The sequence below is a fragment of the Pseudorasbora parva genome, chromosome 21, assembly GCF_024679245.1.
Source record: "Pseudorasbora parva isolate DD20220531a chromosome 21, ASM2467924v1, whole genome shotgun sequence".
Classification (NCBI taxonomy): Eukaryota; Metazoa; Chordata; class Actinopteri; order Cypriniformes; family Gobionidae; genus Pseudorasbora; species Pseudorasbora parva.
The window spans coordinates 5,864,479-5,936,567 of NC_090192.1; the positions used below are offsets into that span (position 1 = coordinate 5,864,479).

Here is a 72,089-nt window from a genome sequence, read left to right on the forward strand (position 1 = left end):
CTACTATATTGACTACAAGAGGGCCCACCATGCCCTGTCACCTCTCTGAAACAAACTAACCCCCAACGTAGCTACATTTATATCACTGAATCATGCTGGTGCTTGTAAACAGGCAGAAAGGGAAGCTATGTCCTAAAGGGTAAAGTTAAAACATTTCGATCACCCTCTGGTGGCTGGTTGCAGAGCAGGTCATATACCCCGTCCTCTACATGTAATCGAATAGGATGGTAGCCTGATTAGCCAGACCCACATCAAGATGTTTGGTCTGGAAACTCACCATTGACAGCTCAATCCGAGGGGCGGGATAAACTGTTGTTTTTCGAACTCCCTCTGGTATGGCAGACGAGAAGGTCCAAAAATAAGACTAATAACTTGTCTTGGGAAATCACTATACTATAGCCAGTAACTACTGACTTACCCACTGAGAGGCCGGCGGTGGCTCTGTATAAGTACTTTCCTCACATGGCTGACGACTGACTCTCCTCACGCAGCAGGCGACTCACTTTCCTCACACAGCGACTCACTTTCCTCACATAGCGACCCAGTTTCCTCACAGCGACTGACTTTCCTCACAGCGACTGACTCTCCTCACAGCGACTGACTCTCCTCACGCAGCAGGCGACTCACTTTCCTCACAGCGACTGACTCTCCTCACAGCGACTGACTCTCCTCACAGCGACTGACTCTCCTCACACAGCAGGCGACTCACTTTCCTCACAGCGACTGACTCTCCTCACAGCGACTGACTCTCCTCACAGCGACTGACTCTCCTCACACAGCGACTGACTCTCCTCACACAGCAGGCGACTCACTTTCCTCACAGCGACTGACTCTCCTCACGCAGCAGGCGACTCACTTTCCTCACAGCTACTGACTCTCCTCACACAGCGACTCACTTTTCTCACACAGCGACTGACTTTCCTCACAGGGCAACTCACTTTTTTTGACTCGTACAATATTATAATTAAATCTAAAATCGTGTTGTTACCTCCTAAACTTAATTCATCCTTATTTTTGTTAGTTGTGTGTTCAAAATGGATGAAATCTCTGCAGCTTGTCAATAAAATGGTGCGTCTTTCAGACGAATTAAAAGACTGTTGGAGTTTCTAATACTGACAAAAAGTAAAAAATACACAAAATATTACTTCTGTAGGCCTATCTGAATAGGCTTAATAAAATAAATGCCATAAAAATCACGATTGGGCAGGATCTGGCTATACCTGTCAAGTGAAAATCCCAAACATGACACTTGTTATTAATGCATTGTATTATGTAGGCCTACAATAATTTTCACTCAAACAAATTAAAAACTCAGTCGAATCCAAAAAGCTCTAAACGAATTTTAGAATTGTTAAGACGGCAAATAGACCATTTTAAAAAGTTAAACAGGCTACAAAAATAAAACGTTTAGGTTACAGCTGCATCTGTCTCTGATTTAAAAAAATATATATTGCAGCGATTTGATGCTTTTGATCGATTAGATGATATTGAGCTCTGAAACCAGAACAAATAACTTCTATTTTTTGTTTGAGTGATCTAAATTCATGAGCCTCATCAAACCGCAGCTGGCTTGAATGCATGTTTAAGGCTAACGTTAAAGATTGTTTCAATATGACTGAACATTTTATTGTAGGCTACTAATCTTTTTTATGAATAGGCTGCTAAAATGTTGCACACAGAAAAATTGAGCAGTCCTTTGTCCAAACCCATGGGTTTCGTCATAAAGGCAGTTAGAAGCAATCCTGTCAGACAAATCTTCTGATTAATATTTCAACACCCGCAGGTGAAGCTGTAGACAAGTTTCCTATCCACCTTTTCCACTCGAATATACATGGAAGCTCGTTTCCGCCACTAAATTAAAAAAAAAAAGTAATTGCAACTTTTTATCTCAGAATTCTGACTGTATAACTCATAATTGTGTGCAACATTTTAGTAGCCTATCCATGAAAAAGATTAGGCTAGTAGCCTACAGTAAAATGTTCAGTCATATTGCAACAATCTTCCCTGTCAAACAAAAAGGTACAGTGCTGTCCCTGGGGCGGTACCCTAAGGTAGGCCTACAAAACCGAAAAGGTACTAATATGTGCCTTTAAAGTACTACTCTGTACCTTTAAGGTACTAATTTGTACTATTTAGGGGTTAGTAAGGTACAAAGATATACCTTTTCACTTTTGTACCTTAGGGTACCGCCCCATGACAGCACTGTACCTTTTTTTCTGAGAGTGTTTAACGTAGCCTAGCTTAAACATGCATTCAAGCCAGCTGCGGTTTGATGAGGCTAAAAACACATGAATTTAGATCACTTAAAGGGGGGGGTGAAATGCTGTTTCATGCATACTGATCTTTTTACACTGTTAAAGACTTGGAATCCCATACTAAACATAGACAAAGTTTCAAAAGTTAAGGTGGACGTTTGATGGGAATATTTCTTTGTCAAAAATACTACTTCCGGTTAGTCATAAGTTTCGGCAAGTTTTTTTTGATCATGGGTCCACTTGACGTTAATAGGTCGGAATTTCCTTGTATGGGCCGTACGGACAATTCTACCGAAAGAGCGTGAGAGAGAGAGGAAGAGTGCGAAAGCAACAGGCTACGCCCATCAAAGCGCTGGCTCGTAGGCTGCGCTGCACAGGTGATGTGACTTCAAGAAATTAACAATGTCACCAAAAAAGTGCGTTTTTGGTTGCCAGACCAAGACAGTCCTGCACAGATTCCCCAAAAACCCCGCGGTAAGGCAACAGTGGATGGAATTTGCTTTTCCGGATCAGCAACTGAGTTGCGCGAATGTTTATATCTGTTCGCTGCATTTCGGTGCCGACTGTTTCATAAACAAGGCCCAGCTCGACGCCGGGTTTTCCGATCGCCTAATGCTGAATGATGGAGCAGTCCCAACGATAGAACCACAGGCTGTGAGTAAGACTGCTTCAAATGTCTGTGTTTTTGCCTATGCTCATCAAGTAGCCCAAACATGATCACGTATAGTTAATTGATCAATGGAGCATGCGATGTGTAGTGCGTGTACATTTGTTTAGCTGGCCACTATATGTGTAACTTTATGTTTGTGTATTGTAAAAGCACTCCAAACAACAATACACAAAGAGGGGGGAAATATGTTGAACTAAATAAGCACGCTTCTTCATTCAAATGCGCTACTATTCCATGTCTTTCTATGTAAACACTAACTTAGCCTGCCGTGCAAAACCAGTCCGCTCACTACAATTGTCTACACAAACCACGCGTAAACACACATACACACACACACACACACACACGTGCATAACTGCACTTCCCACATGTACACCTTCAAAGACAAAAAATACGACGATATAATTCAAGTATAAATATGTAAATAACATAAGTTGTACCACATAGAGACGTCCTGCTCTAGTCGTTTTTGCTGCTGCTCCTGTTCAACTGCAGCCTCTGGGTCTGATTCCGGATCATAGATGTATGGCTGTATCTGATTAAAAGCCATATTTTTTCCCGCTGTTAGGGATGACACAGCTTTACTACGCACTCGACTCAACACAATAACAGCGGCACGCATACGTCATTATTTAGCTCCGCCCACACGACACGCCCCCACCCGCTCGGCTTTTTTCGGAAAGACTCGGAACAGCGCATCTTTCTTATATAATTATAAAGACTTTTCGGAGATATGCAGGATGCAATGCTACTCTATAGGTACTCAAGATTGACATGACACTGACTGAAACTGCAGCATCAAATCGCTGCAACATTTTTTATCAGAGACAGATGCAGCTGTAACCTAAACGTTTTATTTTTGTAGCCTGTTTAACTTTTTAAAATGGTCTATTTGCCGTCTTAAGAATTCTAAAATTCGTTTAGAGCTTTTTGGATTCGACCGACTTTTTAATTTGTTTGAGTGAAAATTATTGTAGGCCTACATAATAAAATAATGTTATAAATACAATGCATTAATAACAAGCGTCATGTTTGGGATTTTCACTTGACAGGTATAGCCAGATCCTGCCCAATCGTGATTTTTATGGCATTTATTTTATTAAGCCTATTCAGATAGGCCTACAGAAGTAATATTTTGTGTATTTTTTACTTTTTGTCAGTATTAGAAAATCCAACAGTCTTTTAATTCGTTTGGAAAACGCACCATTTTATTGACAAGCTGCAGAGATTTCATCCATTTTGAAACAATTACATGATTAAATTGTAGGCCCTATATACATTAAATAATTTTTCTTACTACGTGTCATGTTTTGTGTGCAGCTATTATTTTTCTGATGAACTTATTACATTGTAAAAAATTAAATAAAAAACTAACAAAAATAAGGATGAATGAAGTTTAAGAGGTAACAACACAATTTTATATTTAATTATAATATTGTACATGAGTGAAGAAAGTGAGTCGCTGTGTGAGGAGAGTCAGTCGCTGTGTGAGGAGAGTCAGTCGCTGTGTGAGGAGAGTCAGTCGCTGTGTGAGGAAAGTGAGTCGCTGTGTGAGGAGAGTCAGTCGCTGTGTGAGGAGAGTCAGTCGCTGTGTGAGGAAAGTGAGTCGCTGTGTGAGGAGAGTCAGTCGCTGTGTGAGGAAAGTGAGTCGCTGTGTGAGGAGAGTCAGTCGCTGTGTGAGGAAAGTGAGTCGCTGTGTGAGGAAAGAGAGTCGCTGTGTGAGGAAAGTGAGTCGCTGTGTGAGGAGAGTCAGTCGCTGTGTGAGGAAAGTGAGTCGCTGTGTGAGGAAAGTGACTCGCTGTGCGAGGAGAGTCAGTCGCTGTGTGAGGAGAGTCAGTCGCTGTGTGAGGAAAGTGATTCGCTGTGTGAGGAAAGTGAGTAGCCTGCTGCGTGAGGAGAGTCAGTCGTCAGCCATGTGAGGAAAGTGAGTCGCTGTGTGAGGAAAGAGAGTCGCTGTGTGAGGAAAGTGAGTCGCTGTGTGAGGAGAGTCAGTCGCTGTGTGAGGAGAGTCAGTCGCTGTGTGAGGAGAGTCAGTCGCTGTGTGAGGAGAGTCAGTCACTGTGTGAGGAGAGTCAGTCGCTGTGTGAGGAGAGTCAGTCGCTGTGTGAGGAGAGTCAGTCGCTGTGTGAGGAGAGTCAGTCGCTGTGTGAGGAGAGTCAGTCGCTGTGTGAGGAGAGTCAGTCGCTGTGTGAGGAGAGTCAGTCGCTGTGTGAGGAGAGTCAGTTGCTGTGTGAGGAGAGTCAGTCGCTGTGTGAGGAGAGTCAGTCGCTGTGTGAGGAAAGTGAGTCGCTGTGTGAGGAAAGTGAGTCGCTGTGTGAGGAGAGTCAGTCGCTGTGTGAGGAGAGTCAGTCGCTGTGTGAGGAGAGTCAGTCACTGTGTGAGGAGAGTCAGTCGCTGTGTGAGGAGAGTCAGTCGCTGTGTGAAGAGAGTCAGTCACTGCGTGAGGAGAGTCAGTCACTGTGTGAGGAGAGTCAGTCGCTGTGTGAGGAGAGTCAGTCGCTGTGTGAGGAGAGTCAGTCGCTGTGTGAGGAGAGTCAGTCGCTGTGTGAGGAGAGTCAGTCGCTGTGTGAGGAAAGTGATTCGCTGTGTGAGGAAAGTGAGTCGCTGTGTGAGGAGAGTCAGTCGCTGTGTGAGGAGAGTCAGTCGCTGTGTGAGGAAAGTGATTCGCTGTGTGAGGAAAGTGAGTCGCTGTGTGAGGAGAGTCAGTCGCTGTGTGAGGAGAGTCAGTCGCTGTGTGAGGAAAGTGAGTCGCTGTGTGAGGAGAGTCAGTCGCTGTGTGAGGAAAGTGAGTCGCTGTGTGAGGAGAGTCAGTCGCTGTGTGAGGAAAGTGAGTCGCTGTGTGAGGAAAGTGACTCGCTGTGCGAGGAGAGTCAGTCGCTGTGTGAGGAGAGTCAGTCGCTGTGTGAGGAAAGTGATTCGCTGTGTGAGGAAAGTGAGTAGCCTGCTGCGTGAGGAGAGTCAGTCGGCAGCCATGTGAGGAAAGTGAGTCGCTGTGTGAGGAAAGAGAGTCGCTGTGTGAGGAAAGTGAGTCGCTGTGTGAGGAGAGTCAGTCGCTGTGTGAGGAGAGTCAGTCGCTGTGTGAGGAGAGTCAGTCGCTGTGTGAGGAGAGTCAGTCACTGTGTGAGGAGAGTCAGTCGCTGTGTGAGGAGAGTCAGTCGCTGTGTGAGGAGAGTCAGTCGCTGTGTGAGGAGAGTCAGTCGCTGTGTGAGGAGAGTCAGTCGCTGTGTGAGGAGAGTCAGTCGCTGTGTGAGGAGAGTCAGTTGCTGTGTGAGGAGAGTCAGTCGCTGTGTGAGGAGAGTCAGTCGCTGTGTGAGGAAAGTGAGTCGCTGTGTGAGGAAAGTGAGTCGCTGTGTGAGGAGAGTCAGTCGCTGTGTGAGGAGAGTCAGTCGCTGTGTGAGGAGAGTCAGTCACTGTGTGAGGAGAGTCAGTCGCTGTGTGAGGAGAGTCAGTCGCTGTGTGAAGAGAGTCAGTCACTGCGTGAGGAGAGTCAGTCACTGTGTGAGGAGAGTCAGTCGCTGTGTGAGGAGAGTCAGTCGCTGTGTGAGGAGAGTCAGTCGCTGTGTGAGGAGAGTCAGTCGCTGTGTGAGGAGAGTCAGTCGCTGTGTGAGGAAAGTGATTCGCTGTGTGAGGAAAGTGAGTCGCTGTGTGAGGAGAGTCAGTCGCTGTGTGAGGAGAGTCAGTCGCTGTGTGAGGAAAGTGATTCGCTGTGTGAGGAAAGTGAGTCGCTGTGTGAGGAGAGTCAGTCGCTGTGTGAGGAGAGTCAGTCGCTGTGTGAGGAGAGTCAGTCGCTGTGTGAGGAAAGTGACTCGCTGTGCGAGGAAAGTGATTCGCTGTGTGAGGAGAGTCAGTCGCTGTGTGAGGAGAGTCAGTCGCTGTGTGAGAAGAATCAGTCGTCAGCCTTGTGAGGAAAGTACTTATACAGTACTGCGTGCACGCAATTGGATAAAGTGCAACTCGGCTGTCATTATGTTAAGCCCCGCCCACCGACCACAATGTGATTGGCCCAGCAAGAGTTAGGCGAATACAGCTCAGAAGGGTATTGAGAGTTGCTAGACGACACGGGCAGATTAGATTTGCTGCCGCTAGGGTGCGTCTAGATTTCTAGGCTAATAGGATGGAGCCACAAAAAATAAAAAAAATAAAAAATTCCAGTCTGCAAAACTCCAATTCTAATTTTTTTCTCAGAATTTTGAGTTTATATCCTGCAATTCTCACTTTTTGTTCTGTTTTAGTCCCAGATACTGTTCTGATGAAATTCAGGCAAATGCACATCAAAGCATTTTAAAAAATTGACAGCGGGTGTTGCAATATGTGATTTTCAATCGGCAGTACTACAGTATAATTTCTAATAAGCACTGCAAAATTCCATTAATAAAAAAATGACTATATATAGATTTTATGGGGACTTTAAAGTGACAGACAAGAAGATATTTTATCCTTTCATTCAGCTCATTTGTATATATTTTTTAGAGATCGGGTTTACCATAAGAATATCAAACTACAATACAAGACATGACCTACCATTTATGGAAGTGTTTTATTAACATGTTTTTTAAATGAAGGAGAGAGAGAGCGAGAGAAGGGGGGGGGGTAGTTTAGTCACTGCTTTAATTATAACTTACATTTTGACACAAGCTATAATTACTTAACCACAATGGACTGACAAGAATTTGCTATATATATGAGTTTTAACATAAGCATGTTTCATCAGCATTATTATAGCTAACTAAAACTAAAACCATTTTAAAAATGTTAATGAATAAAAGCTAGTTACCAAAGCAACATTTTTCATTACTTCCAAATAAATTGTAAATTGAAATCGTAATACTGCCCTGCCCTCTAGTGGATATAGACTATACTGCAAATGCGTCTCACAATGGGAGGAAAATCACAACGAATAGCGACGAACTTTTGTTTGCATGCCATACTGTCATTAAGCTCACTTCTGTTGCTTACAATGAGCATCTGCGTAGGAATTAGGTTGTCTAGATGCACAGCAGCGCATTTTCACTTCTGTTCACAGCTAATTTCTTCTCACTTTCATCTCTTTCAGGCCTCATCTCTCAGCTCCACAGGTGATCTGTGTCCACTCAGAGAGTGTTTGGATCCGGTACGGACTGAATCCGAAATCGCCCTCTAAACTCTCATTCACTATTGCCTACTTTAGTCAACTTGAATTTATTTGTATTTATTTTATTTGATCAGGGACAATGCACAGAAAAAAAAACATTAGTCAAAAAAGAAGAGATGTGCCAGGTCATAGCAAAACATGCTAATTTCCACCCGCAGTCCCTGGACAGGTAGATGTTATAAGCCCTATGTACAAAAGTTCATAAAACATATACAGAATAATACATAAAATCATTACTTCACTCACATCATAAATCAATCACTCACTCACTCACTCACTCACTCAATACATCGTTCATATCACAGTCAGTTCAGTTTGTACAGGTTTGCTTTAATAATAACCACTGTTTGGTCAGGCGTGTAAATGTACTATAGTTTGTGCATGGGATAATCTCGTTTGGAAGAATATTCCAAAGGTTCGCTGCTTTATAAAAGAATGATTGTTGACCATATCATTCTACGTTTTGGAACGCTGCACTCTCCTCTGACTATCGACCGTGTGGCTTTAGAAATTCTCTCCGAATTTAATGTGACAAATTTTCTCAAAGGGGGAGCAGCGATGTTATGGATAATTTTAAATAAAGCAGAAATTTGATTATATTTAATAAGAACTATTACAGTTCCCTTGAAGTAGTGAATTAAAACAAATGAGCAAACAACATCGGCTCTACACCCATTATTGCGGTTCAATGTGGGATTGATTGCACTCGATCAGTCTACTATGTTTTCGTACACCACTACAAATGGCTGTCCCTTCAATTAATGCAATATTTGATATATAGGGGGCAATTTCAGATTCAGCCACGATTCTACATTTCCACCCCAGTGCAAATGCAGAACGGTTAGGATCATATGTAGGATATCCATGGAATAGAATATGGAAAATATTATGGAAGTCAACAATAGACTGCTACTGTCTGGTTACCAACATTCTTCAAAATATTGTATTTTGTGTTCAACAGAAGAAGGCTAAATGATGACAGAATTTTACAAACCCAATTCCAAAAAAGTTGGGACACTGTACAAATTGTGAATAAAAAAGGAGTGCATTCATTTACAAATCTCATAAACTTATATTTTAGTCACAATAGAATATAAATGACATATCAAATGTTGAAAGTGAGACATTTTGAAATGTCATGCCAAATATTGGCTCATTTTGGATTTCATGAGCTACACATTCCAAAAAGTTGGGACAGGTAGCAATAAGAGGCTGGAAAAGTTTAATGTACATAAGGAACAGCTGGAGGACTAATTTGAAACTTATTAGGTCAATTGGCAAAATGATTGGGTATAAAAAGAGCGTCTCAGAGTGGCAGTGTCTCTCAGAAGTCAAGATAGGCAGAGGATCACCAATTCCCCCAATGCTGCGGTGAATATAGTGGAGCAATATCAGAAAGGAGTTTCTCAGAGAAAAACTGCAAAGAGTTTGAAGTTATCATCATCTACAGTGCATAATATCATCCATTCAGTGAACGTGGAACAATCTGGAACAATGTATGTGCGCAAGGGTCAAGGCCGGAAAACCACACTGGATGCCCGATCTTCAGGCCCTTAGACGGCACTGCATCACATACAGGAATGATACGGTAATAGAAATTACAACATGGGCTCAGGAATACTTCCAGAAAAGATTGTCAGTTAACACAATCCACTGTGCCATTCATTGTTGCCAGCTAAAATTCTATAGGTCAAAAAAGAAACCATATCTTAACATGATCCAGAAGCAAAGGCATCTTCTCTGGGACAAAGTTAACTTAAAATGGACTGTGGCAAAGTGGAAAACTGTTCTCTGGTCAGACGAATCAAAATGTGAAGTTCTTTTTGGAAAACTGGGATGCCATGTCATCCGGACTAAAGAGGATAAGGAAGTTGTTATCAGCACTCAGTTCAGCGTCCTGCATCTCTGATGGTATGGGGTTACATGAGCGTGTGTGGCATGGGCAGCTTATACATCTGGAAAGGCACCATCAATGCTGAAAGGTGTATCCAAGTTCTAGAACAACATATGCTCCCATCCAGATGTCATCTTTTTCAGGGAAGAACTTGCCTTTTTCAACATGAGAATGCAAACCCACACACTGCATCAATTACAACATCATGGCTGTGTAGAAGAAGGATCCGGGTACTGAAATGGCCAGCCTGCAGTCCAGATCTTTCACCCATAGAAAACATTTGGCGCATCATAAAGAGGAAGGTGCGACAAAGAAGACCTAAGACAGTTGAGAAACTAAAAGCCTGTATTAGACAAGAATGGGACAACATTCCTATTCCTAAGCTTGAACAACTTGTCTCCTCAGTCCCCAGACGTTTGCAGACTGTTATAAAAAGAAGAGGGGATGACACACAGTGGTAAACATGGCCTTTTCCCAACTTTTTTTAAAGTGTGTTGATGCCATGAAATTTAAATCAACGTATTGTCCCCTTAAAATTATAAATTTTCTCAGTTTAAACATTTGATATGTCATCTCTGCTGTATTATGAATAAATATTGAAATTTGAAACTTCCACATCATTGCATTCTGTTTTTATTCACAATTTGCACAGTGTCCCAACATTTTTGGAATCAGGATTGTAATTTTTAGGGGAACCATCCCAAAGAGCGATAGCATGCTGACTCAATTGTAGAAGCTGAGGGGAAAATGGCGTAAAAACACGAATTCATCTGTGCTGCTGATGTTTCTGGACTGCAAATGGAGAGAAACTGTATTGTGTTTATCAATTTATTTAATAATGTAATGTGTTTATTTTGCTTATCTGTTTAGTCACACACTCATAAATTATACCTTAGCCTGCGTAATCTGAAACCAGAATGACACTTTATGATTTTGGGTATAATATATCAGACAGAATTTACACATATTCATCAAAACAGAAGTTGGCCTGAACTTTTTCACCATTGTTATTCTAAATATATAATATTTATATATTTATAAAGAAGAGTCTTATGTTCACCAAGGCTGCATTTATTTGATCAAAAATACAGTCAAAAAGTATTATTGTAAAAATTGTATTAAGAGAACCTTTGCAATTATACAGTGCCTTGCAAAAGTATTCATACCCACTGAACTTTTCCACATTTTGACACGTTACAACCACAAACAAAAAAATATTTTATTGGGATTTTATATGATTGACCAACACAAAGTGGCAGATAATTGTGAAGTAGAAGGGAAATGATAAATGGTGTCCAAACATTTTTCCAAATAAATTTCGGACAATTGAGGGTGCAATTATATTTAACCCCCATAAATCAATCCTTTGTAGAACCACCTTTTGCTACAATTACAGCTGCAAGTTTTTTGGGGTATGTTTAGTTTTGCACATCTAGAGAGTGAAATGTTTGCTTATTCTTCTTATAAAATAGCTCAAGCTCATTCAGATTGGATGGAGAGGGTCTGTGAACAGCAATTTTCAAGTCTTGCCACAGATTCTCAATTGGATTTAGGTCTGGACTTTCACTGGGCCATTCGTACACATGAATTATCTTGGATCTAAACCATTCCACTGTAGCTCTGGCTGTATGTTTAGGATCATTGTCCTGCTGGAAGGTGAACCTCCGTCCCAGTCTCAAGTCTTTCCATCCATCTTTCCATCAACTCTGATCAGCTTCCCTGTCCCTGCTGAAAAAAGCACCCCCACAACATGATGCCACCACCACCATGTTTCACGGTGGGGATGGTGTGTTCAGGGCGATGTGCAGTTAGGGTTGCCACCCGTCCCTTGAAATACGGAATCGTCCCGTATTTTCAGGAAAAATGACGCGTCCCGTATCAAAGCAATACGGGACGCGATTTGTCCCGTATTTTACATAGGTCCACCCGCAATGTGTGAAGACACGTCCTATTCTGCCCCTAATTGGGTCGCTGCCGTCGTTGGTTTGTTTGATTGGTTTGTTTCAGGTTCACGGGCCGTGAATCACGGCCAATCAGAGTCAGAAGAGGTATAGGTTCTTTTCTATATGGGCAGAATCCATTAGAAACGATGGCGGAGGCAGGTCCTCCGCGTCCAGCTGTAAAAGTTTCAGAGCAGAAACGCAAGCGGATGCAGAGGTACAGACGAGAGTGGGAAGAAATAAATATTTGGCTGGAAAGTGTCCGCGGCAATGAATACCAAGCCAATTGCACAATAATTATTTGTCGGCGAGTGTTTTCAGTGGCGCACGCTGGCCCGTCAGATGTGGGACAGCACGCAACGGGAGAGCAACATTCACTAAATGCAAGAGCTCACCGAAATCAAAGCATGGTCACACAGTTCTTAGCACCTCAAGCATCTCCTGAGGCAGATAGTGTAATGTTTTTTTTTTTTGTTTTTTTTATCACCTCAATTTTTTGATTGATAACGTTAGATTTCATAAATCCTGCCTATTAAGAAATAATGTTAATAATGTAGGCTACATTAATGATGTTATGGTATGATTTGTTTATTAAGGTTAAGTTGTATATATAGTCAGACACAAGCATTACTTTAATAAGAGATAAGATATATATATATATATATATATATATATATATATATATATATATATATATATATATATATATATATATATATATATATATATATATATATATATATATATATATATAAAATAATCAAAATAGGACCTTTTAGGAATAAAATAAACAACTATTTGTTATGCTTAACAAATAATAATTGCATCATCCAATACTATAGAATTAACAATAGACTATATAAAAACGGAATAATACATAAATATATTTACTTAACTTACCAAAAATAAACATGTTGTTTAGTGTTTTATTAAAATAAGAAATGATTGTAGATATTATATAATTTACCGTTATTTAGGTGTGGTTTCACTGTTTGGATGGAGTTACTGCAAACAATGACAAATATTTTAGTCAAAATCTTTGTTCACAACACTATTAAATTACTCGAGTTAATTTGCAATTTCTTATCCTACTCCCCTCTAGGTTACAGCGGCTGAGTTTGTTTTTCATTGTCATAGCTGTGTATTATACTGAGTGCATCTGTTCACACTGATTTCAATAGCAGATATCCTATTATAATGTCCATTGGTATCAATCTTATATATATATATATACAAATTAGGTTTTAAGTTATGATATACGACCACCATCGGGACTGTGGTCATCGTGGCCCCGAGGGGTGTGGCCACCGGCAGGCGTCCCTTATTTTTCTGTATTGAAGGTGGCAACCCTATGTGCAGTGTTAGATTTCCTCCACACATAGCTTTTTGCATTTAGGCCAAAAAGTTCAATTTTGGTCTCATCTGACAAGAGCACCTTCTTCCACGTTTGCTGTGTCCCCAACATGGCTTTTTGCAAACTGCAAATGGGACTTCTTATGGCTTTCTTTCAACAATAGCTCTTTTTCTTGCCACTCTTCCATAAAGGCCAGATTTGTGGAGTGCATGACTAATAGATGTCCTATGGATAGATTCTCCCACCTGAGCTGTGGATCTCTGCAGCTCCTTCAGAGTTACCTTGGGCCTCTTGACTGCTTCTCTGATTAATAATCTCCTTGCCCGGCCTGTCAGTTTAGTTGGACGGCCATGTCTTGGTAGGTTTGCAGTTGTGCCATACTCTTTCCATTTTCGACTGATGGATTGTACAGTGCTTCGTGAGATGTTTAAGGCTTGGGATATTGATTTCTAACCTAACCCTGCTTTAAACTTCTCCACAACTTTATCCCTGACCTGTCTGGTGTGTTCTTTGGTCTTCATGGTGCTGTTTTTTCACTAATGTTCTCTGACAAATCTTTACAGAACAGCTGTATTTATACTCAGATTAAATTAAACACAGGTAGACTTTATTTACTAATTAGGTGACATCTGAAGGCAATATGTTCTACTGGATTTTAGTTAGAGGTATCAGAGTAAAGGGGGCTGAATATAAATGCACCCCATTCTTTTCAGATATTTATTTGTAAAAAATGTTTGGACAACATTTATCATTTTCTTTCCACTTCACAATTATGTGCCACTTTGTGCTGGTCTATCACATAACATATTTTTTTTGTTTGTGGTTGTAACATGTCAAAATGTGGAAAAGTTCAGTGAGTATGAATACTTTTGCAAGGCACTGTATGTATTTGTTATTAATTTAACAGAGCATGTAGTCACCTTTAAAGCGACATTAAAAGGTAAACATTAGAGTTCTGGCAGTTCCTCAGTTATATTTAGGATACAGTAGGTTGTCCACTCCCATTATTGGTATCAGATTCTCAGATCTGGTCAGTCAAAGAGACAGATCTGACCGCTAGTCTGTAGTTCCTCTGTTCACCAAGAGATGTCGCTGTGTAGAACACCAAACGTATTCAAAGTAACGTGTTCACAGTCCTGTAGGTGAAGTGGAGGGCAAAAACAAAACACACGAACAAATTACAAATGATATGAATGATAACTGGTATGAATGAATATTGAATATAGGAAAGTGTTTTTTTTTCTGCAAATAAATTTTGGATAGATGTTGCATCCTTACTGGTAGAGAGAACCACTCAACACATCAAGGATTCCACCTAAAAAACAAACATTTCAAAAATATAATCCAAACAAACTAAAAGTAAAATACATAGTACTGAAAAAAGAATTTGGATCAGCGTAATCTAAGTATACAATGACATTTTTCAAAATGTTGATCAAGTGGTGTGTGCATCTATTCATAGGAGTATCCTACCTGGCTGGCAGACTGTCTCACAGATCACAGGACAAATGTAGCAGTAGGAACAACCCTGTGGAAGGAGAAATTAAAAGTAAGAGGGTGGTTGATGCTTATGTGTAACATGTTCATGGACTTTTTTTAGGTTACAATTAGGTGTATTTGTTTATTAATAAAGATTTTGATAATATTAAGAAGTAACACTTACTTCACAGTGATGGCAATGTGCGGACGTGTCTCCTTCCTCACAGGGACATTTGTCACAGGTATCGCAGTGCTGATAGGAAAGAGAGAGCCAGACACAGATAGAGTAGTAAGTTACACCTCTGCTCTTTACTGGGGATATTTAGGAAGGGATCACACCAGATCTATCCTTCAGCAAGTTCATGGGTCATGCAAGTGGGTTTTGGCTCGTGCTAAAAATATATTAACGCCACATGCACATGCATGATCATGGTGACATGTCTTGATGGGGTTTTTTTTATGATTGTTGAGTTTGTTTGAAAAGCCTTAACATATGCTGTGGTAGACTTCATGGGTCCACATGGATCCGAAAAACTGAAGACCGGTTCCAAAATTCGACGACTTGGGTCGGGTTCAGTGTTAGTGGCCTTGGGTATCGGGGAAATTTAAATAAATTAGCTTTTTCCGAATGGACTTCTAAATCGGCACGGAAAAAGAGCGGTTAGCCAGTGAGAACCATTCGGCCTGGCATTGGAAAAGCTTTTTCTTCTTGGTTCAGTTTGCTTTCACATGGCAACCTGTCAAAGCATACCAAAATTTGTTAACACAAGTCACATGCAAGTGCAACTGTCCTCTTATTGGTCAGAGTTTCCTCTGCGTCATCCAGAAAAAAATAATTGACAAGTTCGCTCAATGAGCTTATTGTGGCTTTATTTGTAACTGTCAGGGCACGCAAACACTATACGAATGTATCCGTCATTCCTGCTGTTAAATTATACACTTCATTTGTATCACTGAAGCAAATTCAAAACTTTTTGTACAGAACTTTTTTCTCTGTTCTTGCGGAGTATGTTGAATCCCTTAACTGTGTCAGGAGGACACACACAAACACTACAGATTTTATAATGCAGGTAGAGCAGACATCAAGTGTTCATCGGGACAGCATTCTTGCATAGAGAAGTGCAATTACACAACATGTGTTCTCCCACACAGAATCAGACACAGCTGCTATTTATATTGCACATTTCCCATTATAAATTAAAATACCAGTTAGTCCGCTTGTTCGGATTGCTTTCACACCTCAAGCGAACCATCCCAGAGTTTCAGGCGGTCTCGGAGCGATTGTTTTGGTGCAGATCCAAATGTGATTGCCGTATTCACATATGCCTAAACTAACCGACCTAACCAAAGGGAGAAAAAGCACCAGGTTCCGAAACTCAGGTGTGAAAGCACACAGACTAGATGTTCCCTGGATTGTGGTGAACAATATCAATCGAAGTGAAAAATGAGGTGGCTTTAAACCAGACGTTTCAAATTATCTCGACAACTCTGAGGGCAAGTATTCTCAAGCTAACAGTTACTGGCCGGACAGTAATTTTATCGGTTCTATCTCAGGTCAGATTTTTCTTTTTCTTTTAAATTACTTCCGCACATTGTGTTCTGGTAAGAAGTGATTTGGGTTGGGTTCAGATTTTAGGGCCCCTAAAAGACATTTAGGCTATGGTATGTGTAAGTCAGGAAAAGTGTGGTTTACCTCACAGACTGAGCAAAGGCTACAGAAAGAGCCTGATCTATACTGTTCATCCTCAATGGAGATCACTTCTTCTGATTCTACGTTTTCCTCCTCAGCAGTTTCTACACAGGGAGAGATGAGGTTTAACAAAAGTCTTCATTAGTAATGCGTAAGACACCAGAGGTATACTCAACAGTAAAGTCAAAAATATTCCTTAAGTCTTGTTGTGTCCTGTAGATCAACTATAACTAATGAATAAGTACTTGATTCTTTAGTGGTGGAAGTGGTAACTCTCTTCATCAACCTACAAATCAGACTACTGATGCGTCTCAGTTCAGAGGTTGCATCCTTCGAAGGCCGATTGAGTCACTGCGACGTGACAAAGTCTATCTCAATTAGAAAGCTTCTTTAAATGCGGCCTCCGTTTCCCAGTGATCTGATACATCAGATGAATACTTCATAGCCTTTCTTTTTACACTTTTAAATGTAAGCATTGGCCTTCAACATACTCAAATATCAATTAAAAACAACAACAACAACAACAAACCTTAAAGTGATTCAGATGTTGATATATCTTACTAAGATGCTTTTGGAGGCCTTTATAGTTTATACTCTTTATTATATACAGAAACTAACTGTAGTGAACATAATTTGTTAAGGAGTTTGTGAACCCTGTTTTTTTCAGTATAAACATTACTGTCGCTCATCTACGGTAGCTGTCACATTTGCTAGGCAACAAGAACAATCCTTCATAGGCTAGACGGTCCCATACCAACGCTCAGTCCAACCTTAGAGTCCTTCAAAAGATGCAGCCAGTGTGGGTATTGGAACAGGCAGGCAGGTGTGTTGCAGCTAAACGGTCCAGTGTGTAATACTGACAACTAGTGGTTCACATGGATTTGTGGATGCAACTAAAAAAGCTGTATTATGCATGCCAGACAAGTTATACTTACATACATATTGTCAGAAGATCATAATGGTATCATTTCAAAGCTATTTCAAAACCTATTGCAAAGTTCAAATTCTCAAGCCACCAAACACTGTTGAACACAATCAAAAACTTGCTTTAGCTGGTGAGTAACTTTTTTCTAGATCTGCTGTACAACCAAAACAATCTCTGTAAAGCTGCTTTGAAACTATCTGTATTTTAATAAGCGCTATATAAAATAATGTGACAAAGTCCAAATTCAAAATACTGGAGAGAGGTTTCCCCATCCTCCTCAGACTCAAAGCTCCACGGGTTGCCAGATTGAGGGACATGCAACACAAGCAAGCACAATTGACAATGGAAGGTGAGGAGACTTACACACTGTTAGTGGATGAGTTGCTTTATCCGTGTTTTAATTTGAGATTTTTAGAAGGATGCCAGGCTTTTTAAGTCGTGTAGAATCAGCGATTTATGACCCAATTCGTTGGCTTTCATGGTTGCATTACGCTTTGTTTTCCAGCTGGCAGCCAGTGGTATTGAAATATTTTGGGTAAATTGGCAGTGGGCGGGATCACACAGACCAAAACAAAAACAGATATTCCAACACAACACATATTTCAAAGTAGAATAAGTGGCTGCAGCATTATTATTTAAGAAACACAATTGAACTTAGCTTGTCTCCTAAATATCTGCAAATCTATGGTATTTGTATGCTTTAACGCTGCCTTCACGTGCTATGGGAATTACCCTAAATATAAGAGTTTCCGAGGTAAAACATGCACATGAACGCCCTTTTATGTCGTGTTTACCCCTGGGAAGTTTGGAAATAATTTTGATACCCAAGTTCCTCAGGTGGCCATGGTATAACGGTTAAAATGGCGGATGATGAATATTCTGCTGTGGCAGGTGTTTTATTTGTTTTTGATTTTCCGCAACAGTTTCATTGTCTTGACTTGAAGTTAAAGTACTTATTTACATAAATAATAATCATTTGAAGCTTACTGTGCATTTTAAACACATCGAAAATCGCATGTAGTTGACCATCATTCCAGAATAGTGAGCAAGCTGACTAAGATAGTGTGGTAAAAGTAGCTATAGCCTACAATAGGATGTATGGCTGAAAACTATGACCATTTTTGTCTTTAAGCAGCCTTAGTTTGTCTACATTATGCCTTTATTGTGAATGTGATTATAAACGATATGCTTTCGTGTTGTGCTAGTGTTTGCCAGTGATTCTATGATTTTCTGGGACCGGGAAATTGCTTTAATGGTAAATAACATTTTAACAAAATACACAAAAGTATGAACCTGGCATCTCCATTCTTTCTGACAACAAAGCACCTGAACACAACAAGCTCGTAATTACGACTTCTGAAGTGGGAAGTAGGAAACTTCCGATAGCGCGTGAAGGCAGCATAATACAATCAAAGAATGACATACAGCACCTTAAACTCTACAGATAAATGCCACTCTAAGCAGTGTTTGAATCTTTGGGATGTTTGCTAACAGAAAGAGGTATTTTGGCGTTTGAACAAGAATTAAGTGAAGAATGAAGCATAACCTTTTTATCTCCCATAACCAGACTGATCTCATGAAATGGCGAATGTATAATTATGCCAATTCGTATGCCATTTTATGAAGATGCATAATCGCTTTTTGGCGTGTTTATCAACGGCGTTAAAATGCGTACAGATATCGCCACTTGGCTTTAGAAAGTCATGATGTCATCATTGTCATGTTGCCGTTACTAATATAATCTTGACTCGTCCTTTCATTTCTCTGACCACTTGTTTCTTGAGTTGTCTATCACTCTCCCTTCATTACTGCTGATTAATGCAATTACTAGTTAATTCATTTAAGTATAAATCTCTCATCTCCTTCTACTCCGCCGGTTGTTTCTGCTGCCAAGGTCACTTTCTACTGAAACAGGATCATCAACACTCATGCATCAACACATGAATGACAGGATGTTTAACAACATCTCTCCAACTCCACTCTCTCACATCAATACATCTCTTACTACTGGCTACATTCCCACCGTGTTTCAGCAGTCTCCGGCACAACACTTAAACTTACAACTCCTGCCAACTTTTCTGCCACAAGCTCTTGAAAGACTTGAGTTCAGTCAACTCTCGGGTTTCCTGAAGAGAATTTGTGTCCCAAGTCATATCGGCTAATCACTGGTGCGCAAGGTTCAGCGTGTAGTGCACTCTTATTCTTTATATATACACAAACCAACTGAGTGAAATCCTAAAGACACATTGCTGATGGTGCCAGCTCTATCTGATTCTAACGTATCGACGCTATAATCTCACCTGCATGCCTTTAGGACATCTTGGCCTCTTTTTAGTTGAACCTTGCCAAGATAGATCTCAATCAGGCATCAGTTAACCATTACGTCATTATACAACTGGGTTCAACAACAACTCTAGCTTGTAGTCACCATTATTTCACAGTTTATTTATTTGATGAATTGCTTCCGATAATTCCTGCTCCTTTCATGGAAACTGCCAATTAATTATCTGCTAAAACTCCATGGACAGGGTCCGAAATGACATCGTCATGTATTTACTTTCCATTTTAAATGTCTGTGGAGACATTTCATCATTACAATGTCTATGATGTCATATGTGGTACCATTTGAAAGCTTAGAGTCTCTCCTTTCTGGAGATATGCATCACTTTGGCCTTTGTTTTGCACAAAGTAATGTATTTACACTAAATTATTCTAGTGCCATTTCCTCCTGGATTTGGCCTACCCAAATTGAAAAGCCTCCCATACACACATACAGTGGTCTAGGTTGTAATTGTTGGTGTCATTTCATCAGGAAACCCTTTAAAGTTACATAAAACACTGCTAAAAGTGATAAACATGTAAGTATATGTTGTCCAAGCTGTAATAACTCTACAAAAAAGTAGGGGCTTTTTGCTTTTTTTATATAAATTCATTTTTGAAAGTGTGTAACTCAGGCCCTGTGTGCTCTAGGACCCTGCAGACAGTTTGGGCTGTTTCCCGAATATATAATTAATTTAATGACACTGGGATATTGCATTTATATCACTGTATATGGTGGGTGGGAGGGGGTGATGGAGGGGGTAGGAGGGTCGGGGAGGGGGGGGGGCATTCCTTCAGACCCATTTAAATAAATATGTCATAAAACATGACACAGAAAAACTTATTTTTTCCACTATTTTCTGTAATTTAGTGGAAACAGCCCAAACTGTCTGCAGGGTCCTAGAGCACACAGGGCCTGAGTTACACACTCAGATGAACTAAAATGAATTTATTAAAAACATTTTTTTTTTTAAACACGGCTACTTTTTTTTTGGAGGGAGGGAGGGTATAACAGCTTAGACAACATACTTACATGTTTATCACTTTTAGCAGCGTTTTATGTAACTTTAAATGGTTTCCTGTAAAATGACACCAACATTTTGAACTTAGACCACTGTATGTGTGTATGGGAGGCTTTTCAGTTTTGGGTAGGCCAAATCCCAAAAAATGGTCTTGGAGTTTAAGTAGTTATTATGTTTGCTAATAAACATATACTCATTTGACTGTTGTTAGATTAATAAACAATATATCCAGTTGCTTTGTTCCATGTCAAATGGCAGCTAAAACTGAAATGTGTATTCTAACTTGACAACAGATCCTATGCTTCACCGGTGCTGTCATTCGATACCCTGTAACATATATGCCGCGTGTTAGGCTCATGTCAACAGCATTCAACCAGAAAGGACTTAAAGTGGTTGGAATATTTCAGCTGCTGTAGCTGTTCAGATTTAGTGAGCTATTTTAGGGCTGATGTGACTTCACAGACTAACTGAAGGGTATCCACAGGACTTTAGACAGCCAACAATGGCTCTGTTCCAAAACCCATGCCTACGTAGCAGCATAACCCTTATAAACATTTTTGATAAAAAAAAGAAAGAAAAAAAAATTCCAAGGCCTCTAAACTATCAACCTGATCAAACCTGCTGAAACGCCGGTTGTACATAATCAACAATGTGCCTTCTGTCATCTGACTGATAGTTCTTAAAGGGACAGTTCACCCAAAAATTAAAATTATCTCATCATTTTCTCCCTCAAGTTGTTCCAAACTTCTTCCAAAAATTTTACACAAATTCTGCTGAACACAAAAGAAGATATTTTGAAGAATATGTAACCAGATAGTTGATGGACCTCTGCATTAACTTCCATAGTATTTTTTCCCCCCTTTTGGAAATCAATGCACGGGTCCATCAACGGTTTAGTTCCCCACATTCTTCAAAATATCTTCTTTTGTATTGAGAAAAAGAAACACATTTAATCAAGTTTGGAACAACTCGAGGGTGAGTAAATGATGTATCAAACTATCAAATAGGCACATGTATTTTTGAGGAACATGTATTTGTTCATCTCTTCATCATGGTATTGCATTATACGTTTTGTATAATCTAATTAAGATTATTAAAACCCTCTAATTAAAACTACAGCGCTTTCAATTTAAATCATCTTACTAAGACACAGAATTGCCAGAGACAGACTGTTACAACTGATATTTATATGCCTTTTAAGTATTCTGATATACCATTATAAAGATTGAATTGATTTAGATTAAAAGCTATCAGAATGAAATCTTTTTTGCTTTTTACAGTCATACTAGGCCTATATAAGCCCAGTCAAATATAAGACTGATCAAATATTCTGATTTCTAGATTTATTTAAAAATATATATATATTATTAATTACTTCCCATTACTAATATATCATGTTTTACAGGGTATAGGCCAAGACTTTATAGGCTATATAGAAAGACGATGCATGTGTATTAATATGAATGGGGGTAAATGCAATCTGCAATATGTCAACAAGTCTTCTCAAGAAAAAAGCCAATCCCCGATTGGTAAAGTCAAACGGCCACTGCAGCTGCCGTTATGTAGCCCCGTCGCTTTTCAACGCTACGCTCATTGTCTTTTATAATAATAAGTATTTTGACTTCCCGTTTGGTTTTCCACAGCGATATTACATATTTATGAATTAACTGCTCATTTTTAAATCTTCCCAGTATACTGACAATTATCAAGACAGCTGTTTTAAATACAATGCTCAGGATAACTTTCGCTAACTCTACAATAAGTAAATCCATTTCACCAACTAGGTTTTTCTTCCACAGTGATTCCATAGAAATTGTAAGACTGGAAAAAAATAGCAAACGCCTAAATGTCTAATCAAGAAACAAGGACACTAAAAAAACATCGGAACTTCACGCACCATTCGAGACGCAAGTCTGACCTCAGTATCAGCTAATCTACATCTGTCTCTGTTGACCCCCCTCTCGCCCCAATTACTACGCCCTCTCATGCTGAGATCACTGAAAATACACCCAAAAACTCAATATTACTATGTCAGTCCTCACGATACTATACAGTATGTGTTTAAGATCATTGGAAAATGCGACTGGTACAAATATCTCAACTCCACAGAAGTAAACCAGAACATAATAAAGGTTAAGAGTTTAGAGATATCTTGCCTTAGTATGGTGGGTGTGGAAGTCTATAGGACTTGATTAATCAAATGTTTCCATTTGAAAGAGTTTTTTTATCTTGGTCTGGGTATTTAAAGGAATGTTGCAAAGAGATCGGGGCTTGATACTGTACTCAGGTCAGCCCGTAATGCTGGACGTCTCAAGATAACCCAGCATTATGTAATCTTTAGAAGTCAGGTATATATTTCATTCTTTACTTCAGAGTAGTTGATGTTAAATATGGATTACCTTTGAATTGATTATGTAATTGGCATTATAAATTGACCTGACTGTTAATAAATTGTTACACTTTGATTTATTCTGACTTGCTCTGGAATTATTCAGGTTATTATAATTTCAACAAAGGGTTAAATGGAATAATTAAATGTGTGGTTAAACTATTAAAAATAAATGACCAAATAAACAATTGGCACTCTTACCTAAATTTGAAATTATGATTCAATGAAGTCAGATACAAAGGAATTGGAATAAAATCCCTTTTCCCAACTGAAAAGACCAAACGCGCAGTGACCTTCACCCACCAATCATTAGCCTCCATTGGGACGATTTGGGCGGCCTTACAATTTATACAGTGCTTTTGCAAAAACGGAAGTTCAAAGACAGTTTTCTAAAGATGGTTGCGCACACATCTCCCGACACGGCTTGCAAACAGCTAGACTTTTATTATGAAAGGACAGTTCCCAGCGCCATTTTTTTCGGCTTTTTTGGTAATGCTAGTAATGCTGCTGTTTATCATGCCAGATACATCTGTGTGTGTTTAAAATAATGTTTTGATGTTACTCTTTGTGTTCGCTCAGCGGTTGCTGTGACACTTGCACACTGCTAGTAAAGCGTTTCTTCCAAATATAACCGGAAACCGAGAGTAACGCAGATATGAGGCAAATGACAGGCGACTTCCTCAGGCGTCCCGGCTCATTGGTTGAAATGGCAATTTTCTCACAATAGTTGGAAAGATTTTGGATATTTAAACAACTGAACAAAATATATAACACTGGCCTGGTGGTTTTTGGATATTTTACTGCAAAAATAATACATAGTGCATATTTAATGGTAAACTGTATTGAAGTTTACCATTTGATTCAACTCACTGATTAAACCTCAATTGAGAGTTGAATCTGAGAAGAGTGCTAATTGTATGAGTATGACACAAAGCTGCTGCCTATGCAAAGAGTTGAAAATCAGTCACTTGTGAGGTTCAGTTTTAGTTAAGATGTGGCCTTGGAAGGATCCTCAACAGGAACCAGTGATTAAAGTGATGTGCAGAAAAATTGCTTGTGTAAGAGCTCTGTAAAGGCAAATTCAGTAGTTACCTTCAGCATCATCCTCAACTAGAGTCTCTTCATCTCCAGCCTCCTCGTTATCGTCCTCATCTGCCTCTTCCTCTGCTGTCTGTTGTGCAGATTTCTCATCATCTACTAATCCTTCTACATCTACGTCAGTCTGCTCATCCTCCTCTTTTTCTGCTACTTCTGCATATTCCTCCTCTTCATCTGCTGCTTCCACCTCTTCATCTTCCTCTGCTGCTGCTTGCTCATCTTCTAGTCCCTCTCCATTATCTTCCTCTGCTTCTTCTTGTTCATCTTCTACTCCTCCTGTCTCATCATCTTCGTCATCTTCTCCCATCTCATCTTCTACTCCTTCTCTCTCATCTTCCTCTGCTTCTTGTTCATCTTCTACTCCTCCTGTCTCATCATCTTCGTCATCTTCTCCCATCTCATCTTCTACTCCTTCTCTCTCATCTTCCTCTGCTTCTTGTTCATCTTCTACTCCTCCTGTCTCATCATCTTCGTCATCTTCTCCTGTCTCATCTTCTACTCCTTCTTTCTCATCTTCCTCTGCTTCATCTTCAACTCCTCCTGTCCCATCATCGTCATCATCATCATCATCTACTCTCTCATCTTCCTCTGCTGCTTCTAGTTCATCTACTCCTCCGGTCTCATTGTCGTCCTCTGCAGCTTCTTGTTCATCATCTACTTCTTCCATCTCATTATCATCTTCCTCTTCGTCTGCTCCTTCCTCCACTTCAGCCTCGTCTGCATCTTCCTCCTCCATTATCTCTGCTTCTGGTGATGCCTCTTCCTCATCTCCTACTGTGTCTCCACCTTCCTCATTATCAGCCACCTCCTCGTTCTCACCTCCAGTAAGCTCCAGACCTCCGAGCTCCTTGGCTTCCTCGCTTTTCAGCCTTTCTTCGGCCTGCGCAGAATCCCTGAACGCTCCGGTGCATAGCAGAGCTACGATAAGCCCAAACAGCCAGCTGCGTGAAACTGCCATCTTGCCGTCACTCCCTCACACAAATGAAACAGAAAAAAAAACCAGACAGTCCAGTCTATAAGAATGTGTTTGTATCCACCCTAGATTCCAAGTCTTGACAGGTCCAGAATTCAAAATCACATAGAGGGACACCCTTCAAACCTACTTGAAGCTGCAGTCGCCGGATCCGCCAGAGTGAATTCGAGTGACAGAGAGGGGGCAGGTCTCTGTTGTGTGGTCACATGTACACTCACACCATTCTCTGAATGGTGTAGCACAGAGGAACATACCGAGATGATTGACAGGGCCACATGCACGAGACACACTTCTGATGCCCTTTATTACATCTTTTGTCTATGTGAATGTGCGAGAGAAAGCGAGATAAATAAAAGGATGATTACGTGGAGGCACAAATCAACTTTAGGACCAAATACACACAATTGAGTAAAGCCAGACCCATTGTGACCCTCCTAAGGCCTGACTGCATGAGACTGGTGGGTGGAGTGCTATATAAAGAGGCTCTCAATAGCAGCAGTACACTGCATGATCTGACCTTCAATAGATCACTCAGCTGCTGAAACTCCATCCCTCCCTCACTCGCTGTCTTTCCCTATACCAGGTCCTTTTCTAAAAGGTCACCTCTGTACTCTATACTTTTTCTTAACCACACCTTAGACTTTTATATCTGCTCTCTACATTTATATAGAAATTGTAGTTACTTAGAAGATTTCCACAACTAAAAGCCAACAAGTGGAGTTTCCCACAGGTTCCTAGCAGACCATTTCATTTTTTTAACTCACGTCTTTGGGCCAGATTTACTAAACAAGGCAAATTAGAGTGAGACTGCAAAGTGTAGAATTTCAGAAAAAATATTAATAGTGGTTTAGCAAACAATATGTTGAGGTTACATCATCTGGCATTCCAAATAAATGAACATGAATGGAGAAAAATCTCTTCCTTCTACCAAAATAGTTTTCTTCCTCTGCAACTGCCGCAGGCCCCATACCTGTCAAGTATGCCAATTTGGCCGGGAAAGTCCCGTATTTTACCATTCTTCTAAATATCCCGTAATTATTAAAAAATGATAATACAGGAGAAAAAAGAAAAAAAACATTTCCAATCTGAGGCCGTTGTCGCGAGGTTAGTGTGTGAGGTCAGATGATATGGAATGACCTTTCTCTCAATAAAACAGAACAAAACTTTTTCAGAAATTATCAAAAATATTCCACTACTAAAGAAGAAAAACACATTGAAAATGAAAAAAAAATGAACTCAGTCGGACAAATTAACAGGACATTCAGTATGCTTCATTCTTTGTTAATGTTTTTCAAAGATTTGTTTTTGCAAATCGTGGATTGTGAATGCATTGCCAAAGATTTCGCTTACGTTTCTGTTTTTTGTTTACTTTTTTGACACAAACCTCTCGTGGGGGCGGGCTTACCAGTTAACAGTGATCTACTCTGATTGGATAAAGAGCTTTTGATGGTCCTCTCTGACCTGCTCATATTGTAATGATCTCGTGGTGCTTTGTATTAGTTCGTTGTAAAGACGAGCTCTCAGGAGCGACATGGAGCGGTGGCAGCTTCATCTTCATCATCTTCTTCACCCACTTGTTCTTCAAGGCAGCAATACGTTTGTGTTATTGAAGTAACCAATAATATCGATAAAAGTTGTATCCAGGTACAGTGTGCATCAGTTCATTGCAGGTTATTGATATACATAGGCGTAATTTGAAGGTGGGACATGTCCCCACCACTTTTTAAAACATTGAAACATCTTGCACAGATGAACCTAACTAACAAAACATCTCTGGTTAAGAGAGGACCAGTCCATCAAAAGCTCTTTATCCAATCAGAGTAGATCACTGTTAAGCCCGCAAGAGGTTTGTGTCAAAAAACACGTGAGAAACGTAAGCGAAATCTTTGGCAATGCATTTCCAATCCATGATTTGCGAAAACGAATCTTTGAAAAACATTAACAAAGAATGAAGCATACTGAAACTACCCTGTTACATTTGAGCGACTGAGTTCATTTTTATTTCATTTTCAATGTGTTTTTCTTCTTTTGTAATGGCATATTTTGATAGTTTCTGAATTAGTTTCTTTTAGTTTTATTGAGACAAAGGTAATTCCGTAACATGACGAGTGACAACGCGAAAAAAACAACAACAAAAAACAGAGACGGATGATGGAGGCAAGACAGGAAGGCAGTCCTGCCAAAAAAACAAAACCCTCGTGACAATACCGTGATCAATGGGACAGCAAATCTAATTTTTAATTTAGTAATTTATTTAGTATTTATAATGACAATGTAAAGAACAAAAGTAATTGCTCACTACATGCTCTGCTCTTAACTAAATAACTTCAGTACCTTTAATAAGGATTGATCTATATATAATTCATAACTTATGCAGTGCAAACTGATAACAATTTATGTTATTTGCAACTTGTTGTTGTTGTTATACAGGTAGGAAGAGCACAGGTACAGAAGAAATGTATTATTATGGGTTTATGTGAGGATTTATTCATTGGATTTGGTGCTGGTAAACAACGCACGAGAGAATAAAAATATTGATGATTCTGAATATGAAAATACAGAATTATTTTAGATAAATATTACTGCACTCAGTTACTGACTAGATATATTTAAGATAATTTAGGCCATTTTTTACTGGTAAGATAAGTCATTTGGCATTATCAGGACCAACAGATATTCCACATAGCATTTTTACACATTACATTCAACATTAAATATAGTAGTTTAATGTAATACTGACACAAACGCTGTAAAATTGAATTTCTTTTCACATAGTTATTCCACATGAACCAAATGTGGGCCAGATCTGGGCTGTCTGGGGCATGTGCTAAATTGGTTAAGACGTTTAAATAAAGGTGCAAATACCATTAAATTGACTTACACAAACCTTAATGAGTAAGTTAATGATGTTGCAGAATGTATTTAAATACTTTCCTCCCGTTGTTGTTTTTTTATCTGAAAGGTAAACTCCAACAACTGCATAAGCTTCACCACAAAAATAACCATCCACACCTTTTTCACCGCTAATTTTCATCTATTTAATCATGGTTTTTTTTTTTTTTTTGGCCCATGGTCTGTTAGTTCTGGAGCCAGCTATTTTCTAATGTGCTCTTAAGAGTAGACCCCAAAAAACTTCAGCAGTAAATAATCAAAAGCATCATGAAATGGAAAAATCTAAATGTCTGTAATATATTTACACATGAGTTTATTCTAAAAAAATAAAAATAAAAAGTTTTCCACCCTTCTGAAACACCAGGATTTGAAATGACTTATTTGATGACACCTGTCCATTAAATCACAAATTTATTTCTATTTGTAAAATTTAATAGCAATTCCAGAGTTCTTAGATCAGTTTTATAAATTTAAACATTTTTAATTACACAACTGCATAAAAATAAGTTACAATAAATTGTCTCTTATTGGCCTGAACCCTCCATAAAACCCACAAAACGGGCACTACAAATTGATAAAAGAACAACTCATACTATATACAGACACTTTAATAGTCTTTAGATGATTTGTAGGTCACATTGAATAGATTACACTTTCATGAAAATGTAAAGGGGTGTAAATTTGTAAATTTAAGTCCAGAGAGTACACTGAGATTCTTTTGGCTGGTTTTAATTTGTTTTGGAGGGATGAGGAGAAGTGTAGAGAACACAGTGAAGGATCTCTGTTGCCCCTGAAATCCGAGAAGCTTGGACACATAATCTATTTCTCTCATCTCTTTCTGCTGAGGTTGCCAAAACATTACAATCCCTTAAATAGTTACGCTTACAATCCTTTAAATAGTTATTAGGTATTATAGGAATGTATTTTAAAATGTAGAGTAATAAAAATACAACAGGCAAATACAATATCATCAAAAAGAAGAACTATTAACTCTTTCCCTGCCATTAATAGAATGTTCCTGCTTTTTGTATTTTCACTGTTATAGAGGAGGGGAAAAGAGTTAATAAAAGGCCATCACAAAATGTAACTATATAAATATTAAAAATAAAAATAAAAACATACAAAATCCAACATTGTTACAGCATGCAATTACATTTAAGCTTACGGAAAAGTAAAAAAAAAAAATTGTCTAAAATGTAAACATTCACCGTTTCATGTTTGAGTGTGAAAATCGCTTCATTTTAGAAGTTTTATTTGTTTGGTTTGTCAAATAAAGTCAACATGAGTCTTATTTGATTTACTGTAACATTATTTGCCAAGATTACATAAATCAATAAATGTAAAGTGTTCAGGTTTTTTTTTTTTTTTTGCTGTTTTTCGCTACCAATTAGGCGTAAAGTTGTACATGCAGAAGTTATTTTATGCTTGTTTGATCGAACTGCAGATTTTCAGCTTTTCTGTTGCTTTCTTCTTAATAATGTTACAGCTCTATAAAATCTGATTCTATGAATACAATAAGCTTGACCTTTAAAAAATAACTACATTTACTGACAATATTTACTGAAAATTATTATTTGATTAATCTATGAATGTAACATGTCATTACTGATTTTTCAGTGTACGGTAAGTTCAAGGACATCCTGTGCCCTGTTCTCTTACTCCAGTCCTTCCCACAATCACACTGAAAATGAGGACAGGTCATTTGGGAGTACTAAAGTCGAAAGAGCAGGATGAACCGTGAAAAGGCCAGGATGACCAGGTTAAAAATGGAAACCAGAACAATGAAACAAGGGTAGTTTTCTGAAATGTCATCACCCTCCTTTGAGTGTCTCTCTGCGGCTTCTTGCTGCACGTGTCCGTGAGAGTGAGTGACCGAAGACGAATACAGAAGAGAAGGCTCTTTTTCATTTCTCAAGGGGGGCTGAAACAACAACTGGTGACAAAAAGATGAAACGTAATAATATCAGTACATGCTGGAAATGAAAATATCTTCTAATTGTCACGCAATGGCAAATACATCCACTAAAGCTGTGGTTCTCAACTGGTTTGAGTGGACCAAAAAAGAATAAGTCGGAGACACGACATCAGTAACATTGTTCATTAAAAGCTGACAATGTATTTATGCTGCTATCCTAACTATGCATGACTTCTTACAGTTGTGTTTAACACGTTGCATACATTTCCAGACAGAAGTGTATGGCATTTCATCAGCATTGCCACCAGCTGTATTATTTAATGTTAAAGGCATGAGAGTTTAAATGTTTGACAAATAGGACTTTAAGACTTATTAGTATTATAACTGTAAAATAAAATAAAAAATGGTGTTATTATTATTATTATTTTTTTTTTAAATATACAACAGTAATATCTTTTTTTATAATTAGAGTTAAAACTAATAACATTTCAAAATCACAATAATAAAATGTATAACAATATATAATGTATATATTAGTATACACACAGAAATGTATTATATTTTTTATTAGAGTTAAAACTACTACTAATAATAATAACAGTTGTAATCACAATCACAAACCAAAATCGCAGCATGCATGTTTTAATATATAATGAATATTAATGTAAATCTTTTTTTAAATAATTTAATAATTAAAAATAATCCAAATAAAACAATTTAGGTACTAAAAAAAATGTAACCATATTTTATCTTTATACTTTAAGTACCCTAAGAGACATTTTAAGTCTAAATTGTTTGACTAACCAAAAAGCTTGGGAGCCCCTGATTTAAATAATAATTTATAATTTTTTTACATGCTATCCTTGGCGTTATTATATTTGGATTGTGGCCTACCACTTGAGAAGCACTGTTAAATGCATGTACTGGGACACAAGCAAGAGTACCTTTGCGTGTAGGGTGTGCTTTAGTGCCCTTCGCTGTACTGCCTTGAGACAGAGCCTCCATAATCCACTGAAGAGAAGATGTACAGAACTCCATCTGCATATAGGAGAGTATTCCTCTTTAAACAACAGCTTGACAGTCTATATACAGTGCAATACAGAAATCACATCAGGTGTCTTTACCTCTGATTCTAGTGTTCGCAGTCTGCGGTGAACATCTCTGACCTCGCCAACCTGCTTGAGGACACCATCCACCCTGAAACATGCACAAAACATCAACACTCCACACTAATCTGAGGAAAAATAACACTTACAAACACATCTTCCTGCTAAAAAAGGTAGTAGCGACAGATGTTTTCTTCCATATTGAGTCAAAAAAATTATAATTTTAAAAAAGGAAAAGGATAAAAAAATGGAAGGCTGAGACTTGGTTTTATTTTCATCAGTTGTTGACTGGATATTAAGAGATGTTAAGTGTTGGCCTGACGTGGTCATACTCAATTCTAGTCAGAATATGAGTCTGATATTGCTTCATTGGGCTGTGATAATGGGGCCTGCTTCAACCGAACAAGAAAAGATTTTAATTGGAAAGACCTACAACCAATCAGAGCAACGAAGCAACGCATAACGTTAGTTGTCAAAAGTTAACAAGTGTTGCCAAGTCTGAGGTTTTACCCGAGGGTTGTTTTCCATGTCCACGGGTTAAAGTGAAGCGACCTCAATTATGTGATATATAGACCAAGGAATGCGAATTTTAGCAGGCACATTTTACCCTCCAAACTGCATTTTTTTCCCAGAGAACAACCCCAAAAAGCTATTGTTTTGGGCTAGTAGTCAGCAGGTTCTGTTGTAAGAACTTGGCAACCCTGTCTACAGGCACTCTGAAATAAACGCTCTTTGCCGGTGTTGTGAAAAAAATAATTTAAAGGGGGGGTGAAACACTCAGTTTCAGTCAGTGTCATGTCAATCTTGAGTACCTATAGAGTAGCATTGCATCCTGCATATCTCCGAAAAGTCTTTATTTTTTTTATAATTATATAAGAAAGATGCGCTGTTCCGAGTCTTTCCGAAAAAAGCCGAGCGGGTGGGGGCGTGTCGTGTGAGCGGAGCTAAATAATGACGTGTGCACGCCGCTGCTATTGTGTTGAGTGCGTCGAGTGCGTCGTAAAGCTGTCATCCCTAACAGCGGGGAAAAAACTTTATTCAAAATAAAAATATGGCTTTTAATCAGATACAGCCATACATCTATGATCCGGAATCAGACCCAGAGGCTGCAGTTGAACAGGAGCAGCAGCAAAAACGACTAGAGCAGGACGTCTCTATGTGGTACGATATACACTAACTATATAATATGCTTAGCGGCTTGTGTTATTTACATATTTATACTTGAATTATATCGTCGTATTTTTGTCTTTGAAGGTGTACATGTGGGAAGTGCAGTTGTGCACGTGTGTTTACGCGTGGTTTGTGTAGACAGGTTAAGTTAGTGTTTACATAGATAGACACGGAATAGTAGCGCATTTGAATGAAGAAGCGTGCTTATTTAGTTCAACATATTTCCCCCCTCTTTGTGTATTGTTGAGTGCTTTTACAATACACAAACATAAAGTTACACATATAGTGGCCAGCTAAACAAATGTACACGCACTACACATCGCATGCTCCATTGATCAATTTCTATATATAGTAATATATATAGTAACTATACGTGATCATGTTTGGGCTACTTGATGAGCATAGACACAGACATTTGAAGCAGTCTAACTCACCGCCCGCGGTTCTAACGTTGGGACTGCTCCATCCTTCAGCATTAGGCTATTGGAAAATCCGGCGTCATGCTGGGCCATGTTTATGAAACAGTCGGCACCGAAATGCAGCGAACAGATATAAACATTCGCGCAACTCAGTTGCTGATCCGGAAGAGCAAATTACATCCACTGTTGCCTTACCGCGGGGTTTTGGGGGAATCTGTGCAGGACTGTCTTGGTCTGGCAACCAAAAACGCACTTTTTGATGTCATTGTTAATTGTGCACATTACCTGTGCAGCGCAGCCTACGAGCCAGCGCTTTGATGGGCATAGCCTGTTGCTTTCGCTCTCTCTCTCTCTCTCTCTCTCTCTCACGCGCTTCCGGTAGAATTGTCCGTAAGGCCCATACAAGGAAATTCCGCCCCCACTAACGTCAATGGGGACGCATGATCCCAAAAAACTTGCCGAAACTTATGACTAACCGGAAGTAGTATTTTTGACAAAGAAATACTCCCATCAAACGTCCACCTTAACTTTTGAAACTTTGTCCATGTTTAGTATGGGATTCCATGTCTTTAACAGTGTAAAAAGATCAGTATGCATGAAACAGCATTTCACCCCCCCTTTAATGATAAACAGAGTACTTACCCACATGATCATTTCTGAGAGAAATAGTGAAGGCAAATACATATACGAATACGTTTTCCTTTTTAGATTAGAACAAATTCAGCCCAAGCGCCTTTGATGCCGTGCATGATTATGTTACTGTTGATCATCTGTCCATCATCGTCTAAAGCCCGCCCTGATGATTTCATTGGTTCAAACAGTTTCTGTTCAGGCATAATTACTCCTCTATGGATCAAGTCCAAACCGAACCACCCAAGCTCAAATGTTGTGGGCGGGGCTGAGTTCGGCTGGCATCCAGGCTAGTTGAGTGAGGGCGTGGCACTCAAAAGTGTATGCAGATGAGTGAGAACTTGCAGGGGCGGAGTTTAAGTGACAAGTCCTGCATACTAAAGAGAAATCTAACAGTATTACCGGAAGGTCCGGTTATGACATTTGATTAAACATTATGAGATCAAAACCTTCTTTTTGTATTTTTTTAAGAAATGTCCATTGCTTGATGTAATTTTGTGGGTGAATTCCAGTCGTTTTAATAGAAATATGTTTGATCAGAAAATTCACGCATTGGCATGGACCAACATAGTTATAAATATGGATATTTTTCCTTCAAAAATTCAACATTTTGTTTTAGAAGGCCTTTTTTTATCCTTTGGAGCCGAGTGGAATACTCTTATGATGGAGTACTACCATTATAAGGCTAGGAACAGCCAGGATATTAATATAACTGATTGCGTTTGGCTGAAAGAAGAAAGTCAACTAGGATGACTTGAACGCGAGTAAATAATGGGATAATTTTCATTTTTGCATAAACTAAGCCTTTAAGATCTATAACATGTTTGGAAAAAAAAATTTTATATCGTGCTAACTTTAAAAAGCTTTTTTCTTAATATTTCCTAGAGTAAAAGTAAATCATCTTTATTGATGTTTTCCACACCCTCTCTTTGTGAAAGACTTGTGAAAAGCTGTAAGTGTATGTCTGAATAACAGGAAAATGTTATTTTTCATGCAAAGTTTTACTCACTTAGCAGACATGCGTTTCAGCCTCTCAGAGTCGGTTCCTTTTTGTTTTTTGCTCTCGAAAGCCAGGAAGTTCTCCTTCTGCAAGGTCTCCCATTTCACCAGCTTGTTAGCCTCTCTACCCTTTAACTCAAGGGCTATTATAAAAGACAAATGCACACAAATATTATGTTACAATAATATTTCATCTTTAACAAATCTTCTATAATCATTGCGTGTTCACACTTGGCATGTTTAGTTTGATTATAATGCACTCTGGTGCAGTTGCTCTGTTAGTGCGGCTCATTTGAACACTGGTGAGCACCAAACAAGCAGACTGAGACCCCATGAAATCATCATGGCCTCAAATCATTTTTAATAACATTTCATGTGCAACAAATTCCGATCTGTGTTAGATGTGAGTAAAAAATCAGTTTGTTTTTTTTCCGGTGTAGATGCAGCCATTTTCAAATGGCCATATGCTCACGAAGGCGGCATTTATCTGATTAAAAAACATTATTTCACTGCACCTTCTTGCAGTAGATCTTAGTTGTAAAGGAATTCCTGCCATTATTTTGATGCAAAATATACAACATAACAGACATTTTTTGTATCTTTAGGTCTGAACTTAAAAATTACAGTACCAGGACTAAATGTATCATTCTCCTTTTTGGTCCAGACCAAAAGAACCAAGTGTGAACACACCTAATATACCAAATTTACCAACGTTTAATATAACTTACCAAAATGTTGGATTTTGGTGGATGGGACTTTGCGTAATTTTCGTTTGATAAAGAGGTTGATGTGGGATAGGATGATGAAGGGTGGAGCGAGATTTGGACGAGAATGATACTCCACTATCAGATTATACCGCTGGAACTTCCAGTACGTGTCACTGCGCTCCTGAACCTTAGAGAAGGTATAGCTGCACAAACAGACACAAGGAGAAGAGAAATACATGGATGGATGGATGATTTGATGGCTACATACACAGATGGATGGAGGAACAGAAAAAGAATACCTGAATGTGGCGATGAGCAGGTTTACAAGTAGGATGTTGGTGACCAGTAGGAAGATGACCAGCAGGATGACCACGAGCCAGTTGTGGCTGTTGTCTCTACACGGCTCTTTCCCTTCATTAATCAATGTCAGATTATCTGTGCACTCTCTATCCCAATTCTTGCCAGCTTAACACAAACAAAAACACACAAATCAGTGGATGCGAACAGAATGTTGTAAAATGTTATTGTCAAGTGAAGTGTAAATCAGAAATGAGCATACTGTCTATTTCTTCCACAGGAATCTGTCCAAATATGTGCAAATATGGTCTGTATAATACTCGACGAAACGCTCTATCAGGACTTGGATCGTATGCGTACAGTAGAGCCTGATTGGCCACTCCGTACGCGCTCAGCCACACCGCCAGAAAGAATAAGAAGAAGAATGCATCCTTTATCTGTGGTTCAAAAACATTCATAGAAAATAGAAAGAAGAGTAATTTAATGGATATAATCAAGGGCTTGACAATAACACCCAGCAAATGTGGGTGGATCTTAGCAGTGGCGAGTAACACAGTCACTCCTACTAGCCACTTTGGTGGGTTAAATTGTATACATTATATACATTTATGAATTGTAGTCTTTTAAAAAGGCATCTGAAATAATAAACTAAATGCATTGTAATGTTGTCCGAAATATGATTTTTTTGATACATATCAATACTGAAATGCTTGCAATACCCATGTTCTGCAGAACAGATACACAATACCAGCTGCTCTTTCTCTCCCTCTCATCTCTCCGACAGCGAGTTACACACAAACCTGTCTCTCCTCTCATTCGTATCATTTGCTCCGGATTAATTGTTGCTGTTACAGGGCTTGACTTTTGACGTTTTACTGATCATTTTACTCATTCCCACAGATTTTGTGCCCGCAACCAAAGTGCACGCACATTTCGCTGCTTAATGTGCTTAAACAGTAGCCTAGAAATCTGTGAGTGTCATTCAGCAACTCTCAATACACTTCCGAGCTGTAAACACCAAACTCTGGTCAGGCCAATCACATCGTGTATAGAGTCAGTGGGCGGGGCTTAACATAATGAAGGCCGAGGCTTGCGTGCTTCTAGTAAACACAGAGACTGGCGAACGGCGGTCTTTCGAATCAGCTTTGACTGCGACTCTGGAAGACTTGGAGTTAAGCTTTTCTCTGAGAAAAGAACGCAACTAAAGTCATTCTTAAAAAGGAAAGATGTGTTTGGAGTTTTGCCGACCGGATACGGCGAATGTTTAATCTTTCAACTAGCTCCGCTTCACCTTCGTTGCTCTGGTTGGTTGTAGCGCTGTCCTATCGCGTGCAGAGGGAGTTTGAAAGACAACCGTTTATCCCGCCCCTTGGATTGAGCTGTCAATGGTGAGTTTCCAGACCAAACATCTTGATGTGGGTCTGGCTTGGCAGTGAATGTGTTAAACTTGTTGAGAAAGAAAAGGCACGTGTAACAGAATAATGGATCCGTGCTTTAGGTCTTAAAAAGACAGCTGTCATATGCTAGTAATATTCATGCTAATAAGCAATGAGTTAATAGTGAATGTGTGTACCCTAATATAAATGTTACCAAAAAAAGTTAACCGAGCGGTAAAGTTTTAAAAGCCTTAATCATTCTTCTCTTTAGGCAGAACCAGTGTTGGACTTGAGAGAGGGTTCAAATTGAAAGCTTAGAACTTTGACATTTTTCTGTTTGTCTCACCATTTTTACAAGTATGATTATTTTGGGACCCAGCTGTCTGTGTACTGCGAAAATGTGAATGAGTCGGAGTGTGAAGACCATGTAGTCAATACACAGTATACCACGTCCCATGTTGTACGACCAACTGAACATCCTGAGACAGACACAAAGGTACACATATACAGATGATTACACAAAAATGTAGTAGAATGCACACAGTTATGATGAATATTTAGTAAATGATAAATGCTAAATTGTTTAACCTGCTACTAGAACCTGCAATACTTGAAATACTTATAAAAATAAACAAAATCGTTTGCTGCTTTATACTTTTTGTGCAAACTTGCGGGAATGTCAGAGGTCATTACCTGCAGCACAAACCAGCTATGAAGAGGGAGATGGCAAGAATATCGAACTTATTCCACACATCCTGAGCATACAGCATCAGACTCTGACCAAATGTCTTACTGCCTGCAATGAATGCCTGGGAATGAAAGAAAGCCGAAAGTGGAACAAATGGATGGATTAATCATTACAGTCAACAGAAAAACCCTCTTTCTTATTTTTTTTTTGTATCACTTGCAGTGTTGGGGAAAGTGCGTTACAATATACCCTAAAAAAGTAACTAAGTTACTTTTTATGGAAAGTAATGCATTGTTAATTTTGTGTAAGTTTTCCCCCCTGAGCTATGTTCGCTTGTTTATAAATAAAAATAATAATAATAATTCTGGCAAATGTAATGGTCCTTTCACACCAGAAGTGAAATGAATAAGGAAATGCAAATTCACGTCTGTACAGTAGAGGCCATTTCTGTGCTTCCATTCTGGATTGCAGGAGAAGAAAGTTCAACAATCTTGCTTCAGCAATAAAAGCTAAAAACAATGAAACACAAATGTAATGTTTAACTAAAGTCATTTTTGCTTATTCGTAAAGACATTGGTTAATAAAGTGAGATTAAATACATTAAAGTGGGTTTCATTTAAGTGGCTTTTATAAACATGCTGTAGAAAAAAAAACATTACTGATGTGCATCTTGAGACAAAACAATAGAACTGACATATTTTAAGATAAGGCAGTGAAACAAAGAGGCTCAAACATGCATTTTAGTCTGGGATAAGACTTAAAAGGTTAGTTCACCCAAAAATGAAAATGACCCCATGATTTACTCCCCCCTCATGCCATCCTAGATGTGTACATTCTTCTTACAGATGAACACAATCAGAGTTTTAATAAAAAAATTAAATAAAAAATGTCCTGGCTCTTCCAAGAATTATAATGGTAATGAATGGGGGGCGAGATTTTGAAGCCCAAAAAAGTGCATCCATCAGGGGTTACTCTTTTTTGCACAAGTCGACTTGCATAGGCTGTCTGTCGGTAGCTAGTTATTTTAGGTGATAAAGATTTAAATATGCATATTTTTCATACAAAAATGCATCGCTTTGCTTCAGAAGGCCTTTATTAACCCCCCGGAGCTGTGTGGAGTTCTCTTAGGATGTTTTGGGCTTCGAAATCTCATCCCTCATTCACTGCCATTATAAAGCTTGGAAGAGCCAGGACATTTTTTAATATAACTCTGACTATATTCGTCTGAAAGAAGAAAGTCATAGGATGACTTGAGGGTGAGTAAATCATTGGGTAATTTTCATTTTTGGGTGATTAATTAACCCTTTAAGTATAATGTAAGACTAAAATGCACGACTCACTGAAAGCAACATGCACTGGCATATCTTAAAGATCATATTTTTGGGTGAACTTTCCTTTTAAAGTCATTAATTACTCATTAATCATTAATTACTTATCCTCATGTCGTTCGACACCCCTAAGACCTCAGTTATTCTTCGTAACACAAATGAAGACGTTTTTGTTGAAATCCGATGGCTCAGAAAGGCCTTCATTGACACCAATGTCAATTCATCTCTCAAGTGGCTCTACAATCATTTTATGAAGTGACGAGAATAGTTTTTGTGCACAAAAAAAACCTAAATAACAACTTGTATAGTAAATCATGAATCAATAAGCTGATCAAAATGCTTTGAAGCTTCACGAAGTGGTGTTTTGAAATCGGCCATCACTATAGAAGACTTTATTTAGTTGTTGTTTTTTTTGGCAATTCTCGCCACTTCATGAAATGCTTGTGAATTTTCGGTTTTGCAATTAATTAATTATTTATATTTCTGTCCGTTTGAACTATGTGAGTCTACGCGCTGATATGAGCAAATATCCAATCATATGTACTATAGTTAGGGGGTGTTTAGCCACACTTGACATGCTGGTGTCAGAGTTTTAACTCTAGGAACACTATAGTTATTCACAATCACGAAAGTTAATTATTTGCATGCGTTTTAAAGCCTTGCCGGTTAAACATTACATTTAAAATTGCATTTCAAGTAAAATCACATGTCTGTATATGACATGTGATCATGTCTTAAATTGACAGCAGCGCAGCCTAGAGAACACTTGTCCTTAAAGGAACAGTTCACCTCTAAAATGATGTTAAAACAACAAAAGAAAAATCACTCACTGCTCTTGAATAATAATGTTTTTTTTTTTTAAACTTTAATACAGTAGCGTTCAATCAATGTATATTGGATATTGAAGACTTGTGTAGTTTTAATTTTAGCCTAGATTTATTCATTTAATTTCATACTTAAATGCTGCTGTACATCTCTGAGCTGCCACTGTAAATCTTTATATATATTTATTTTATGCAATACACTAGGAATGTGTAAAAGTTCTATGTTTAAGTAAGATTTTTCAAGTCTTTTAAGTAAAATAAAGAAAAAGGATTGCCATAAAAACATTTTCTACTTAAACTCTTTTTGTTCCTGTCGCCTAATAATAAAATAGCAAAAATGGTAAAATGGTAAATGGACTGCAATTTTATACCGCTTTCAACAAACCCTATGGCCATCCAAAGCGCTTTTCATATTGCCTCACATTCACCCATTCATACACCAACGGCGGTGTCAGCCATGTAAGGCACCATCCAGCTCGTCAGGAGGAGCTGGGGTTAGGCGTCTTGCTCATGGACACTTCGACACTTGGTCAGGTGGAACCGGGGATCTAACCACCAACCTTCTGGTTTGTAGACAACCTACATGAACCACTGAACCACTGAACCACTGCAGCCCCCAAAGAAAAAGAACCGAAAACTGTGGTTAAAAACCGAGGTGTGTATTGAACCGTGGACTAACTGTATTGTTGCATCCCTACTAGTTACATAACGTAACTGTGTTGTAATGCACTACCCCAAACACTGATTCCGTGTCAGCACCCACCTCTCGAATCTCCTCACACACGATAGTGAAAACCCAGAAATACAGCACACACTCGGAAACGGCAGGGCCATCAGGGGGAGGTGGCTTGAAGTCGACCAATAGTACGTAGGCGTACAGAAACAGGAACAGGAAGTACATCAGAACGTTTCCGATAAATGAAGAGACGGGAGCGTACCAGTACTGCCTCCAGCGGGAAAGCAAAAAGAGCTCCTTAGGGTTGAATCTGCCAAATGGTGTCCCTTTTACAGGAAGGAAGAACAGGGAAAGGTTATAAGGGCAACATATTTCGGTCAAACAGATCAAATAAAAAAACAGAACGGCCAGTCAAACCTTTTCTTGATCGTCTGATATTATTTGAATCGTCTTGGTCAGCTTCACTGCAAAATATCATAAGAAGATCACAGATAAAGGCATGTTTGTCAACAGAGTTCTTTTTTATGTATGATGCATCAAATAAAACCTAATTTACTGTTGTTTGATGTCAGTGAAGGAGAAGACAGTTTCTTGACAGTCTATTGCTGAATGTGGAGTTACCATCACTGAACTCTCCACTTCTGAGTGATCCTTGCTCCTGTCAAAAATAATGAACTTGCAATTAAAAACTCACTGCTTGTAAGAATGGAAGGAATTTAGAGTTGTCTGAGTGACATGCACAGCAATAAAGACTCATAACTCCAGGGCCCGTATTTATCAAGCATCTTAGGGTGCTTTCACACCTGCCTCATTTAGTTCGGTTGAATCGTACTAGAGTTGGTTTCCCTCTTTGGTGCGGTTCGTTTGGTCAGGTCTGAAAGCAGCAATCGCACTCGGGTGCGCACCAAAAGCGGACCAAACAAGCGTACCGAGACCTCCTTGAAGAGGTGGTCTCGGTACGATTTCAAACGAACTCTGGAGCGCTTTGTTTGTGGTGAGAACGTGATCCGACCTCTAACAGAACCAACTGCAAAAGTACTGATCATTTTTGGACTGAACCAGCTGCGCTGACATTGTGTGCATGATATTATTACCTGATAGATCGTTGGCAATATTTTTGGAAGATGGAAGCATGTCGAGTTAATAATTAATGCACGCCTCCTCTTGAAGTGACGAGTGATGTGCGCTCGCCGTCTGCAGTGCATTAGAACGTTGTTTTCATGCGCATCCGCGCTTCATTATAGAAATGTTTTGTTTGCATACTGTGGTAAATACACACCGTGTAGTAGATTATGGCCAGGGACAAAACTGGCCCGCGCAGTCGTCTCTCCAGTGTTATTATAGTTTGCTGGCTTTACCTCTCCTGTTGGAATTTTCCCACATGTAAATTCTGACCAATCGAAAAGCAGTTTAGGAAATACGCCATGGCCAATGAGTGATGTGGATGTTGTCACGTGCCTGCGTTTTGGTTCGTTTCAACTGGTTCGGACCAAAGCAATCAGTGTGGTGTGAAAAGGAACCAAAAAATCTGAAAAATGCAACAATGTATAATTGTTTGCCCTTGGTTCGGACCAAATGAACCAAACTAGAGATGTGAAAGCACCCTTAGAATTACTCACAAGAACACTGCTAAGGATTGACTTAAATGTACACTATGCAACTTTCCGTCCACTGGAGGGCGCCTATTCAAAACAAATTGCGTAGTTTGATGATGCCAAGTTTGAGTGCAGCATCTTGGGACATGTGGTCTTCACCTCACAGCCGGTGGAAAATAGGACTCTGGCAGAAATCATGTTCATGGATGCGGTTAATAACGTTACTGTAGTGTAAAGCAGAGCAGGAGCGAGCGTTGTGGAGCCGAGCACGGCCGCTGGAGCGATTGTTATACAAACACACGGTTTGCGAGTACCAGGACTTTTATTATGACGGGACGGGACACAGTCGCCGGGTGCGCACACTATTTCCGCTTTTCATGATTATAAGGTGAAGCAGCTCTGTTTATCATATTAGATACATTTAAGTGGGTTTAAAATGATGTTATGACGTTACTCTGTGCGTTCGCTCGGTGCTGCTGTGACACTTGTTCACACTGCTAAGAGAAAAGCGTTTCTGCAGAATAAAACCGAGGGTAGCGCAGATATGACGCGATTGACAGGCGACTCCCTCAGATGCTATGCTGAAACGTCTCTGGGTCATTGGTTAAAATAGCAATTTTCTCACAATTTACAAATAGTTGGAAACATTTGGGATATTGTAAGTACTCAATTGAACAAAATATATAATACATGCCTAGTGGTTTTTGGATATTTTACTGAAAAAATACTACATAGTGCACCTTTAAGAATAAAACAATTCTTGGCTCAAAACTGCGCTTAAAAGTTAGTTATCACGCATCCCAATCATACTTTAAGTGAAGTGTAGGACTAAATCTGAAGTGTCAGTCTTAGAGTTGATTCACAACACGTATAGAGTTGGCGGGCGGGGCCATAATGACGACGGCCGAGTTGCGTTTGCGTGCTTCTAGTAAACACAGAAACTGGCGAACGGCGGCGGTCTTTCGAATCAGCTTTGACCGCGACCCTGGAAGACTTGGAGTTAAGCTTTTCTCTGAGAAAGGAACAAAGAACAGCACTGAAGTCATTCTTAAAAAGGGAAGATGTGTTCGGAGTTTAGCCGGCTGGATACGGTGAATGTTTAATCTGTCAACGAGCTCTGTTTCACCTTCGTTGCTCTGGTTGGTGTAGCGCTATCCTATCGCGTGCAGAGGGAGTTTGAAAGACAACCGTTTATCCGCCCCTCGGATTGAGCCCTGTCCATGGTGAGTTTCCAGACCAAACATCTTGATGTGGGTCTGGCTTGTCAGGCTACGTGAAGGCGGCATTACTACATTAATTTCATGGTGAATGTTTATGATTTGCGGACTGAAACCCCTTAACTTCATTCATCTCCAGGTTTCTCCTGGTTTGTGTCAGTGCTATTTGATCTGATATCTATTATAACAGAGTTCTGCACCGAACACTTCCCACTAGACCTCACAGTTGTGATGTTATAAATTCTGTGTTGAATTCAAAAGCTTTCGCAGTGCCGCATGATCGAAATCGGCCCGGATGAGCTCACGCTCGTATGCAGTTCAAACAAGTAGTGCAGTCCCGTTCCACTTTCGTTTCGTTTGTCGTCAGCTCTTATCAGTCGCACCAATGTGACCTCTAACAAAATGTGGTCGCACCAGCAGGAAAAAAAGATCACAAAATCGAACCACTTGTTTGCAGTCTGGAACCCTGGTAAGTTAATGCGTTAACTAAAGTGTTATGGGAAATTTACATGGTTGACATACTGACCTGAATTTGATGAGGTTGGTGTAGCAGAGAGGAGGACAGATCATTGTCAGTACAAGTTTCCAGAGCTCAGTGCCTCTTTCCATCTCACCCCACCAGATCTGAGACAGCAGCGACTAAAAAAAAAGAAACCGTTCAAGGAAACGGAAAAAAAATACTAACCTTTGCTTAAAAAAAAAAAAACACTATTAATGACTGTTTGCATGTCAAAAGACCTGTACTCCATCGTGGCTGAAGAAAATACGTGCGTCAGCGGCCATGGCCATCTTCAGACAGGTGGCATCACCCCACAATATAGACTTGCGAATCAGTAGCTTATAGGAATCACTTGCTTTGGTTTGGTAGCACATGCTAAACACATCTGTCAAAAAAATGCCGGGGAAGAAAACAGAGGGATAAAACTTTCTTTTATCACTGGGTTTATTAGATGCCAAAAAACAAGTACTTTAATGCATCATACCGTGAGCCATATTCTCAAACTTCTGGGCCAACTCCTTCATGGACAGCTTGGCCTCTGACTCAATCTTCTGTTTGGACAGTTCCCTCAACAGTTTACATCCTCCTAGAGCCGTCAGAACCGACTCGCCGCACTGAGAAAGAAGAGCAGATGAGAGCGATGCGGCGCAAAACATTTCCTTTTATACACCTCACTTTTAATAAATGCCTGACAAATAAGGTTTCCTCACTATTTTGTATTAATAAGCAAGTAAAACTAAATGCTAAAAGTGAATATAATAGTATCTTCAACCAACTGATGTCACATATGGACTACTTTGATGATGTTTTTATTCCCTTTCTGGACATGGACAGTATAGTGTGCATACACATGAAGGAACAGAAAAGCTCTCTGACTAAATATAAAATATCTTAAACTGTGTTCCTAAGATGAACGGAGGTCTTACGGTGTGGAACGACATTAGGGTGAGTCAGTAATGACATCAATTTCTTTTTTGGGTGAACTAACCCTTTAAATAATTTCGCTTTACGCAAGTATACTGTTGATAAAGTTGGATAAAAAACTAAACACATCCAACTTTATATGCAGAACTGTGCAATACAATTAGCATTTTGTGACTATATAAATAATCACAATCAGCCGAGATGTACAGTATGAAAAATGGATATTCATTTTGAGGTTTGCTAAATATCTTACTATGACAGTTAATAAATCTAGTTGAATATTAACGTTAAGTGAGTGTAAAAGACAGCAAATGTAAGCCAAATATAAAATAATCCAATATGACCAATAATGACCAATGAACGATACATTGTGCAGCCCTAACAGCAATATGACAATGTTACCATTTCCCAGCAGAAGATGGCCATCTCGCTGCGGTTCTGCAGCACTGCCCAGATGAAGAGACATAACCACGGGTGCCTACATAAGTTCTTCCGATAGTAACACTCCCCCTGCAGGATCTGGCTTGCTTTCTGAAGGGTGGGATTTAAAGACATTGTATATTTGGGGACTGATCAGACATGAAAGAATGGGAAAAATACATTTTCAGACCAGAGGGAACTACATTTTAAGGTACTAGGTACTAAGGGTCTGGTACCTTTAAAGCTTTTCTTTTGGTAGAATTTGCATCCACACCAATTACGGACTTGTAGAAGGGCCGGCATACCTCTCCTAACAGATCCTCCACCAGTTGGGACACCTAGGATGAGAAATCAGTGAAATGTATGCATATTCATAGTTTTCAGTCACATGACTGGAGGGCAAAACAACTATAGGACTTCAGCACAGGTCCATTTTGCATCCATTTCAATCCACAAATATGTATCCCTCAAAAGAAGAAAAACAAGATAAATGAACAAACTGCAAGTTTTGGGCATGTGATATCCATATACAGCCCTCATTATGGCATTTCATTAAAATGCTATGATTTTAAAAGACAAAATTAAGTATACATCTTACTGATGATGCATACTATTTACAAGCAAGCAGATAAGCCCAGAAAAGTCTATCCATCCATTATAAAAGTACTCCACAGAGCTCCAGAGATTACGGACTGTAAACAATTTAGACATATTGTCCGTGACATCACCTGTAGGTTTCTGAATAGCATTTTTGAAGCATAAAGCCATCTTGGCAGCGTGTCACCGTCTTCCGGATAACTGAAAATGGGCAAAGAGGCGGGACGTGGGTGGAGCTGAGGTGCCTGGTTGCTAAAACATCTTAGGTGTATAAGAAAGTCATATACAACTAGGATGACTTGAAGATGAATAAATCATGGAATAATTTTCATTTTTGGGTGAACTAACCCTCTAACAAGAAACTGCATGTTGCATACATATTTGCTTGTAAAGACTCGAGTATTGTTATTAATAAGGTTTATACTGAATTTGGTCCTCCGGTATCCCTGCATAAGCATTTTCTTTATACAGTAATGGTTTTCAGTGGGATTTGCTTTAGCATCTTGTGTTCATATGCTTGCCTGTATAGTATGCATTATCAATACTGAATTAGATTTTATTATCACTGTTTTAGTAAACTGGTAAGAATAACTTGCAAGTAGCAACAGACATCCTCGTTGTGCCCTCCAGTGGGTGTTCCTACAGAGATGTGTAATAGACCAATTAATCTGCCCATATTTGTTTGATCATTTCCAGATCTCACCTCATAAAGGCTAATGCCACTTGCTTTCTGATCATTGCAGGACTCATGCATGCGCTCATTCAGCATATTATGCAGCAGTTTGCCAGCGTGGGAGTTTTCAGAGATGGAGTTGTAAAGATCTTCCAGTTTTCCGTAAGTCAGATAGCTCAAAATGTTCAGGCCATGGTCAATGAAGAGACGCACAAACTGGGGTTTATCGTTCATCAGCGCGTCAGTCATGGAGTCTTTCAGATCATTGTACTGCATGTACCAAGACAGAAATAACCAGGTTATCACAACATACCAGAAAAACTGATCAACAAAGCTGCATTTATTTAATAAAAATACAGTAATTTCGTGGAAACAGTATTAGATTGTATTATATTATAATTAGTATATTATTAAATGATTTTATATTATATAAAACAGTATATTATTACTATTTAAAATAATTATTTTCAATTTGAATTTTTTTTAATGTAATTTATTTCTGTGATGACAAAGCTGAATTTTCAGCATCATTACTCCAGTCTAGTTCAGTTTTGTGCTTAAGAAACACTTTCATATTATTATGACATTATAAAAATGTCTTTACTGTCACTTTTGATCAATGTAATGAATGTAATGCCTTGTTTTAATTATCTTCTTTACAAAAAAACTCACCCTCAAACTTTTTAATTTGAACAGTAGTGTATATAAAACTCCTTTAGACATTTAAATTGCGACTTAAGGTATACATTTAATCAGTTCAAGCATTCCCTGGGAATCAAACCCATGACTGTGGCTTTTCTAGTGCCCTTTTGTACTGTTTAAAGTACAGAAACACTCGACAACTTGCACTAGTTAATTCATATTTCCCGCAATCCTCTACCTTCCAGTCGATGTTTCCATTGAAGAGTTCACTCTTGGCAATGTCCACTCTGTTCCATGTTACAGCCAGCTTCAACTCATCAGTATAGGGATTACAATCGGCTGTAATGTGTCTCTTACTCGCTAACACACAGAAAAATAATTTATAAACCCCATAGGTCCGCTGTAGACTGAATATGTCTAAGTTGAAGAGATGTACTAACACTGTAATGAACAGTTAAATGTTTACCTTGAACAAGCGCTTTAAGCATCACGGTGTCAAAATCATCCGCTCCTTCCTGTTCCCCGTTATAAATGCAGATGAGGTCTTTGTTTTGGTAGATGCTTAAAACCTTTCAGGTACCAGCCAAGCAACAAGAGAGAAAAATCAGCACTAACATTTCTTTAGTACTTGTTATTTGAATGAGTAAGAGTGTTCCATTTACCTTGTCAACAAGTTTGTCTATCTCCTGCTCTAAAGGGAAGTATTGTTTTACTTTCTCCGCTAATCGTTCTCTAAGCTCCATGTTTGGAGACCCTTCCTCCTTCTCTGCTGCTCCAGTTGAGAGCATCGGTGCACATTGAATGTTCTCCATAACGTCGCACACAAGATTGGCTAGCCCCCCCGAACCAGCCAGGACCAACCAGGGCATTGAATTCTTCAGAGCGATATCTAATAGCTGAAATGAAGAAATATTGTAAAAGACAATTAAGAGAAAGCACAGAGGACGTTTTGCATGTAATTAAACCGGAATCTGCTCACCTCCAGCAAGGAAGCATCTCCAGATATCAGCATATTCAGAACAGGAATGTCAATGCTTGCACTGCCTGCACATGAGATTATTCTTAAATGCAAAGTCCTCATTGCTTTTATTAAACAGATCTTCATATAAAATATAACACACATACACATATAGAAGTCTCTTCTGCTCACCAAGGCTGCATTTACTTGAGCCAAAATATTTGTATAATTTAAAATAACGTTTTTATATTTGATATATATTCAAAAATGCTATTTATTTCTGTGATGCAAAGCTGAATGTTCAGCATCATTACTTCAGTCTTCAGTGTCACATGATCCTAGCCTGACAAGCCAGACCCACATCAAGATGTTTGGTCTGGAAACTCACCATTGACAGGGCTCAATCTGAGGGGCGAAGGAGGGAGGGAGGGAGGGAGAAAGAAAGAAAGAAAGAAAGAAAGAAAGAAAGAAAGAAAGAAAGAAAGAAAGAAAGAAAGAAAGAAAGAAAGAAAGAAAGAAAGAAAGAAAGAAAGAAAGAAAGAAAGAAAGAAAGAAAGAAAGAAAGAAAGAAAGAAAGAAAGAAAGAAAGAAAGAAAGAAAGAAAGAAAGAAAGAAAGAAAGAAAGAAAGAAAGAAAGAAAGAAAAAAAAGAAAGAAAGAAAGAAAGAAAGAAAGAAAGAAAGAAAGAAAGAAAGAAAGAAAGAAAGAAAGAAAGAAAGAAAGAAAGATAGACCAGTATAGAGGTTAGTCTTCTTATCTCAGCCAATAAGTTGTCAAACAAAATAAAATTACTTAGTATTATCAATATTATCAACTTATATTTATTTTATAAATATTATTAATATTGTCACTAAGCTATCACTTGCTAGTTTTCTACGTATTACTACATATTGCAAACATAACTTCACTGACAATAATCTACATGGATGTCATTTAAATATCAAAAGTCCAGTTCGTTATAAATATGGATAACATATGCATGTTAGTTATGAAAAGTACAAACGCTCTCTACATGGGCGTCGGAAGCAAAGAAAAAGTGGGAATAAAGCGTCTAACGTGTTTAATAATAAGTGCTTCTCGGTTAGGGGTAGGCCTAGGTAAACAGACATGTGCTGAATTAGAGACGATAAAAGTGAGTGGGTTGGGGGGGGGGGGCGCAAAACTCCATCTTGCCTAGGGCAACCAAAGAGCTAGAGCCGGACCTGGGCGGGATAAACGGATGTCTTTTAAACTCCCTCTGCACGCGATAGGATAGCGCTACAACCAACCAGAGCAATGAAGGTGAAGCAGAGCTCGCTGATAGATTAAACATTCACCGTATCCGGTCGGCTAAACTCCGAACACATCTTCCCTTTTTAAGAATGACTTCAGTGCCGTTCTTTGTTCTTTTCTCAGAGAAAAGCTAAACTCCAAGTCTTCTAGAGTCGCGGTCAAAGCTGATTCGACGCTTTGACTGATTTGAAGCAGTTTCTGTGTTTACTAGAAGCACGCAAACGCAACTCGGCCGTCGCCATTATGGCCCCGCCCGCCGACTCTATACACGATGTTATTGGCCCGGCAAGAGTTTGACGATTACAGCTCAGAAGGGTATTGAGAGTTGCTAGACGACACTCGCGGGCAGATTAGATTAGCTGCCGCTAGGGTGCTTCTAGATTTCTAGGCTAGCATGATCCTTCTCTGAAATAAATCAATTAGGATGATTTACTGCTCAAGTAACATTGCTGATTATTATTATCAATGTTGAAAACAGGATTATTTAATGAATAGAAAGTTCAAAAGAACAGTATTTACCTGAAATATCAAGCTTTTGCAACATTATAAATGTCAATATGCCACTTGATCAATTTAATGCATCCTTGCTGAATAAATGTATTCATTTCTTTAAGTTCTTTCCCAGCTTTAATCCCAGGAATAAATTACATTTTTATAATAGGTCACAATATTACAGCTTTTTTGTAATTTTAGTAACATAAATGCAGCAGAAGAGACTTCTTTCAAAACATTACCAAGTCTTACCGTTCTCAAACTTTTGACCAGTTGTGTGTGTGAAAGTTACCTGTGCGCTGACGTGAAATGTAATCCTCCAGACGGGCTCTGAAGCCGATCTCACCACCTTTACGCCCTACGGTCCCATCATCCACCAGAAGGAAAGCCTTGTAACTATTATCCAGATAGTTAGATTCCCACGCTGCGTTTTTGACTAAATACTTTGCGGGAAAACTTCCCTAAAAAAAAAAGAGAGACACAGTTGTTTTGAAATACTGAAGAATATGCATACACATATGCTCTATTTGTGCAGTGCATAGCTCGTAAGGCATATTGGTACCCCTTGAAATTGCTTGCTCGATATTTAAAGGGATACTTCAGCCAAAAATGAAAATTACCCTATGATAACACCATATTTCTTTATAAGTTGAATACGGAGGACAGTCTGGCAGAAGCTAGATATTTCACTTTACAACATGTTAAATATGGATATTTTTCTTACACAAACACATGGTTTCGCTTCAGAAGGACTTAATTAACCAGACGCTGTTAATGAATGGATGGATGCACTTTTCGGGGCTTCAAATTTTGTGTTCCCATTCACTGCCATTATAAAGCTTGGATTTGCCAGGACATTTTAATTAGGGTTGTTACAATACGCGTATTCGTATTGAACCGTTCGGTACGAGGCTTTCGGTTCGGTATGCGATACGCATTATGTACCAAACGGTTCTTGGACTAATTAATTATATTTGGAAAATAAAAAATTTGTGAAATATAATATTATGCGTTCAACAAGGAAGCCAATAACCAAAATGACGTAACAGGCAATGCCCCTGAAACCGCCGAAGAGGGAAAAAAAATAAATAAATCACCAAATATGTTTTAGGCTGCTCAGTCAGGTGCTCGCTTAATCAGTAGGCTACGTGCTGAATGCTCGTCGAAAAATGGCTATTGTGTTTAACAGACCAGAAATAGAAGATCCTCCAATAACCAACAGGTCTGGTGTTTGGGTGAACTTTGATTTCTCTGTAAGCTATGATGGTGTTGGCAAGAGTGATGGATAAAAAAAAAACAACAACGGTATGTCGCAGTTGATGGTACATCAGCGGGAATAATTCATGTCATGTCAATCAACTCATTTACGCCGACAACAAGACGATAAAAAGGAGAAACAGCCACAAACTATCCCCGCAGCATTTAGATAGACATTTCCAACTTATTCAAATGGAAAAAGATATCACCGCGGCAAGTGGTCCATTTATAGCCGCGGATATGTCTGCAGTGCGTAGTCTATGCGGTGCGTATTTTTTCTGTACCCATGTTAACGGTAGCGGACTGAAAACGCAACATATGTGAAAGAACAACCGGGCGTGCGGCTCCTGCACCGCATACGCAGCGCAAAACGCACCGCATACGCACTGCAGACGGAGTTTAAAAAACGTGCTTCCTGATAACCGTCACGAGGACGAGGACGCAATGAAGGTCTCTTTGTTTAAATTAGCTCAAAATTACTATCAGATGTAAGTAATTACCTTGACAAACTATACATCATTAAAAAGATCTAAGACTAAAGTTTAATTTTTTTACCTCTGTTTTATTCTCAAAGTCTTATAGTGACCGTAATGTGTTAATATGTTCCAGGAGTTATGAATATGATCTTGGGCGTCGCTACCTTTTGATTGTAATATGCGCGTCATTTGCTCCCATTCATAAAAAACTCCTCCTTGGTCGTCATGAAGACACTCGACAAAACAACTTCCCTCAGGGCTTTTACTTCAAAAGTGTGCAGATGTGGAGAAATATTGATAGATTCTCACACGTTTGAGTCAAATTTCTATACAGAGAAGTATTATTTATTCAATCTTTATCCAAAATCCGCGGATGTATGATTATGAGAGCAGTAGGCTGTGATATGCTGTGTTTTCAATTCATTCTGGCAGCCGGAGGGCGCTGGAAAGCTGTACTACTGAAAATTCACCCCATGGGGAACACATGAAGAACAGACACACCATGTGACATTCAGGAAGTATCTGACATATGGACATATCCACACAGCTCCCTGGGATCGTCAGATCGCTATTTTATGCAGATAGACACGTTTTAAGACAATAAACACACAATCGCGGCAATATATGGTTGGTCTGTGTTCTTTATGCCATGTTGGGTGGTTTCATAATAGATGATATTTATAATGCAATGCTATTCCACATAGCTTTTAGCATTGTATATTTTCTGTCAGATTTTTTGACCCGAAGCTATATGAGATCACATATTGTTATATAAAACACTCTACATATAAAATATAAAGTGATATGAAGCAAGTTTTGAATAAAACATGATTTTAATCGTATAAATTGTTGTTTTGCTGGTGTGCTAAGCTAACATGCTAGCTTGCCCTAGATGCACCTGCCACTGAGTAAATACTTTATTTTTATGAACATTTTCTAAATGTAAAACTACTGAAATGCTTATTTGGACGAAATGCATTCAATAGAGTCTCAGTGAGGGTAAAGTGAGAGGTTTGATTTAGAAATGAGGTTTGAATAGAACAGTTTGAATAGAGAATCGTTAGTAATTATAATGCAGACAAAAGAATAATAATTGGAGCCATAACCAGTCCGCAGAAGTGTGAATGCCGGGGAGACAAACTGAATGGGGCAGTTTGCACCTCTAAACAATAGAGGCAATACAGCGACTGAAAGCTGAGAAGATGTGGCAATAAACATCAGTTGATATTTCAGCGATATCTCAAAATAAAATCACATGAAACGATCTTGTAAAACGTTTAATAAAATGCAGAGTTTTAGACTGATCATCTTCAGATCTGAAATATAACATGGTCAGACTTGTGGCTTTAGCTGTAGTGCATTTCTAGATTTCTCCAAGGCCCACTTCAATTTTATTTTCATAAAGATATATCATACAAATAAATTTCTAATAACTTTACAAAACTTTTAAGCTTATTATAGCTTTTTTTTATTATAAAAAATATTATCATTTTAACTTTACAGTAAACTGCCAGGTGTCTGCTTTCAAATGAGACCATAATTATGCTTTTAGTGCAAAGGATTCACAAACTGTATTTGATTTAGTCTGAGTATACATTTCTTAGGATTTTTTCAAAATTTAGAAATCAGCTTAACAGGTTAAAGTAATTGAGCCTCGTTACAATGTTCCTTCACGAGCCCATTTCAGCCAGTAATTCCTGCTTTTTACCAATAAACAAAAGCACAAACAGAGAACCAATTGGCCAAAGCAACAGCGGTTGCTCTGACAACAGACGGCTGGACGTCAAGGGCTACACAAAGCTACCTGACTGTAACAGCACATTACCGATGAATGGGAGCTGAACAGCCACGTTCTTCAGACACGCCCCTTGAGAGTCACACAAGTGAGGATTTGGCCAAAGGGATGACAGAAGCAGTAGTGTGTGAAAAAAGTGTGGAGAGAGCTAATGTAAAGAGCTAATGTCTATTTCTGTAACTACATAGAAGATGGGTAAAGTAGCTATAGCTCCATCATTGTTCAATGCAAAAAAATAAAAATTTTCTTTTTGCTGTATCTAAAACATACCGAACCGTACCGAACCGAACCGTGACACCAGTGTATTGTATTGAACCGAACCGTGAATTTTGTGAACCGTTACACCCCTAATTTTAATATATTAAAAATATATCCAGTTATCTGAAATATAGTTCTGATGTGCAGCAACAGCTTGTTGAGCTGTAAGTAAATAACTAAAGGATTAAAAATTCCCATTTACACCAGCAGGGAAATAATTAAGAAGTTCCAAAACTTGAGATGTTATGAATCTGCCTGGAAGAGGAAGCGTGTCTACTTTGTCTTGATAGACAGTAAGGAGGATAGTTTGATTGCCAAAGACTCTCCAAGGACTTTTTACTGCGCCAAGTCGAAGTACTCTCAGAAGTGCTATTCCGACATACATTATAGTTCTCCTTTTTAATCTGCTTAGAAAAGCGTCACGTTTTATTTTATGTCACCATACTTAATTGTTCAACTATTGGTGTAACTGTATTTAAATAGGGAAAACAGAGGTGTTTGGTCGCTTCTAACTTGATCTCTGTTTGGTTCCATAGTGAATGAACTGGGCTTAGTGGGCTAAGCTAAATGCTATCAGATCGTCACCGTGCGTCAGAGAGATTAAGTTCACGCACTGAGACGAGAGAGGTATGTATCAACTAGCCTTAGTTAAGGGAATAACATATGAAAAAAATGTAATGTGAAAAAGCAGTGAAGTATCCCTTTAAGACAAGAGTTATGATAATTGTGGCTAAAGTGTTTCTGAGAAAAATTTCATACTGAGATTTTACCCACATTTGCTTGACTTCAAATAAATATCAAAAGGATTAATGCAGGTTTATTTTCACAGACTTCGTGTGTATATATATAATTTGCGTTACCTCAGAGTTGACAAGTTGGTTGGTATCTTTTACCAGGCCCCAGGGACTGATGCCAATAAGAACCACTTTATTGAGAGTGACAGCAGATGTTGCGGTGGCATAATCTCTCACCGCTTCTCCTACACACCTGCTAATGCCTTCCTTCAACCCTCCGGTTATGATCCATGCACCTATACATGAGACACATTCAAAATTAACTGTTTTATGGAATTGAGAATATTTACTAGTCATAATTCTTATGAATTATTATTACAATTGATTGTTTTTATATATTTTTTGCTGCTTTTCAAGTGATTTTTATGTTTTACCTTAGTCACAGACCCAAACATTCTAAAAATATTAATTAATGGTGTAATATTTAATTATTCAGTAGTTGCATATTCATTCTGCTTGCATCCTGTCAGTTTACAATAGAAGGCACAATGACAGCTGAAGTGGTCTTGCACTTTTCTGTTTCTCATCAATTATTTCAGGTATGCCATTTAAGAACAAAGAGTCACATGGCATCACCTGGCAAACCTTTTCACAAATAAGTGGGCAAGCATGCTGAAAAATTACAGTCTGGCAGTGGCAATAAATCAAAACTTCTACTCAGATATCTCATCTTTACCACAGTTGTTAAAGTAGCATAATGCAAAGTTTTCAAACCTTTGTATAGCACGTAAATGCATGAAAAACATCAGATGTGAATAATATTATGTGGAGAGAAGTTGGCACCTGTACTCTGTGCAGCTTTAACCAGCCCCTGCCTCAGCACCTCTCGCACCCAGGTCTTGATCTCCAAACTTCTCCCACCACCGACCACTGACACCACCAGGTTGGGCTGTGCCAGTTTCCAGTGTTCCCTCATGATACTGAAGACCCTGGCAGGTTCTGTTGTGCTGGAGAGACGCAGAAACTGGGATAAAGAGAAGGGCAGTGAGATCAAAATGGGAATCAAAGGTATATGTATATGTATATATATATAACATTTTTGTCAAAATGATGCCCTCCGCAAAAAAGACTAAAAAAAGCTGTATTATGCTGCCAGGCCAGTAGATGGCGATGTCACTTTGTAAGGAAACACTACACACCTATAGACTGACCAATATGCATCTGCATGACGTCACTGTTTTCACAAAATCACGTTTTTTGTAGTTTACATGGAGACAATAAAGATACAATTTTCAAAAGTTTGCATTTTAAGGCCCCCAAAATGCCGTCGTTGTTTAAATGAAATGAACAGCCAAAACGGACACGTTTTTATTTGAAAATGGTGTTGTGCAATTGGCCTCTAAAACTGTACACTTTTTTACCATGACAATAAATGTTCTGCTTTTCAAAAGCTGTTTTTGCAAATATTGTATTATTTTGCCCTTATTAGGATGAAAATGTTCTAAAATTATTCAAAAAGAGAAAACGCAAACCATTTCAATAATTATAAACAGATGGGGAAAAGATGGGGGCAATCAAATGAAAAAAAGAAACGGAAAATTACAAAAACAAACTACTCATTTTTATGGTTGTTCTCCATCTACTGGAATTTTTTTATGTGCCAGGGGTTGATTTTTATTAAATATTGTCTGTTATATGAAGGCCAAATAAAATTATATTTATTTTTGCTGCTTTTAAAATGCCTTTTAAATAAAATTTTATTTTACCCAATTCACCAGCTTAAATTCTGAAAATATTAATTATTTAATATTAATTATTCCAAACAAAAAGAGAAAGCATAAACCTTTTTAAAAAATTAAAAAGAGATGGGGAGATAGAACAACACGGCAATCAAATGAGTAAAGAAACCTTATGTTACAAAAAAACAAACGACTAATTTGTGATATATGGTTGTTTCTCCAGCTAATGCTGTTTTTTGTGTACCAGGGGATGATTTTTATTTAAGAATGTTTGTTATATGAAGGTTAAATAAATTAAAAATTGCTATTTACCATGAAAATTTTCATTTTGCTGCTTTTAAAAAGCTTTTAATTATTTAACCCTTGTCACTGACTATTAATTTATTATTATTAATAATTGATTTTAATATGAATTAATCCAAACAAAAAATGAAAATAAACAATTTCAAGAATTATAAAGAGAAGGGGAGTACAACAATACATGACAATTATTTTTGCTTCTTTAAAAATGCTTTTTATGTAAAGATTTTATTTGATCCTCATCACACACCCCAAATGTTACATCATAAAATATTAGTTAATATGATTTATTTTAAACAAAAAGCTAAATAAACAAATAATTTATTATTATTTAAACTCCAGCACAATATTGGAAAAATCCCCCCTCCCCAAAAGTTGGTGTACTTATTTACCAAAGTGTATTTTGGCAATCTCTATTTTTCATGTGATCCAGATCACTAATATCTATAAATGTATAGCTCATAGAGCTCATATACAGCCCAGACATGATGGAGAGGAACTCACATAGCTGTGTCTCTTGCCGGTCCCAGCAAACTCCAGCTCTCCAAAGGCATCTGTGGGCAGTTCAGAGGAGTGCTTTGCGCTGTCCCAGTGACTGACGATGGCTGTGCTGAAGTAATCGCCCAGGGCCACTGAGGGGTGCGTGTCCCGCGTGGACCCACACTGACACACACCATCACTGCTACAAAACAACAGACGGAGGATCTGTCTTTCAGAAGGAGTCTAACACGAGATACTGAAAACTCACCAAGTTCATACTCATCTTACTTGGAAGTGTCCTCCACAAATGTTGTGCACACTCTCTTTTTAAAGAAATCTGGAATCCAGCTCTGAAATCAATAACGGAAATAACTTCATTAATGCACTAAAAACATGACAGCTGAAGTATAACAGTGGTCTTGGGTTTACGGTGGCACCATACACGTTAGAAAGATAAAGTTGGTCATGTGCTCCACTGAGGAAAAACACACTGAATGCAACTTCAAAGCTTGTAACACTTTATCTTATCTACTGGGTTTGGTCGAGGAAGGTCAGAATGATAGAGAGAGAAAAAACAATCACATTAACTGGGATAAACAGCTCACTTTAACTGTAATTTCATCACTATCCCAGCCCATCCTTTTCACAAGGAAAGCAAGAAAGACCAGTTTAACCTTTGCGGTGTCTCATTACTTATTTAGATCATATGCACTGCGTTTTGCGCTTAGCTTCCCTATTATATTTTTTGGTTCATCGTTACACCAAAGCATTTACATGAAGAAAATATTTAATATTACTATTTAATACTTCTACTCAGACTGCTAAGATTACATTGATTTTAATGAATTTATTGGTTGTATTTTGTTCTTTTGTGGATTAAATTACATTGATATGAAATTAATCACTGACTAAGAAAATGGAACTGAAATTTTAATTTGTGTTGTCCAACATGGTATGGCATCCTTTGGCATTATGCTTTGGTGAATATGGAGTGTAAAATGGGGTTTTATACTAAAATACACAGTTATTTACAATATAATATATTAACATTGTTATTATTAAAAATAGGTGATGAGGGGGATCTTTCACCTTAGCTACATTTTAAAGGCACAGTATATACAATGTTTTGATTAAATAATTTTTAATTTTATAACATTACAAAATAACCAAATTACCATAATCTATTTCACATATTCATTTTTACAGCTTTTATATTATGGAAATATACACATATCTGAGGTTTACATTCAAACTCTCTTTAACATAAAGCACAGATAACACACACACACACACACACACACACACACACACACACACACACACACACACACACACACACACACACACACACACACACACACACACACAAACTTCTATAAAACACTTGTTATTCATTCAACCATGCAGGCCTATCATGAACACTGTAGTTAAGAAGAAGCGCATGACAAACACACGTGCAGAGTCTTGTTTTAACCCACGGTATGCTGTTTTGAGAAACTCCCTCAGACTCTGCTCATAGCCAACACTAAATCGAAACGATACTGAACGCATGCAGTGTGCCTTTAAGAACATTCCATATGAGCAATAAACAACTGAAGTGCTTCATCTGGCACAGCCCAATTAGTGCTTCTGTAATCAGCTTTCTGTCAGGCATAGCCTACCTGATCTGTTTTCGGCATCCCGGCCAATCCACCTTGTTCAATGTCCTTTTCGTTCATCTTGGTTTGTTTATGGACCTTATAAAGTCGCTGTTTGTAGAAAGTTTCACTTCAAAGCGTTTTGCAGCGCGTAATGTCCATGCCACCCGTAACGAGGAAGTCCGGGATCGCTAGAGACTGTCGGGTTACCTGAGGAATCAGGTGGAACCGGCGAGCAGGGTGTGGCTGTAGAGGAGAGGCTGAAAGAGACTCTCTCTGTGTGTGCGTGCGTGCGCGCGCGCGTGTGTGTGTGTGTGTGTGTGTGTGTGTGTGTGTGTAAGACGACTACCTGTGAGGCGAGGGATAATGCTCATTGCTTGCGCTAATCAAAATCCAGTTTATTGTTCATTGCACAAAGGATTTGTCTATCCAAATATCACAGCAAACAAAATGCCAGGTTGTAGGCCTATTTGTCATATTTGCAGAATTATCTCTATGGCAAATGGTGTCCCAATTAACCTGAAGCCCTCAAGGTGTGCTGTGGTATCAGGCACCAAGATGTTAGCAGCAGATCCCCTTAAAGAACCCTTTAAACTCTGTGGACAGGGTCCAGAATAAAATCATCAAGTATACTCTACATTTTAAATGTCTGTGGAGGAGCTCTTATGTGGTACCAATTGAAAGCTTAAGAAAGATATGCATAGCTTTGGCATTTGTTTTACACAAACTTATTTACACTACATTATACTCTTGGACCATTTCAAACCTGGATTTGGCCTACCCAAATTGAAAAGCTTACCCACATACAAACATATCAACATATACCCACACAAATATATACTCACATACAAAATGTCGGTGTCATTTTACAGGAAACCCTTACATAAACCATTGCTTGATCAGGCACAGCTAATCAAATGCCTTTTATTCATTGATCATCAGCAAGTGTGATCACCTCTATAAAAGCAGAGGTTTCGTTAGTTTGCTGGTCTGGAGTCTTCCGGTGTGTGTTAACGCAAGGCCACGGAGGAAAGACATTAGAGAAGCAATTGTTGCTGCCATCAATCTGAGAAGGGCTTGCTTCCAAACAATCTGAAGTCCATCCTCCTAGTAGGACGATTATTCACAAGTGGAAAATATTCAAGACCGTTGCCAATCTTGTCAGGAGTGGATGTCCAGACAACCCAAGAGCTTCACCTCAGACACAAAAGGCCTCAGTTAACATGTTAAATGTTAAAGTTCATGGCAGAGCAGAGCAGTTACGAGAAGATGGGATAAGTATGGCATGTTTGGAAGGTTTGCCAGGACGAAGCCTCTTCTCTCTATGAAGAACAGCACAGATCAGCATAACAGCATAGGTTTGCAAAGTTACATCTGAACAAACATCAAGCCTTCTGGAACAGTGTCCTTTGGACAGATGAGACCAAAGTGAAGATGTTTGGCCATAATGCACAGCGCCCATGTTTGGTGAAAACCAAAAGAGCTTATCAGAACAAACATCTCATTGAAGTCAAGCCTGCTGGTGGAGGGGTGATGATTTTGGGCTTGTTTTGCAGTCACAGGACCTGGGCACCATGGCTTTATTGTTGCTAAATAAATAATGTGATGGTGTGATATGTCAGGTGTTGTTGTTCATCTTGAGGTTTTATTTTCAGAACTTTAAAGGGGGGGGGGGGGGGGTGAAATGCTTGTTCATGCATACTGTTAAAGACTTGGATTCCCATACTAAACATAGACAAAGTTTCAAAAACTAAGTTGGACGTTTGATGGAGTATTTCTGGGTCAAAAATACTCTTTCCGGTTTCTCACAAGTTTCGGAGAGTTTTTTTCGAGTATGGGTCGGCTTGAAGTCGATAGAGCGGAAGGTCCTTGTATGGGCCGTACGGGCTCTTCTTCCGGTAGGGTGCGCGAGCGCGCGTGACTAAAAAATGCTCTCAGGTGCAGCATGCTCCACTTTATTCCTATGGGTGACGTCGAGAGACTTCAACGCTTCTGCACAGCATTCCGGGAAGGCAGCGCTGCATTTAAACCAATTTGAACGCAGAAATGACGAGAAGCTTCACAACATCGCGGATCTCCACCACGGTCACAGCTGTCACAGGACTTCACTAAATCAACAGTTAACTTACCGAAGAAGTGTGTTTTTGACGGAGTGGTCCCAACGATAAAGGTTCGGTCCTGCTTTGGAAACAGGCGGTGAGTAAAAACTGCTTCAAATGTCTGTGTTGTTGGCTATCGTCGCATAAGTAAACATTAGTAAACGACACGATCGTGTATAACGTTAGTTAATTTATCAATGGAGCATGCGATCTATGGTGTGTGTTTAAATACATTTGTTTAGCTGACCACTATAGGTGTCAGTTTGTTTATTGGAAAACCACCCAAACATAAACCTAGCGTTCTCACAAAGCGTACGTGCTTCGTCATTCAAATGGTTACTCCATTGTTGTTCTCTGTATAACGTTACACTATCTGACGTGCAAAACCGTTTTGCTTGCTACTGCTAAGTTTTAGTCGCATACAATAGTCCATAAACCGAATCATGTCCTCATAAATTGCGAGTAAAGACACACAAATGTTGACAGGCCACTAAATACAGTACATACCACAGAGACGGACGTCCTGCTGTTGTTGCTCCTCCTGTTCAATTTATTTCAGCCTCTGGATCTGATTCTGGATATCTATTAGTTGAATGTCAGCTTTCAGAAGCTCTCTTGCAGTAGCTGAGCGCTGGTCATTCTTTAGCTCCGCCCACACGATACGCCTCCACACGCTCGTTTTTTTCCGGAAAGACTCGGTACAGCCTATATTTCTTTTATAAATATAATAAAACTAAAGACTTTTCGGAGATATGAAGGATGCAATACTACTCTATTGGTACTCAAGATTGACATGAGATTGACTGAAACTGAGTGCCCCCCCCCCCCTCCCCCTTTAAGACCTGCCAAGGATCTGGGGCCTCATTTATAAACATTGCGTAAGCACAACAGAAGGCGTACACCGCTCTATGCGCAATAATTGGCATTTATAAAAAGCAAACTTGGCGGGAAAATGTGTGGTCCTTCAAGCAAGCTCTGACTCACCCAGGCGTGCACAAAAACGGGTGAAATGAGAAATGGCGACACCCAGCAGATAGAAGAAACTTGTGAAAGTGTGTGAAGCTGTAGACCGTTGTGTAAAATAAATGACAATACTGCCTCTCATAAATAACATGAAGAAATCACCACAAATAACTGCCTACACGAACACCAGTTTGATTGCATTGTAAAACAAACAACATCAAATATAGATAGATAGATAGATAGATAGATAGATAGATAGATAGATAGATAGATAGATAGATAGATAGATAGATAGATAGATAGATAGATAGATAGATAGATAGATAGATAGATAGATAGATAGATAGATAGATAGATAGATAGATAGATAGATAGATTGATTGATTGATTGATTGATAGATGATCCAAATCATGGTATTCATGCTAATGCCTTTAGTTTGTTTTATTTTTGATAAAATAATGTAGGCTATGACATATGTCTCAACCATTTAGAAAGAAACAGAAATTCTCCTCAAGAGCACCGGTGTTTCCTCTTTGCCTTTGCCATGATTTAGCCATTCATGAATATTAATGTGTGGCCGGTTCACGGACTATTTATGGGCAACTATAGGCGTGGCATGAAGCCGCAAAAGCTGCTACATTTAGAATGGATTGTGATAGTGTTGTCACGATACCAACATTTTGACTTCGATACCATACCAGATCAAAATACCTCGATACCGATACTAAATCAATACCACAGTAAAAAAAAATAAAAAATAAAAAAAAAGATATGAATAATATGACAACAGAACTTATTATTCATTGTTTTATTTATTTTTTACTAAAAATTCACTTGGCCAGCATGGTCATGCCCTGGTTTTTGCCCATTCCCTCCTTTTATTGCTATAATAACATGCCAGTGTGAACATCTTTACAGAGATCACAATCATGTTATCATTCACCAACCTTTCACTTCTCAACAGGTTGGGATGACCAAAATCTTATTTCATGATATGAGTAATTTAATATTTTTTATGTTGATTTTATAATTATAATAAAGATTTTTAATTGTATTTTTGTTTTGTTTTAACGCAAAAAATGCTAATTACAAACAATATGACAAAAACAGTGCTTTATTTTTCTGCTTCATTAGGTCTATTTAACAGTAGCAAGTCAAGAAAGAAATTAAATAATCAAATATAAAACTGCTTACTAGTCTTCATTCTATAATTTAACAATAAACTGATTCTTAATAAATATATTTTAGTTATTTAGCCAAGCATGAGGTGGTTTTTATTTTTCATTTGTATTTGATTAACATTAATCACACAGAATATTAGGTCTGGCTTAGACCTCCACGGCTCTCATTACCTCAGCTTTATGTTCACTAAAGACATATCAGATTGTGTTTACCTCAATACTCGCCAGACCGTGCATTTTTACATAGACCATTCAAACCCAAACAATAATCCGCTAAAGAACTGAATCGCGACTGCATGTTGTCTGATGAATGGTGTGTGTGTGTGTGTGTGTGTGTGTGGGCGCGAGCTTCAGTTCAGAGTCCGGCAGCGCGAGCACGTCCCGCGCCGCGCTTTTTCTTCTCATGCGCGCACATTTCTGTTGCTTTCTTTGTCATGCGCTGCGCGTATATATTTAACTCTTCTACTTCCAATGTTTAGTGAACGGTGGAAGCAGAGTTCCGCACACGTGTCCTGACACCTGCTGTCACACGTCCACGCAAATTAAGAATACAGCTCATGTTAGTGCTGTCCTCCTTAAAGTAGGCCTACCGGTACCTACTAATAAAATTCAATACTTTTCTAGTACCGGTATATCGTTCAACACTAAATTGTGATTTATTAAGGAAAAACCATGTAGGATGTGCATGCATACGGTTTTATAAGTCCGAATATTTCTGTGCATACGCACATCTTATGTTTGATCCGTATGCCACTTCTGACGCAAATCCTACGCAAAGTTTTATAAATGAGGCCCCAAATGATTTTTATGTCCTGAGACTGAAATCCATGGATAAAATAGGGCGTCCTTTCTTTTTCACATGACTGTACATTAAACATTAAAGTCTGTAGTCAATGATTTTATCCCTTAAAACTCATCTTTGATCACCAAAATTACGCATTAAATGTCTAAATGCCTTATTACAAAAAATTGCCATGCCTTAAAATAGGTTGAATGTAACCCCCTTGCTCATTTAGTATACATGGATCTATGAATATGCAAATTAGCCCCGCCTCCACTCGGCCAACTTACTGAGGTAAAAACTGCACAATGGTACGGCTCTATTCAGCATAAGACACATAACGCTAATTAATATGATTAGCCTTTGGCTGGAATACGTTATCAAACAGCTAATGATGTGTTGCTAATGTCACACAGACCAAGTTCCCATTCAATGTCACACGAGTCAGTAGTGTTTCGGCATCCGGGTTGCCAGATCTGCTCTAGTTACCACAGCTGCAGATCTAGTGCAGGGTTTCTTTTTGCGTGTCTGCAACACCGGCCAGATATTTGTAATGACTGTGAAAGTTTTGAACCTTGCTCTCAGTCTACCTTTTAAAAATCAGTATCCCGATTAAATACTTTGAACATCTTAGAACGTCAGTGGAGTAAGGCATATAGTTCATCATAACATCATATAATATATAACACTGTTCTAGTGGTTCTTGGATTTAATCGTAAAAAATCATTGTGCCTTTAAAATGTAAGGTGAAAGATCCCTCTCATTACCTATTTTTAATAATAACAATGTTGTGTAATTTAGTATTAAACCCCATTTTACACTCCATATTCACCAAAGCAATATGCCAAAGGATGCTATATCATGTTGGGCAACACAAATTATAAACCATAAAGTCATTTATGCGTGTTATTTATTCATTTTAGTTCTTTTGTCACCTTTATATACAATTTTTAAATAGAATAATACAATACATACAACTTTTATACAATAAGCAGCCTAAACAACGTCTATCAAAGACATGCCAATTAATTAGTTAATAAAATATAGAATAGGTAATATAATATAGAATATTTAACTTAGTTTAACCTTTTTTTTTTTAAAGCAATATCCTGAGCAGTACCAGTCAAATACATTCTGTCCTTTGATGAATGAGCAGAAGCCCGTCTGGGATGTATTTCTTAGCGTCCATATCCTGTCGGGTCATTTGCATTTTTGGACTCGTCTTTTCCGCTGCTCTGACCCATCCGGTATAACTTGTTGGCCAGGTTGTGTACCTGACATGTCCCAAGCTGACAGCCTTTCTGAACTGCTCGCCTTCTGCAGAGAGACAAGACAAAGGTCAGCATTTATACTAATCTATGATTCAATATATTTGATAAAACACATCCACAACCTCGGTGAGACGTGTCATACCGAGCCAAGCGTTTGAATGGTATTCTTTGATAAAGGTTTAGCTTTGACAGTGATTCCCTTACTCTCTGGCTTTCTGAAGGATGGTTTGTAGAATCCGAGAAGAGGTTGCGTCTGGATCTGGTTTGCTGGTCTTTCTGGTCTCCATTGATGGTGTCTCCCTGTCAGTGCCGACCAAGCTCACGCCCCTTGACCTCTGTAAGCTCTTCACTGGTGAGAGGCTTTCTGTCTGTGTCCTGTTTAATACACGTAGAAGAGAATATACTGTGTGAGTATGGAGCATGTGGTTGTGTGTGTGGGTGCGGTTCAGGTGTTCCCCGTGTGGTGGGGACAAAATGTCCCAACAAGGCACCAGAAATCCTTGTCCTTGTGGAGACATGTTTCGGTCCCCATGAGAAAAAAAAGCTTATAAACCATACAAATTGATGTTTTTTTAAATGTAAAAATGCAGAATGTAAGCGTAAAGCCTAGTTCAGACTGCACGATTTTCAAACTCGTCGGGTCACTGCTCTATTCACACTGCATGACTATCTGGGGTATCATTCAGTCACTGCTGTGTTCACACTGCACGATGGTTTGACGACAGAGGAGTTCACACTGCATGACTGAACAAGAGGAAGAATCGCCGACAACTCTCTCTCTCTCTCCGGTGCAAACTACGTTTCCCAAACACACGTGCGATGTGCCGAGTAAACAACGCGAGATCACACGTGCGTCAGACCGGAGTTCTCTCGCGACACTTTGAATTGTTATTTAAAATGATAAACTGCACAACGTTTGCTTCAAACTGTATGTGCGCTGATTTGTAGAGAAAAAGAAAAAAGATTATGGCGGAAGAAATTGTTGGAGAGACAGAGGGAGCCAGGATTGTTTTCTGCAAAGACAGTTTGAGGTAAATAGACAATTTTGTAATGTGCTGCTTCTGTGGCTGGATGTGCAAATGTTTGGGCTTTGTTTCTGTTTGATAGAATTGTAAATATATCTATTAAAATACTGATATTCTGCTCTATAACTCCTCCCTGAACGTTCTGCTGCCCTGTAGCTCACTCTTTCATTGGCTGTCGGTCATCGCCGATGTAATTTTCAGTCAGAACCCTGTTCACACAGCAGGAGTTTGAATCGCCGACAGGTCCAGATATTTAGCATGCCAAATATCTCACCGGCGTCGGCGACTCGTCGGCGATTCTCTCTGATCGCGTCTTTGATCATTCATACTGCGTGATTGTCACTCGCGTGCACGAACACCGATTTGCCTGTGATCTCGGGCATTGTCGGCGATTTCGCAAAACCTGTCGGCGACTCAAAATCGGGGCAAAAATCGGGCAGTGTGAACTAGGCTTAAGGGGAGAGGAACATACAGTATGTACATTATAAAAATCATTCCGCACAAAACATGCAAACCCAATGTGTGTGTGTGCGTGTGCGTGTGTACACGTTTTTTCTGTCCCAGAGGGGACTTCAACCTAAATGCACATGGACTCACAGGAACTTGTATAACCATGGGGACCTAAATTGAAGTCCCCCATGAGGAAGTACACTTAAGCCACGTTTCGAACGCAGAAACTTTACCCAGGAACCAGGAACTTTGGTGTGGTACTCGGTGTGTTTAGACCCCAGGAACCAGGGTCTAAATGAAGTTCCGGGTAAATATTTCCCCCTCCAAACGGCCCTGCTCGTGAGGTATTACTTTTTCAAAGTTCAGGAACTTTCGAGGGCGGGACTTGGGCGCTGAACATGCTGATTGGTTGACCTCACGCAGCATTTTATTTCAACCGGCATTTTTAAAAGTCTTTTGCGAGGTTCGGTCTGCGTTCAGTAAATATCAGTCTTGCTCTCTGTCTGATGGCGCGCGTTCGTCTCAGCCATCTCACATTCAATGTCCGTAATAGCTGACAATAATATACATTGTCATTTTAAATCTAGCTTTACAAGCTTTCTGAATATGCTGCTGCATCTGCATATTAGTGCTCTTATCTGTCGTTGTTAAATACCTCTTTAGTAAACCTATACATAACCAGCAAAAGCAGCACAGCTTGAATCTCTTCCATACTGGTTATTCATTTTTTTACAGTCTATTTTTCACCATGTAAACAACCTGACGGTTACTTTTAAGTGTGCGTCCTTATATGACGTGACGGCGCGCGCCGCGCTCATGTTGACAAGAGAGGAAAGCTCATTTTTCTGAGGGGTAAATGTGGCAGGGGAGGCGTGGTTTTGCGGGATCGGCAGGGGGAGAGAGGAGGCGGAGCCGAGCGGGGCGTAAGTGGGTTAAGTGCAAATGACTAACACCTGTCTCTGATTGCAGTAGTTGGCGTGGAGAGACGGCTTATAAGCCACAGCAGAGAGAGACGAGAGAGAGAGAGTTTGGACTGGGACTCGGAGCGCAGCCTGTCTGGAGAGTGATAGCAGTGCAGAGTGTTGAAACCTGTGTGTGAAGTTTAATGAGTTGATGTGCCCTCGAGCACGTGTTTTGTTTGAAAGTAAAAGAGTAATAAAAGTGACGAGTCCCAGTAACGCCGACCCCGCCTTCTTCCTTACATCCTTGACCCGAACCACACTGGTGCCGAAACCCGGGAGGAAGAAGTGTGCACGCCGCCATGGAAACTCCATCCCGCCACCCACTTGCGGACCTAGTGCAATCGCTCGCGGGCCTCCACCAGGAGACCCATCAAGATCTGCGGGCCGTCAGGGAGGAGCAGCAAAAAAGATTTGAGGCGCTCCTCCAGGCCCAGCATGAGGACCGCGAGCTGTTCCGGAGCTGGATGGACCGGGAGGTTCAGGCCAGTCCCAAACCCACCAGCGACTCAGCCGCCACCATCGCGCTCTCGAAGATGGGACCGATGGACGACCCGGAGGCGTTCATCGACCTCTTCGAGAGGTCCGCCGCCGCTCGGGACTGGCCCAAGGAGGACTGGCCAATGCGGCTCCTGCCCCTGCTATCGGGAGAGGCGCAGGTAGCCGCCCACCAACTGCCAGTCAAGAACCTCCTGGTCTACGACGACCTCAAGCGCGCCATCCTGCAGCGGGTCGGCCGGACACCGGAACAGCACCGCCAGCGGTTCCGGACACTGGCGCTCGAAGAGTCCGGCCGGCCCTTCATCTTCGCGCACCAGCTCCGGGACTCGTGCCGCAAGTGGCTGATGGCCGGAGAATGCGACGCCGAGGGGATCATCGATCGCGTGGTGCTGGAGCAGTTCGTCGCGCGGCTTCCGAGGAAGACCGCGCAGTGGGTCCAGTGCCACCGCCCGGCGTCGCTGGACCAGGCCATCCAGTTGGCGGAAGACCAGATGGTGGCGTGCCACGGGGTCGGCGAGCCCTTGCCAGCGGCTTCTCTCTCTCTCTCTTCTCTCTCTCTCTCTCCTCCTAACCCCGCCCCGTCTCTCTCTAAACCTGTCCCCGCTCCCAGGTCCAGAGCTGGAGTGCCGCCCCGGCCGGCGCCGAGGTGGAGAACGGGGCCCGCGGCCGAGACAGCGGCGACTCCCCGGCCGGCGGCCCGGGGAGGAGGGAGCCTAGATCCCTTCCCGGGATCCTTATCTCCGTCCCTCTCTCCACGCCAAGGGCTGGACCCACTTCCAGCCACTAGGGCGGCGGGGAGGCCTGGGCCGGCTTGTTGGCGCTGTGGGGACCCGGGACACTTTATTGATCGGTGTCCGATGATGGATGTGGGGACGCTGGTCCGGGTCCCCGACGCGCCACAAGCCGCCCCCGATCAAGCTGGCCTGTACCAGATACCCGTGAGTATCAAGGGGGGTACCTATCAGGCTTTGGTGGATTCGGGGTGTAACCAAACCTCCATCCATCAAAGCCTGATTTCACCTAGGGCATTGGATAACAGCCGCATGGTTAAGGTGAGGTGTGTGCACGGGGAAGTGGTGGACTATCCGTTGGTGCCCGTGGATATCCAATTTAGGGGTCAAACGCATAGTGTTGAGGTTGCAGTTAACCCGCGCCTCCGGCATCCCATAATTCTGGGGACGAATTGGCCAGCGTTTAATAAATTATTAGGGCACTTATGGGTGGATGCCTCTTGGGGGAAGAACGGAGGTGGGAGGATAGCGGTTGCGCAGGCGGGTGAGGTGGATTCGGGACCGCCGGGGGCAGTTCCAGGGGAACCGAGCGCAATGGGTCCGCCCATCTTCTCAGAGCGCGATGACTTTCCCTTGGAACAGTCCCGGGACGAGACGCTCAAAAATGCCTTTGCTCAGGTCCGCTCCATCGACGGCCACCGCGTCCACCCTGAACAACCGCTCTCCTATCCGTACTTCTCAGTAATAAATAACCGCTTGTATCGGGTGGTCCAAGACACCCAGTCAAAGCAAGATACAACGCAATTGTTAATACCAAAAAGCCGCCGGGAAATGCTTTTCCAGACGGCTCATTCTAATCCAATGGCGGGGCATTTAGGTCAAACGGCCACATTAAACCGTCTCATGGCCCGATTCTTTTGGCCGGGCATTCACGAGAATGTACGCCGGTGGTGTGCGTCTTGTCGGGAATGTCAGTTGGTGAACCCACCGGCCACCCCAAAAGCACCGTTGTGCCCTCTCCCATTAATGCAGGCCCCCTTCGAAAGAATTGGTATGGACCTCATCGGGCCATTGGAACGGTCCGCACGGGGACATCGCTTTGCGTTGGTGCTCGTGGACTACGCAACGCGATATCCCGAAGCAGTTCCTCTCCGCACGATTTCGGCGAAAAGTGTGGCGAGCGCTCTGTTTTCATTAATCTCCCGGGTGGGAATCCCGAAAGAGATTCTCACCGATCAAGGCACGGCGTTTATGTCACGGACGATCCGCGAACTATACGAATTATTGGGCATTAAGGCGATCCGTACCAGCGTCTATCACCCACAGACAGATGGTCTGGTGGAACGTTTTAATCGCACGTTAAAAACCATGATTCGTAAGTTCGTTCACGAAGACGCCAAGAATTGGGATAAATGGCTTGAGCCTCTGTTGTTCGCTGTTCGCGAGGTCCCCCAAGCCTCCACGGGGTTTTCCCCCTTCGAGCTGCTCTATGGGCGCCAGCCGCGGGGGGTGCTGGACGTCCTTAGAGAAGCTTGGGAGGACGGGCCTTCAGCGAGTAAGAACGAAATTCAGTATGTCCTGGACCTAAGAGCAAAACTCCACACTTTGGGGCGGCTATCCATGGAGAATTTGCTCCAGGCTCAGGACAGACAGAAACAGCTCTACAACAGAGGTGCGAAGCTGCGACAATTTTCACAGGGAGATAAAGTGCTTGTATTGCTGCCCACGTCCAGCTCGAAATTGCTCGCAAAGTGGCAAGGACCCTTTGTGGTCACGCGGCGAGTCGGAGAACTCAACTATGAGGTGAGCCGGTCAGATAGGGACGGGGCACGTCAAATCTACCACCTCAACCTCTTAAAAAAATGGTCAGAGGCGGAGTCAGTGATGCTAGCGACGGTAGTGGGCGGGGAGGAGGATCTCGGGCCGGAGGCGGTCCAAAAGCCTCATTCTCTCGCTCTGGCCTCGGGGGGGGATCACCTCTCACCCTCGCAGCTCACTGACGTGAAACAGCTACAGGCCGAGTTTGCCGACGTGTTCTCGCCCCTACCGGGGCGGACTGACCTCATCCAACACCACGTTGAGACGGAGCCGGGCGTGGTGGTTCGCAGTCGGCCATATAGACTACCGGAACATAAAAAGAAGGTAGTGCAGGACGAATTAGAGGCGATGCTGGACATGGGGGTAATAGAAGAATCTAACAGTGATTGGGCGAGCCCGATAGTTTTGGTGCCCAAAACGGACGGCTCCGTGCGATTCTGTGTAGATTATCGGAAAGTCAACGCGGTGTCAAAATTCGATGCGTATCCAATGCCAAGGGTGGACGAATTGCTTGATCGGCTAGGGACCGCTCGCTTTTATTCGACGCTGGACTTAACGAAGGGATATTGGCAGATCCCCTTGTCTCCAATGTCTAAAGAAAAGACCGCTTTTACCACGCCGTTCGGATTGCACCAATTTGTCACGCTTCCGTTCGGGTTGTTCGGGGCCCCCGCAACCTTCCAGCGACTGATGGACAGGATTCTCCGGCCGCACGCTGCATATGCCGCTGCCTATCTAGATGACATTATCATCTACAGTACGGACTGGCAGCGCCATATGCAGCATCTGCGTGCTGTACTGAAGTCGCTGAGGAGGGCGGGGCTAACCGCCAACCCGAAGAAGTGTGCGATTGGGCGGGTAGAAGTAAAGTATCTGGGCTTCCACTTGGGTCATGGGCAGGTGCGTCCCCAAATTGATAAGACAGCGGCAGTTGCGACTTCTCCGAGACCCAAGACCAAAAAGGAGGTTAGACAGTTCCTGGGGCTAGCGGGATATTATAGACGGTTTGTGCCTAATTATTCGGACCTCGCTAGCCCGCTGACTGATCTAACTAAAAAAGAGGTACCAGATACGGTTCAGTGGACGGAGCGGTGCCAGCAGGCTTTTACCCAGATAAAGGCTGCTCTGTGTGGTGGTCCGCTCTTACAGGCTCCTAATTTTTCTCTCCCTTTTATTCTGCAGACCGACGCGTCGGACAGGGGGTTGGGCGCCGTCCTGTCCCAGGAGGTGGAGGGTGAGGAACGGCCGGTGCTGTACATCAGCCGTAAGCTCTCTAAGAGGGAGGCGGTGTACAGCACCATAGAGAAAGAATGTTTAGCCATCAGGTGGGCCGTCCTCACCCTTCGCTACTACCTCCTGGGGCGGGAGTTCACCCTCTGTTCGGACCACGCCCCTCTGCAGTGGCTCCACCGCATGAAGGATACCAACGCGCGGATCACCCGGTGGTATCTAGCTTTACAGCCATTTAAATTCAAGGTGGTCCACAGGCCGGGTGCTCAGATGGCTGTGGCTGACTTCCTCTCCCGGAGGGGGGGGGGGGGGGGGGGGGGAGGCTGCAGGCCGGATGGCTCCCCGGCCTGAGTCGGGCGGTGGGGGTATGTGGCAGGGGAGGCGTGGTTTTGCGGGATCGGCAGGGGGAGAGAGGAGGCGGAGCCGAGCGGGGCGTAAGTGGGTTAAGTGCAAATGACTAACACCTGTCTCTGATTGCAGTAGTTGGCGTGGAGAGACGGCTTATAAGCCACAGCAGAGAGAGACGAGAGAGAGAGAGTTTGGACTGGGACTCGGAGCGCAGCCTGTCTGGAGAGTGATAGCAGTGCAGAGTGTTGAAACCTGTGTGTGAAGTTTAATGAGTTGATGTGCCCTCGAGCACGTGTTTTGTTTGAAAGTAAAAGAGTAATAAAAGTGACGAGTCCCAGTAACGCCGACCCCGCCTTCTTCCTTACATCCTTGACCCGAACCACAGTAAACTTTTTATTTCGTAAGTTATGAAGATAATGTTGGAGTAATGGCACAGCGTATATTGCCCCAGGCAGTTTTTACTTTAACTGCGCCTGACAGAAGAATTATTTTTTTCGCAGATGATTATTACACTTTACGACAAATAAATAGCTTATATAATACTGTATTAGTCCTGGTGGCCGTTAAGAGTTGCTATGGCTACAGTTAACACATTCCAGCT

The 72,089-nt window shown here is 40.2% G+C and overlaps 4 protein-coding genes across 4 annotated transcripts; 2 read left to right on the forward strand and 2 right to left on the reverse strand.

The window, feature by feature from the left end:
* Positions 1–4,366: 4,366 nt before the first annotated feature.
* LOC137056519 (putative golgin subfamily A member 6-like protein 19) lies at positions 4,367–6,830 on the forward strand. Its single transcript, XM_067430644.1, has 4 exons — positions 4,367–4,454; positions 4,808–5,458; positions 5,866–6,505; positions 6,665–6,830. The coding sequence occupies exons 1-4, from the start codon at positions 4,367–4,369 to the stop codon at positions 6,828–6,830; spliced, it is 1,545 nt and encodes a 514-aa protein (XP_067286745.1).
* Positions 6,831–14,096: 7,266 nt separating this feature from the next.
* LOC137055799 (sodium/potassium/calcium exchanger 1) lies at positions 14,097–25,303 on the reverse strand. The gene is made up of 6 exons (XM_067429702.1): positions 24,161–25,303; positions 16,417–16,517; positions 14,908–14,976; positions 14,718–14,772; positions 14,523–14,559; positions 14,097–14,380 (listed from the first exon to the last, which is right to left on the reverse strand). Exons 1-6 carry the CDS (start codon positions 25,122–25,124, stop codon positions 14,359–14,361), a joined length of 1,248 nt encoding a protein of 415 aa, XP_067285803.1. The 5' UTR covers positions 25,125–25,303; the 3' UTR covers positions 14,097–14,358.
* A 3,175-nt stretch (positions 25,304–28,478) lies between these two features.
* Positions 28,479–58,346, reverse strand: LOC137056067 (transient receptor potential cation channel subfamily M member 4-like). The gene is made up of 28 exons (XM_067430020.1): positions 58,155–58,346; positions 56,782–56,843; positions 56,518–56,695; positions 54,818–54,998; positions 54,101–54,270; positions 49,747–49,915; positions 47,713–47,777; positions 47,396–47,629; positions 47,200–47,302; positions 46,972–47,093; positions 46,122–46,361; positions 45,058–45,159; positions 44,804–44,932; positions 43,962–44,091; positions 43,717–43,862; positions 43,505–43,617; positions 40,723–40,824; positions 40,584–40,630; positions 40,254–40,492; positions 37,344–37,459; positions 36,997–37,129; positions 35,537–35,711; positions 35,277–35,442; positions 34,999–35,180; positions 34,281–34,413; positions 31,071–31,143; positions 30,891–30,984; positions 28,479–29,964 (listed from the first exon to the last, which is right to left on the reverse strand). Exons 1-28 carry the CDS (start codon positions 58,209–58,211, stop codon positions 29,936–29,938), a joined length of 3,690 nt encoding a protein of 1,229 aa, XP_067286121.1. The 5' UTR covers positions 58,212–58,346; the 3' UTR covers positions 28,479–29,935.
* An 8,436-nt stretch (positions 58,347–66,782) lies between these two features.
* LOC137056486 (uncharacterized) lies at positions 66,783–71,491 on the forward strand. The gene is made up of 2 exons (XM_067430610.1): positions 66,783–68,299; positions 71,093–71,491. The coding sequence occupies exons 1-2, from the start codon at positions 67,163–67,165 to the stop codon at positions 71,489–71,491; spliced, it is 1,536 nt and encodes a 511-aa protein (XP_067286711.1). The 5' UTR covers positions 66,783–67,162.
* The last annotated feature ends 598 nt before the right edge of the window (positions 71,492–72,089 follow it).

Coding starts and splice junctions, on each gene's coding strand:
- LOC137056519 (XM_067430644.1), top strand. CDS start 4,367: ATGAGTGAAGAAAGTGAGTCGCTGTGTGAGGAGAGTCAGTCGCTGTGT. Junction 4,455..4,807: donor TGAGGAGAGTCAGTCGCTGT/GTGAGGAAAGTG, acceptor GAAAGTGAGTAG/CCTGCTGCGTGAGGAGAGTC. Junction 6,506..6,664: donor TGTGAGGAGAGTCAGTCGCT/GTGTGAGGAGAG, acceptor GTGTGAGGAGAG/TCAGTCGCTGTGTGAGGAGA.
- LOC137055799 (XM_067429702.1), bottom strand. CDS start 25,124: ATGGCAGTTTCACGCAGCTGGCTGTTTGGGCTTATCGTAGCTCTGCTA. Junction 14,773..14,907: donor CACATTGCCATCACTGTGAA/GTAAGTGTTACT, acceptor CTCCTTCCACAG/GGTTGTTCCTACTGCTACAT. Junction 14,560..14,717: donor TGAGACAGTCTGCCAGCCAG/GTAGGATACTCC, acceptor TTTGTTTTTTAG/GTGGAATCCTTGATGTGTTG.
- LOC137056067 (XM_067430020.1), bottom strand. CDS start 58,211: ATGAACGAAAAGGACATTGAACAAGGTGGATTGGCCGGGATGCCGAAA. Junction 56,844..58,154: donor GGATGCCGAAAACAGATCAG/GTAGGCTATGCC, acceptor TATTGATTTCAG/AGCTGGATTCCAGATTTCTT. Junction 47,778..49,746: donor CATTTCACGTCAGCGCACAG/GTAACTTTCACA, acceptor TCTCATGTGCAG/GCAGTGCAAGCATTGACATT.
- LOC137056486 (XM_067430610.1), top strand. CDS start 67,163: ATGGAAACTCCATCCCGCCACCCACTTGCGGACCTAGTGCAATCGCTC. Junction 68,300..71,092: donor CTGGCCTGTACCAGATACCC/GTGAGTATCAAG, acceptor TTTATTCTGCAG/ACCGACGCGTCGGACAGGGG.